The 71,916-nt window shown below is 42.2% G+C and overlaps 1 protein-coding gene across 3 annotated transcripts; it reads right to left on the bottom strand.

Annotated features, from left to right (window-relative positions):
* Window positions 1-24,606: 24,606 nt before the first annotated feature.
* Window positions 24,607-51,820, bottom strand: HAO2 (hydroxyacid oxidase 2). Of its 3 annotated transcripts, XM_045478834.1 has the most exons (9): window positions 51,693-51,782; window positions 45,422-45,452; window positions 42,859-42,997; window positions 40,981-41,156; window positions 38,781-39,064; window positions 36,685-36,894; window positions 31,905-32,063; window positions 31,460-31,529; window positions 24,607-25,806 (listed from the first exon to the last, which is right to left on the bottom strand). In XM_045478834.1, the coding sequence occupies exons 3-9, from the start codon at window positions 42,987-42,989 to the stop codon at window positions 25,751-25,753; spliced, it is 1,086 nt and encodes a 361-aa protein (XP_045334790.1). In that variant the 5' UTR covers window positions 42,990-42,997; window positions 45,422-45,452; window positions 51,693-51,782; the 3' UTR covers window positions 24,607-25,750. The 3 variants fall into 3 exon arrangements, with proteins under 3 accessions (XP_045334790.1, XP_045334789.1, XP_045334791.1); XM_045478833.1 differs by lacking the exon at window positions 45,422-45,452 and having other exon boundaries at window positions 51,693-51,820; XM_045478835.1 differs by lacking the exon at window positions 45,422-45,452 and having other exon boundaries at window positions 40,981-41,132; window positions 51,693-51,820.
* Between the last annotated feature and the right edge of the window lie 20,096 nt (window positions 51,821-71,916).

Here is a 71,916-nt window from a genome sequence, read left to right as displayed (position 1 = left end):
TGTCCAGATCTTAAGGGTTAGTTCAATGAAGTGTGACAATTATGTACACACCACTGTCACCATTACCCAAGACAACCTCCAGAACATTTCCTTCACCCTCGAAAAGTTCTTTCTTGCCCCTTTCTAGTCAATTCCCACCTTCCACCCTGCCTGCAATCTACCCCAGAAGCAATGATTTTCTGATTTTTAGTTACGATAGATGCTCTCCCATTTTCTCTCCTAAAGTCTTTATGGTTCTGGATATACACTTAAATATAGAATCCATGTGAAATTAAATTTTCTGTGTGGATTTCATTTACTGTTGTATTTCTCTATTGTTTGTCTCTTTTCTATTTCATCTGTTTCTTTTATTTATTTGTTCCTTTTGTTTGCCTTGGGTTCAATTTACTCTTGATTTTCAAGGTTCTTAAGGTCAGAGCTAGATTATTGACTTTATCCCTTTCTTGTGTAAAGAATAAATTTCTCTGTAAGTACTTACTGTGCCAGCCACATACAACAATTTTGATGAATTAGATTTCTGTCATCATTCAGGTAAAAATATTTTCTAATTTATGTATGATTTCCTCTTTAACACATGAGTTGTTCTGAAGTATGTTGTTTAATTTCTAAAATTGGGTATTTTCTAAATATCTTGTTTTTATTGACATCTAATTTAATACTATTGTGGTATGATTTTCACTCTTAGATATTTGTGGAAGCTTGTTTTGAAGTCCAGCATATGGACGTGGTGAAAACAGCACATGCACTTGAAGAGAATGTTTTCTTAAGTTGTTGGGAGAAATGTGGGGTGCCTGGGTGGCTCAGTCGGTTAAGCGTCCAACCTCAGCTCCAACTTCGGCTCAGGTCACGATCTCACAGTTCGTGGGTTCGAGCCCCACACTGGGCTCTGTGCTGACAGCTCAGAGCCTGGAGCCCACTTCCGATTCTATGTCTCCCTCTCTCTCTGCCCCTCCGCCACATGTGCTCTGTGTCTCTCTGTCTCAAAAATAAATAAAAAAACATTTAAAAAAAAGATATTGGGAGAAATGCCCTACAATGATTGGGTTTGACACCCTCCTCTGAGTCTCTCTTTTTCCTTGTGTTGTGGACATTCTCCTCTTCTTACTTGAGACCTGAATCCTCGTGCTGCAAACACATTTGCCTAGGGAAGGTTGACTGTAGTCACCGAGTTGTAGCAGCTTGGTCTCTGAAGCTGTCGGCACTAGCTAAACGCCCTAGGTGTTGCCGAGACCTGTGGAGCCCTACTTGAGGCCACCAAGGTGCATCATACCTCTTTGCCTAGCAGAGTGATGTTCTAAGCGAACCATGCACATCCCCATCTCCTTCAGGACCGGGGAATTCATTCCCCCAGCTGTTGGGAGGGTTGGAGGCTGGCAGAAGTCAGCTAGTGTCCTCTGGAAATTGCTTTCAGCCAAAGAGCCAATAGGATGAGACTTTAGAGTCTCTGAGTGGAACCAATATAAATTCTATAGAAAATAAGAAATAAATAAAGGGGAAGGCAGATGGGGCCCACAATATCACATTTCTTTTACTTCCAAACAGCTTTATTGAGATATAATTTACAAGCCATAAAATCCACCTGTTTTAAGTGTATAATTCAACTATTTTAATTAAAATTATGGGCTTGTGTAACCATCACCCCAGTCCTGTTTTGGAACCATTCTATCACCCCCAGAATACCTATTGTGTCCTTTAGCAACCATTCCTCATTCCTACTCTTCAGCTCTAGGAACCTCGAATTGACTTTCTGATTCTATAAATTTGCCTTTTCAGGACATCCTATGAATGGAGTCATGCAATATATGGTCTTTTGCATCTGGCTTATTTTACTTAGCATCATATACTTTTGAGATTCATCTCTGTCGTAGCACGTATCAGTATTTCATTCTTTTTAGGTGCTGAGTACTATTCCATTGTATGTGTGTACCACATTTTGTTTATTGATAAACCAGTTGATGGATAATTGGAGTTCTCCCACTTTTTGGGCTATTACACACCACTCCTGGATCACTTTAGGACAGTTACACTCCTTATGCCATCTATAGAGGTAAATTTGGGAAATGGAAGCATACAATAGTATTTGAAGTCACAGGATTAGATGAAATATAGAAAAGAGTATATTCATGGATAAAAGGAAAAGCCGCAGAACTGAATCCTGGGACAGATGCAACAACACTTAGAGGTTGAACAGAAGAGGAGGGGCCAGCTAAGGAGACTGAACAGGAGGGGTGTGAAGCAGGAAGAAAATTCGAAGAGTATGCCACTATGAAAGTCAAGTGTAGAAAGTATTTCAAGAGGGGAAGTGTGGTTGGTTATGCTGGATATTTCAAAGGCATCAAATGCAATGACAAAAAGAATTGACCTTTGGTTTTGGCAACATAGAGTTCATAATTAACTTGGTAAGAGCAATTTCTATTAAGTTGTGTTGAAAGTCCTCCTGGAGTGTGTTGTCCTGAAAATCCAAATGGAGTGCATTGAGTCCAAAAATAGTTAAGGGAATGACTACGAAACAATGGCACCACACACACACACACACACACACACACACACACACACCAAACAACAAACAGACAGACAGACAAACAGACAAACCCATGTGTTCAAGGAGTTGTGAAGACCTCACTAAAAACATGTTAAAGCCAGTGGGGTCAAGAGTTTGTTGTGGTGGTGGTTACACTGTTTTGAAAATGGGCTGTTCCCTTCATTGCTGAATCCTTAACACCTAGCACAGTGTATGGCACATAGTAGATGTTCAAAAATTGTTGAGTGTTTGAACTGAATGAAGTATCTATGCCTTATATATCTTTATGTTCCCATAAGAAATAGCACAATATCCAACACATAATAGGAACTTAATTAATGTTTCCTGAATGAGTGAATGAATGAATGAAAGCATACATGAACAATCAGGGACTCTGAAATGTCTCAATGCTTTTGAAAACCTTATGGACTAACAGGTGAAAGGAGATAGAAGAGAGCAGTGACCACAGAAATAAATGTACTAGAAAGCTTCCCATATTAATGTGCCTCCCTGGATTTACCTGTCTGTTTCTCCAGTGTCAGAGGTAACGATTTGCCTTGTATGCTCCCCTCTCTTGCAGATCCAAGAAGAGTTCTTGATTTTTCAGTCTGTTCAGTTTTTTCATCTGTTGTCAGGATGGAGTTGTGACCTCCAAACTCCTTAGACGTGGAACCTACCTGTATTATCTCATTTAATTTCCAAAATAAACTTTGTTTTTAGGACATGTTTGAGATCACGGCAAAAGGGAGCAGAAAGCACAAAGAATTCCCATGTACACGTGCATGCATACCTGGTCCGTTATCAACATCCTGCACCAGCGTGGCAACTTTGTTACAATCAGTGAAGCTGCATCTTGTGTTAACACTTAGCCCATAACTCACATTAGAGTTCACTCTTGGTGGTGTCCATTCCATGGCTTATGACAAATGCATAGTGACATGCTTCTACTATTCCAATATTGTATAGAACAGTTTCACTGAAAGTGAAACAGTTTCACTGAAAGTTCTCAGAACAGTTTCACTGAAAGTTCTCTGAAAGTTCAGTGAAACAGTTTCACTGAAAGTTCTCTATGCTGCACCTAAGCCATCCCTGCCTCTCCCCTAATGCTTGGCAACTGCTGACCTTTTTACTACTGTGTTTATAGTTTTGCCTTTCTCAGAATGCCATGTTGGAATAATATGGGCACGCTTTTGGATTGGCTTCTTTCACTTAGTAACATGCATTTAAGATTTCTCCATGTCTATTCATGGCTTGGTGAGCCATTTCTCTTTAGCTCTGAACAATATTCCGTTGTGTGGATGTACCTCATTTTATCCATTCACCTACTATAAAGAACATCTTGGTTGCTCCCAAATTTTGTTGATTATGAATAAAGCTCCTATAGATATTCACATGCGGTTGTGTGTGTGTGTGTGTGTGTGTGTGTGTGTAAGTTTTCTAGTTATTTGGGTACAAACCAAGGAGCACAACTGCTGGGTTTCATGGTATGAGTATGTTTGGTTTTATAAGAAACTGCCAAACTCCCTTCCAAATTGGTTGTGTCATTTTGCATTCCTACCACTAACGGTGAGCATTCCTGTTGCTCTGCATCCTCATCAACATTTGGGGTTGTCAGTGGTTGGGATTTTCTGCCAATGTAATTAGTATGAAGTAGTGTCCTGTTGTTCTAATTTGTAGCTCCCTAATGACATATGATGTGGAGCATCATTTCATATGCTTATTTGCTATCTCTATGTCTTCTTTGGTGAAGTGTCTGTTCAGGTCTTTTGCTCATTTTAAAATCAGGTTATTCATGTTCTTTTTTTTAAATTTTTTAAAATTTTTTAACATTTATTTATTATTGAGAGACAGAGAGGCACAGAGTGTGAGCAGGGGAGGGGACAGAAAGAGGGGGAGACACAGAATCTGAAGCAGGCTCCAGGCTCTGAGCTGTCAGCACAGAGCCTGACGTGGGGCTCGAACTCACAAACTATGAGATCATGACCTGAGCTGAAGTTGGTTTCCTAACCAGCTGAGCCACCCAGGCGCCCCCAGGTTATTCATGTTCTTATTGACTTTTAATGGTTCTTTGTGGGATGCCTGAGTGACTCAGTCGGTTAAACATCTGACTCTTGATTTCATCTCAGGTCATGATCTCATGGTACGTGAGTTTGAACTCCACACTGGGCTCTGTGCTGACAGCATGGAGCCTACTTATTCTCTCTCCCTCTTTCTCTGCCCCTTCCCTGCTCATACTCTCTCTCTCTCAAAAGTAAAATAAATAAACGTGATATGTATAGAAAAGAGTTCTTTATAAATTTTGGATAACATTCCTTATCAGATATGGATATTGTCTTCTTATTCTCTTGACAATTTCTTTCTCAGAGAAGAAGTTTTTAATTTTAATGAAGTCCACATTATCAATTATTTCTTTCATGGATTGTGCCTTTGGTGTTGTATCTAAAAAGCCATTGCCATACCCAAAGTCACCTGGGTTGTCTCCTGTGTTATGTTCCAAGAGTTTTTTAGTTTTGTATTTTACATTTAGGTCTATGATCCGTTTTGAGTTAACATTTCTGTGAAAGGTATAAAGTCAGTGTCTAGATTCTTTTTTTTTTTTTTCATGTGGATGTCAAGTTGTTCTGTCACTATTTGTTTAAGAGACAATCTTTGCTCTTTTGTCAAAGATCAGTTGACTATATTTATGTGGATTTATTTCTGGGCTCTTTATTCTGTTCCATGATAATCTATTTATTTATTCTTTCACCTATGTACACTGTCTTGATTACTGTAGACTTATAGTAAGTCTTGGAGTTGGATAGTGACAATACTACAACTTTTTTCTTCTCCTTTAGTGTTGTGTTGGCTATTCTGGGTCTTTTGACTATCCACATAAACTTTAGAATCAGTTTATCAATAGCCACAAAATAACTTACTGGGATTTTTATTGGAATTGTATTGAATCTATAAATCAAGTTGGAAAGAATTGACGTCTTAACATATTGGGTCTTCTTATGTATAACATGAAACATCTTTCCGTTTATTTAGTTTCTCTGATTTCTTTACTGAGAATTTTGTAGTTTTCCTTATATCTGGTACCCATTTTGTTAGATTTATACCTAAGTATTTACTTTTCTTGGGTGCTAATGTGAATGGTATCGTGTTTTTACTTCCAAATTCCACTTGCTCATTACTGATATAGAAGAAGGTGATTGACTTGTTGTTAACCTTATGTCCAGTAGTCCTGTCATAATTGCTTATTAGTTCTAAGGAGACTTTTGTGTGTGTGTCTTTTTTTTGATTTTCTACTTAGACAAATGTCATTTGGAAACCAAGACAGTTTTATTTATTCCCTCCTACTCTGTACACATTTTATTTCTTTTTCATGTCTTTTTACTTAGGACTTTCAGTATCATGTTGAAAAGGGATGGTGAAAGGGGGCATTCTTGCCTTGTTCCTGATCTTAGCGAGACAGCTTTGAATTGCTCACCATTAAGTATGATGGTAGCTGTAGGTTCTTTGCAGATGTTCTTTATCAAGTTGAGGAAGTTCCCCTCTATTTCTCATTTGCTGAGAGTTTTTATTATGAATGGGTATTAGACTTTGTCAGATGCTTTTTCTGCATATATTTACGTTATCATTGGATTTTTCTTCTTTAGCCTGTAAATGTGATGGATTACATTAAATGATTTATGCATATTGAACCAGCTTTGCACACTTGAGATAAATCCCATTTGGTTGTGGTGTATAATTATTTTTATACATTGTTGAATTTGATTTGAATTTGAATGTTGAATTTGATTTGCTAATATTTTATTATTTTTGAATTTGAATATGATTGTTGGTTTGCTAATATTTTATTGAGGATTTTTGCATCTATGTTTTGAGAGATATTGAGCTGTAGTTTCCTTTTCTTGTGATGTCTTTGTCTGGTTCTGGTATTAGAGTAATGCAGGTCTCAGAATGACTTAGGACATATTCCTTTCGTGTCTATCTTCTGGAAGAGATTGTAGAGAATTCATATAATTTCTTCCTTAAATGTTTGGTAGAATTCACCAGTGAACCCATCTGGACCTGGTGCTTTCTGTTTTGGGAGGTTATTAATTATTGATTCAATTTCTTCAATAGATATAGGCCTATTCAGATTGTCTATTTTGTCTTGTGTGACTTTGACAGATTGTGTTTTTTTAATTGAAGTATAGTTGACATACAGTGTTATATTAGTTTTAACTGTACAACATAGTGATTTGACAATTCTATACATGCAATGATCACCACACCACAGTAAGTGTAATTACCATCTGCTACCATACACAATTATTATAATATTATTGACTATATTCCTTATGCTGTACTTTTCATCCTGTGACTTATTTATTTTATAACTGGAAGTTTGTACCATTTAATCTCCTTCACCTATTTTGCCCCTCCCCCCACCCCTTTCCCTCTGGCAAGCACCAGTTTGTTCTCTGTATTTATAAGTCATTTCTGATTTTGTTTGTCTGCTTCGTTTGTTTTTTAGATTACACATATAAGTGAAATCATACAATATTTGTCTTTCTCAGTCTGACTTATTTCACTTAGCATAATAACCTCTAGGTTTCCATGTTGTGACTGGCAAGACTCATTCCTTTTTATGGCTGAGTAACATTCCATTGTGTATATATACCACATCTTCTTTATGCATTCACCTATCAGTGGACACTTAGGTTGCTTCCGTATCTAGACCATTGTAAGTGCTTCAGCAAACATAGGAGTACATATATTTTTTCAAATTAGTGTTTTTATTTTCTTTGGGGAAATACTCACTAGTGAAATTATTGTGTAACATACTTTAATTTTTAATTTTTTGAGGAAACTCCATACTGTTTTCCCTAGTGGATGCACCAAATTATATTCCCACAAATAGTGTACAACCGTCCCTTTTTCTCCACATCCTTGCCAACACTTACTATTTCTTGTATTTTTGTTACTAGCCATTCTGACTGGTGTGAGGTGATATTTCATTGTAGTTTTAATTTGCATTGCCCTGATGATTAGTGATGTTGAACATTTTTTTTCATTTGTCTGTTGACCATCTGTATATCTTCTTTGGAAAATTGTCTATTCAAGTCTCCTGTCCATTTTTAAAATCAGAACATTTGCTTTTTTGGTATTGGGCTATATGAGTTCTTTATACATTTTGGATATTAACCCAATATCAGATATATCATTTGCAAATATTTTCTCCCATTCTGTAGGTTGCTTTTTTGTTTTGTTGATGGCTTCCTTCACTGTGCAAAAGATTTTTTTAGCTTGATGTACTCCCATTTGTTTATTTTGCTTTTGTTTCCCTTGCCTGGGAGACATATTCAGAAAAAATATTGCTAAGGCTGATGTCCATGTTTACTATTTATGTTTTCTGTTAGGAGTTTTATGGGTTCAGGTCTTATATTTAAGTCTTCACTTTGTTTTGAGTTTATTTTTGTGTGTGGTGTGAGAAAATGGTCCAGTTCCGTTCTTGCATGTAGCTGTACAGTTTTCTTAGGACCATTTATTGAATAGACTGTCTCTGTCCCATTGTATATTCTTGCCTTCTTTGTCATAGATTAATTGGCCATAGAAGCATGAGTTTATTTCTGGGTTCTCAAGAGTTCCATTGGTCTGTGTCTATTTTTATGCCAGTACCATAATGTTTTGATTACTATAGCTTTGTAGTATGGTTTGAACTCTGGCCTGTGAAACACCCAGCTTTGTTTTTCTTTCTCAAGATTACTTTGGTTCTTTGGGGTCTTTTGTGGTTCCATACAAATTTTAGGATTTTTTTGTCTTAGTTCTGTGAAACATATTATTGGTATTTTGATAGGGATTGCATTGAATTTATAGATTGCTTTGGGTAGTATGGACATTTAGACAATATTAATTCTTCCAATCCATTAATATGGTAACTCTTGCCATTTACTTGTGCATCTTCAGTTTCTTTTACCATTATCTCATAGTTTTCAGAGTACAAGTCTTTCATTGCTTTGGTTAAATTTATTCTTAGGTATTTTATTCTTTTTGATGATATTGTAAATAAGATTGTTTCCTTAATTTCCCTTTCTGCTATTTTGTTATTAGTGTATAGAAATGCAAAAGATTTCTGTGTATTGATTTTGTATCCTGCAACTTTACTGAATTCATTTATTAGTCATAACAGGTTTTCTCAGTAGAGTCTTTAGGGTTTTTTAAATATTTATTTTGGAGAGATTGCAAGCAGGGGAGGGGCAAGAGAGGGGGACAGAAGATCTGAAGTGGGCTCTGTGCTGACAGGCTGACAACAGTGAGCCTGATGTGGGGCTTGAACTCACAAACCCCAAGATCATGACATGAGCCAAATTTTGACATTCAACCAGCTGAGCCATCCAGGTGCCCCAGGGCTTATATATATATCATATATATACATGATATATACATATATCATATATATACCATATATATATACGTATATATATATACACACCATATATATATATATATGTATATATATGGTATATATATGGTATATATATATTCTTCCTTAACGCTTTGGTTGACCTTTTTTCTTTTCTTGTCTGATTTCTGTGACTGGGACTTCCAGTACTACGTTGGATGAGAGTGGTTGAGAATGGGCATCCTTGTCTTATTCCTTATCTTAGAGAAAAAACTGAAAGCTTTTCAACATTGAGTGTGATGTTAGCTGTGGGTTGATCTATATGGCCTTTATTATGTTAAAGTATGTTCCTTCTATACCCACTTTGTTGTTTTTATCATAAATGGATGTTGAATAATTTCAAATGCTTTTTCTGCATCTATTGAGATATTCATATAATTTTATCTTTTATTTTATTAATGTGATGTATCAGATTGATTGATTTGTGTATATTGAGCCACACTTCCACCCCTATAATAAATCCCCTCTGATCATGGTGGATGATTCTTTTAATGTATTTTTTTAAATTTTTTTAATGTTTATTTATTTTTGAGGGAGAGACAGAGCATGAGTGGGGGAGAAGCAGAGAGAGAGGGAGACACAGAATCCGAAGCAGGTTCCAGGCTCTGAGCTGTCAGCACAGAGCCCGACACGGGGCACGAACCCATGAACCATGAGATCATGACCGGAGCTGAAGTCGGGTGGCTTAACCAACTGAGCCACCCAGGCGCCCCTTAATGTATTTTCGAATTCAGTTTGCTAACATTTTGTTGAAGATTGTTTTGCTCTAGGCTCATCAGGGATATTGGTCTGTAATTTTCGTTTTTGTAGTGTTTTTGGTTTTGGCATCGGGGTAATGCTGACCTCATAGCATGAATTTGGAAGCATTTCTTCATCATCCATTTTTGGGAAAAGTTTGAGAAGGTCAGGTATTAACTGGTCTTTAAATGTTTGGTAGAGTTTACGTCTGAAGCCATCTGGTTCTGGACTTTGGTTTGCTGAATTTTTTGTTTAACGATTCAATTTTGTTGTTAGTGATCAGGTTTTTTTAGATTTTCTATTATTTCATGATTCAGTTTTGGAAGATTGTATGTTTTTAGGAATTTGCATTTTTTCTAAGTAGTCCAATTTGTTGGCATATAATTTTTCATAGTACTTTCTTATAATTCTTTGTGTTATTGTGGTGTTGGTTGTGACTTCTCTTTCATTCCTGATTTTATTTATCTGGGTTCTCTCTTTTTTTCTCGATGAGTCAAGGTGAAGTTTTATCAGTTTTGCTTATAGTTTCAAAAAACTAGCTGCTAGTTTCATTGATCTTTTCTATCTCTGTCTTTTTTTTTAGTTTCTATTTTATTTATTTCTGTTATTATATGTATTATTTCCTTCTTTCTACTAACTTTGGACTTTGTTTGCTCTTCTTTTTCTATTTCCTGTAAGTTAGATTATTTGAGATTTTTCTTGTTTCATGAGTTAGTCCTGTGTCATTGTAAACTTCCCTCTTTAGGACCACTGTGCCCCAAAGATTTTGGAATGTTGTGTTTCTATTTTCATTTGTCTGAAGGTATTTTGAAGCTTGCTTTTTGATTTTTTTACTGACTCATTGGTTGTTTAGTAACATGTTTGGCCTCGTTGAAATTCTGTCAGTTTTTTCTTATAGTTGATATCTAGTTTTATACCATTGTGATTGGAAAAGATGCTTGACATGATTTCAGTCTTTTAAAATTTATTGAGATTTGTTTTGTGGCCTGTCATGTGATCTATTTATCCTGGGCAATGTTCTATATGCAGTTGAAAAGAATGAATATTCTGCTATTTTTGGATGGAGTTTTCTATATATATCTGTTAAGTCCATCTGGTCTAATGCAGTGTTCAAAGCCACTATTTCCTTATTGACTTTCTTTTTTTTTTTAATTTTTAAAAAAATATATATATTTTTTAATTTTTTTTTTTAACATTTATTTATTTTTGAGACAGAGAGAGACAGAGCATGAACGGGGGAGGGTCAGAGAGAGGGAGACACAGAATCTGAAACAGGCTCCAGGCTCTGAGCTGTTAGCACAGAGCCCGACGAGGGGCTCGAACTCACAGACCGCGAGATCATGACCTGAGCTGAAGTCGGCCGCTTAACCGACTGAGCCACCCAGGCACCCCAAAAATATTTATTTTTATTTTTGAGAGAGAGAGAGAAAGAGAAAGAGAGAGAGAGATAGAGTGTGAGTAAGGGAGGGTCAGAGAGAGAGGGAGACAGAATCCAAAGTATGCTCCAGGCTCTGAGCTGTCAGCACAGAGCCCAATGCGGGCTGTGAACTCATAAACCAGGAGATCATGACCTAGGCCGAGGTGGGGCAGTTAACAGACTGAGCCACCCAGGCGCCCCTCCTTATTGACTTTCTGATTGGAAAACTGTTTCCTTATTGATTTTTTGTCTGAATCATCTATCCATTGATGTAAATGGGGTGTTAGAGTCCCCTGTTATTATTATATTACTGTCAATTTCTCATTCTGTAGAATATCTGTTAATATACTTTATATATTTAGACGCTCCTATGTTGGATGCATAAATATTTCTGATTGTTATATCCTCTTGGTAGATTGATCACTTTATTGTTATGTGCTGCCCTCTTTCCTCTTGTTAGCATCTGTTTTAAACTCAATTTTGTTTGGGGCACCTGGGTGGCTCTATTGGTTAAGCATCTGACTCTTGATTTCAGCCCAGGTCATGATCTCATGGTCATGATCTCATGGTCGTGAGATCAGGGCCCACTCTGGGCCCCATGCTGGGCCCCACATTGGACCCTACCTTGGGCCCTGCAACGCACTCTGTGCTGGATGTGGAGCCTGCTTAAAATTCTCTCTCCCTCTTCCTCTGCCCCTCTTCTGCACGTGCTGTCACATGAACTCTCACTATCTGTCTCAAAAACAAGCAAACAAAAACAACACACACAAACACACCATTATTTTGTCTAAGTATTGCTACCCTAGGGTTTTGTTTTGTTTTGCTTCCATTTGCGTGGAATATCTTTTTCCATCTCTTCACTTTTAGTCTGTATGTGTCTTTATATCTGAAGTGAATCTCCTGTAGGCAGCATATAGATGGGTCTTGGTTTTTTATTCATTTGGTCACTCTATGTCTTTGCATTGGGACATTTACATTTAAAGTAATCATTGATAGGTATGTACTGCCTTTTTGTTCATTGTTTTATGATTGCTTTTGTAGTTCTGTTTATTTTTCTCTTGCTCTCTTCCTTTGTGGTTTGATAGCTTTCTTTAGTGTTATGCTGGCATTCCTTTCTCTTTATTTTTTGTATATCTATTATAAGTTTTTGGTTTGTGGTTACCATGAGGTTAACATATGACATCTATGAATATAGCAATTTATTTTACATTGATGTTTGTTTAAGTTCTCAAACGCATTCTAAAAGCACTACATTTTTACCCCCCACTCTGTTTTATATATATGATGCCATATTTTACGTATTATTATTTTGTGTGTTTCTTACCTAATTTTTATAGATATAATTGATTTTACTACATGTTTTAACCTTCATACTAGCTTTATCAGTGATTGATCTATTACCTTTTCTATATGTTTGCTTTTATTAGTTAAATTGTTTCCTTTCATAATTTTCTTAGTTCTAGTTATGGCCTTTTCTTTTCTGACGAAGGAGCTGGAGGCAGGCTGAGGCGCAAAGCACAAGCTAGTATTCACACCATGCCCTGCCCCCAGCTGGGACATATATGATATTCCTTGGACACTCCTGACAGCCCCAAAACAAGAAAGGACAAAAAAAAAAAAAAAAAAAAAAAAAAAAAAAAAAAAATCTCTACCAGTTTACAAGAAAAAGACAATCCCTTCAATAGCCTAAAGTCCAGGAACTCCCTACTGTTTTAATGTTAATGCTTTGCTAGAGGGAAAGACAACATTAGCTTGACAATAGCTAGGCCTCCAGTAAGTCTTTGGCACGTGAAAAGTCTCTTTGGAAACTCCCTCTTGGCTTTATCTCCCCAGACTCCCCAGCTCTTCCTGCCCATGGATCCTGTCCCTGTGCTTTAATAAAATCACTTTTTTTTTTTGCACCAAGGATGTCTTTAAGAATTCTTTTTTGGTTGTCAGCTCCAGACCTCATGAGCCGCCCCCCCCATCACCCTAAAACTTCATCATTTTCCACTTAAAGAAGTCCCTTTATTTTTCTATTTTTTTAAAAGTTTATGTGTTTATTTTGAGTGGAGGGGTAGTGGGAAAGGGGCAGAGAGAGAGGGAGAGGGAGAGTATCCCAGGCAGGCTCCACCCTGTCAGTGCAGAGCCTGATATGGGGCTCGAACTCACAAACTGTGAGATCACGACCTGAGCTGAAGAAATCAAGAGTCAGATGCTTAACCGACTGAGGCACTCAGGCACCCCAAGAAGTCCCTTTCATACTTCTTGTAAGGCTGCTTTAGTGGTGATAAGCTTCTTTAACTTTTGTCTTTGAAACTCTTTATTTCTCTTAATTCTGAATGATAACCTTGCCAGGTAGAGTATTCTTGGTTGTAGGCTTTTTTTCCTTGCAGCATTTCAAATATATAATGCCCCTGTCTTCTGGCTTGCAAAGCTGCTGCTCACAAATCAGCTGATAGTCACATGAGGTTTCTCTTGTACATAACTGTTTCCTTTTTCTTGCTGCTTTTAAGATTCTCTCTTTATTTCTAGATTTGACATTTTAATTATTATGTGTTTTGGTGTGGACCTCTTTGGGCTCATCTTGCTTCTGTGCTTCCTTGTCCTTCCTAGTTTGTTTCTTTCTCCAGGTTGGGGAAGTTTTCTGCTATTATTTCTTCAAATAAATTTTCTGCCTGTTTATCTCTGTCTTCTTCTCTGGAAACTTTATAATGCTTGATGCTGTCACAGAAATCCTTTAGCCTGTCCTCTTTTTTTTTTTATTTTTTTAATTTTGCTGTTCAGCTTGGTTGCTTTCTATTACCCTGTCTTCCAGATCACTGATCTATTCTTCTGCATCTTCTAATTTGTTGTCGATTCCCTCTAGTGTATTTTTAATTTCAATTATTGTATTCTTCAGCTCTGACTGCTGCTTTTTCATATTCTCTATCTTTTTGTTGATGTCCTCACAGACTTTATCAATTCTTCTCTTAAGTTCAGTGAACATCTTTATGACCATTACTTCGGACTCCTTTTCAGGCAGATTGCTTACCTCTGTTTCATTTATCTTTTTCTGTGGTTTTGTTCTGTTCTTTTGGAATGTATTACTTGGAACATATCTGTCTTCTCATTTTTGTCTGATTCTCTGTGTTTGTGTGTATGTCTTTGGTAGATCAGCTATGTCTTCTGATCTTGAAAGTCACAGTCGTATGTGGAAGGTGTCCTGTAGTGCCCTGTAGTGCCATAGTGCCATACTCCTCATCACCAGAACCAGCTGTCCTCTGTGTGGGCTGCATGTGCCCACCTGTTATGGCTGAGCTGTGACCCTTGTAGGTACACTGGTGGGTGGGCTGGCCCTCAGCCTAGCTGTCTGTAATGACTGCCCCTGGTATGCAGGTGTGGAGTTAGCCAATCCCCCTTTGGGGCAGGAGTTGCTTTGGAGGGGTGCCTGTCCTGGCCAGAGCTGACTACTGGGTGTGGTGGGGCAGTAGTCACTTCAGGGCTGGGGATGCTGGTCCCGACTAAACCTGACCTGGTGTGACAGAATGGGAGCTACTTTGGAGGGGCACCTGCAAGGGTTGTTGGTTTGGGTGAGATGAGTCCACAAAGGAGCACTGGGGTGGGGCAAGCAGCACTGGAAAGTACATGGGGAGTGTCAAAACTGCCTCCCACACGTATCTAGGTATCTAGGTATCTGGGCGAGGGAGGGCAAGGAAAATGGCACCTCCCAGCACTTTGGTTCCTAGAGAGATCTCCTGCGGGTCCTTGACCCTCTGGCACATACCCTAAAATGGGTCAGTATGTATAGCCCTTTGTGTACAAGCTAGCACCTTTCAAACCGCGGCTTCTGTGCTGGGTCTTGGGCTGAGTGATAAAGTGTACTGGCTTTTTAAGGGTGAAGACTCAGTTTCCTAAAGCCCAACTGCTCTCCAGGAGTTCAAGCCTTACTGATTTTCAAAGCCAGGCTCTATGGGGACTCGTCTTCCCAGTGCAGGCCCCCAGAGCTGGGGTGCCCACTGTGGGACTTGATACCCTTGTTCCTGCTGCTTGTGATGCCCCTCCCACCGTGGGTCACCGCACCAGGGCTTGTGCCTCTTTCACCCTTCTCAATGTGGCCTTCTCTTTATGACTTCAGTTATGGGAGATCTGTTCTGCCAGTCTTCAGATCGTTTTCAGAGTGAGTTGCCAATACGCGTAGTTGTTGCTTTGGTGTGTCCGTGGGAGGAAGTGAGTTCAGGATCCTCCTTTTAATATTGTAGATTTCTAGCAGATAACATTTTGTTGGGTCTCCTTTTTTGATTCACTCAGAATCTCTCTTTTTTAATTGGTTTGTTTAGACCACTTTTGCTTAAGGGGAGTGTTGATAATAGTTGGATTAATGTCTACCATATTACAAGAAATAACATGTGTTGGCAAGAATGTGGAGAAAACGGTGCAGCTGGTGAGACCGTAATGTTGGTGCAACCATTATGGAAAACAGTATGAGACCCCTCAAAAAATTAAAAGTAGAACAACCACATGATCCAGCAATTCCACTTCTGAGTATTTATCCAAAGAAAATGAAAACACTAACTTTAAAAAGATATGTGTGTCCCATGTTCACAGAGCCAATATATGGAAACAATCTTAAGAATCCACGGGTGGATGAATGGATGAAGACATCGTGATACACACACATACACACACACACACACACACACACACACACACGGTTCAGCCACAAAAAAGAAGGGAATCTGGGGTGCCTGGGTGGCTCAGTCAGTTAAGCATCTGACTTCAGCTCAGGTCATGATCTCACAGCTTGTGGGTTCAAGCCCCACATCAGGCTTTGTGCTGACAGCTCAGAACCTGGAGCCTGCTTCCGATTCTGTGTCTCCCTCTCTCTCTGCCCCTTCCCTACTCACACTCTGTCTCTCTCAAAAGATAAATAAACATTAAAAAAAAAAAAAGAAGGGAATCTTGCCATTTGTAATACCATGGATGGACCTCAAAGGCATTATCTAAATGAAATAAGTCAGACTGAGGGAGACAACTCCTTCAAATCCTCTAATACGTGGAATCTAAATAACAAAAACAAAACAGCCAAGCTCATAGATACAGAGAACAGATTAGTGAGTACCAGAGGTGGGGGGAAGGGTGGGAGAAATGGGTGAAGGGGGTCCACAGGTTAAAAAAAAAAAGAATTAAGGAAGCAAAACTATAGACAGAAGATCAATAGTACAATAGCAGGTGAAAGAAATGACGGGGTCCTAGGTGGGAGCCAGTATGGAGAATTCGTCTAAGGAGCTAAACCATGCAAGTGTGGCTGAAATGCCAGAGCATGGAGACAGTGGAGTTAGATGAGATCGCAGAAGTGAGCTGGGGCCAGAGCATGCACAAACTTGAGAGAATTTCGTCATAATGATTTTGGCTTTTCCCTAAGAGCAGAGTGAAGCCCCAAAGGGAATTTAAGTCATGCAGTGGCATGAAGAGAATTGCATTTTTAAAAGGTCACTCTGGATGCTATACAGGGAACAGATCAGATTAGATGCGATTTGATTGGAAAATCCAGAGAAAGAATTTTGAAAGTCTAAAAGATAGGCTGGTAACCTGCGTTAAAGTCACGGTATGGAGGTGGAGAGAAGATCATGGGCTCAGGAGAGATAAAAGGAAAGATCACATCGCCGTCTTTCCAGACCACATCCCAGGCACACAGATCATGGTCCTACCGCCACTGTCTGGGTCATGATACCTCTGAAAGCCCATTGAACCTTCTGGTTCAAACTCACACCCCATATTCAATGCCTTGCTCAACTGATTTCATAAGAGGCAGGAGAAGAACAGCTTGTGACATAATACTTTGCCCCCTGGAGCTGGCACACAGTGGGTGGTGTGAGGGTCCCTGATGGCCAGCAGGCCACATGTTTGAGGCAAAGGGCAGATACCTGCCAGATCTGCAGCACTCTCTCCCACTTGTCAGGACTATTACAGATGACCAGTCGGTCAGAACTTCCCGGGAACAGTTCCATGAAATGCCCCGTGTCCTTGAAAGAACGTATTAACCTTTTAAAATGCAGCACCCACAGCCCAACACAAAGTCCACTGTGATAGTCCTCCAAATAATGATAATAAAGACAGAGTGGCAGGGATTATCTCGTATTAGCGGGACACCAGACAGGAAAGAGGAGAAAGAGCATGAAAACAGACGTTTTGTGGATTATGCGTAGTATTTTAATTAATTGATTAATTAATTAATTGTTTTTCAATTTATACCCAAATTAGTTAGCATATAGTGCTACTATAATGAAGTCAGGAGTAGATTCCAGTGATTCATCCCCTGTGTATAACACCCAGTGCTCATCCCCACAAGTGTTCTCCCTAATGCCCCTTACCCATTTACCCCATCCCCCCTCCCACAACCCCTCCAGCAACCCTCTGTTCTCTGTATTTAAGAGTCTCTTCTGTTTTGTCCCCCTCCCTGTTTTTATATTATTTTTGCTTCCCTTCCTTTGTGTTCATCTGTTTTGTATCGTAATTTCCTCATGTGAGTGAACTCACATGATATTTGTCTTTCTCTGACTGGCTAATTTCACTTAGCATAATACCCTCTCGTTCCATCTGCATAGTTGCAAATGGCAAGATTTCATTCTTTTTGATTGCCGAGTATTCTTAATATTTTATATCATTCGTTACTGGTCTAAAATGGGTTGCAGAGTGTAACCTGCAAGCTAAGTCCAGCCCACCATCTGTCTTTTGAGTAACGTTTTATTGGAACACAGCCACGCCCATTTGTTCACGAGCTATGTCTATGGTTGCTTCCAGGCTATAGCAGCAGGGTTAAGTAGATACAAGACTGTATGGCCCACAAAGCCTAAAATACTTACCATCTGGTCCTCTGGAGAGAAGTGTGCTGACCTTGGTCTATCTCTAAACAGAATTTGTTGAAGAGAGTAGTAGTCTTTCGTGAGGCAACTTTTATGCCCAGTTCGTGATGTCCATGCATATGGTTACTACTCATATGGCAACCTTTGAATACAAAGTCCATTTAGTACTAATAACAGGTGGAGATGGGATTGTGGCTTCTTCTTGAAGTCCAAAAAGTAGGCCAAATGTTGCTCTCGGAGTACTTATTTTTGTGTGTTTGAATAGCCAAGGCTTTTACTTTAAAAAACAGATTTTTAAATTAAGCGCTCTTTGAAATAATAATGAGCCAGGGAGAAAATTGTTTTTTGAAACTCAGAAAAGGCTTCTTTACCCCGACACTTGATAAACAAAGCTCTCAAAATTTCAAGCTCTGTCCAATTGCCTTTAGTTCCCCGCAAATGTACAGTCCTCTAACAGAAAATCTGTTAAATAGTAAGGAGCCCATGGTGGTCTGTGTCATTTCAAGTGACTATGTAATATCTGTTTAACACAAAAAACTTAGTTGCAATCATCCTGTTGCCCTAGGCAAATTGTCATTCCATTCCTACTCAACAGTCCAGTATAAAAATAGCTATGTGTGTATGTGTGTGGGTGCGTGTCTACTTGTACACACATACTGTATTTATTGCCTCTGTTCTTTGTTCTTATTTTTGTCTTCCACTCTTTTCCTGCCTTTTGTGGTTTTAATTGAGCATCCATATTATTCCATTTCCTCAGCATCTCAATTATATTTCTTGTTTTAGTGGTTGCCCTAATGTTTGTAATATACATTAACTTACAACTAATCCAACTCTACTTTCAAATAACCCCATACCATTTCATGGGTAGTGTGAGTACTTCACGATAACAAAATATTTCCAATTCCTCCCTCCTGTCTTTTTTGTCATTTCTGTCATTCATTTCACTTGTACACAAGCATATATATTAAAACAATGGGACACATTGTTACTATTGTTATTTTGAGCAAGCTCTTATCTATTAGATGTATTAAGAATAAGAAAAATGAAAGTTTTTATTTTACATTCACTTATTCCTTCTCTAATGCTCTTTCTTCCTTTGTGTAGGTCTGAGTTTCTGACCTATATTATTTTCCTTCTCTCTGAAGAACTTTTTAAAAAAGTAATCTCTATACCCAACATGGGGCTCGAACTCATGGCCTTGAGATGAAGTCTACCAACTGAGCCAGGCAGGCACCCTTGAGGAACTTTTTTAAAAACATTTTTTAAAGTTCATTTATTTATTTTGAGAGAGAGAGAGCACAAGCGGGGAAGGGGCAGAGAAAGAAGGAGAGAGAGAATCTCAAGCAGGCTCCGTGCTATCAGCGCAGAGCCTGACATGGAGCTCGAACTCACGAACTGTGAGATTGTGACCTGAGCGGAAACCAAGATCCAAATGCTTAACTGACTGAGCTACCCAAGCGCTCCTTTTAAAACATTTTTTCCAGGGTGAGGCTCCTGGTAACAAATTCCTCAATTTTTGTTTGTCTGAGAAAGCCTTTATTTCTTTTTTACTTAGAAAAGATAATTTCACAGGGCACAGAATTCTATGTCAGTGCTTTATTTTTTCTCTCAACATTTTAAATATTTTACTCCACCCTCTTTTTGTTTGTATGGTTTTTTGTTTGTTTGTTTGTTTGTATGGTTTTTGAGGACAAGTTGGATGGAATTCTTATCTTTGTTCCTCTAGAGCTACTATTATGTGCCCCCACCCTGGCTTCTTTCAAGATTTTTCCTTTTAATTTTTGATTTTCAGAAACCGGAAGATAGTGTGCCTGCTTGTTGTTCTCTGAGCTTCTTGGATCTGTGGTTTGGTGTCTGACATTAATTGGGAAGAAATCCTTAGCATGGCTTCAAATATTTCTTTCTTCCTTTTTCTCTTTCTTCTTTTTTCTGGTAGTCCCATTACTCATACAGTACACCCTTTACAGCTGTCTCACAGTTTTTGGATATTCTGCTCTGGGTTCTTTTTTCAACATTTATTTCCCTTTGTTTTCTTGGTTTTGGAAGTTACTGTTGACATATCTTCAAGCACAGAGATTCTGTCCTCAGCCATGTCTAGTCTATTGAGCCCATCAAAGATACTCTCTACATTGGTTAGTGTCTCTGAGCTCTAGCATTTCTTTTTGGTTCTTTCTTAGAATTTTCATTTCTCTGCTTATATAACCCATCTGTTCTTGCATGTTGTCCACTTTGCCATTAGAGTCCCTAGCATATTAACCATAGTTATTTTAAATTCCTGGTCTGATAGTTCCCACATCCCTGCTATATCTGAGTCTGGTTCTGCCTCTTCAGATAGTATCTTTTGCCTTCAGTATGCCTTGAAATTTTTTTGTTCAAAATTTTTTTAATTTTTGAGAGACAGAGAGAGACAGAGCGTGAGCGTGGGGAGGGGTAGAGAGAGAGGGAGATACATAATCCAAAGCAGGCTATAGGCTCTGAGCTATCAGCACAGAGCCCGATGCAGGGCTCAAACTCACAAACTGTGAGATCATGACCTGAGCTGAAGTTGGACACTTAACCAACTGAGCCACCCTGGGGCCCCAGAAATTTTTTTTGATTAAAGCCAGATATGATGTAATGATGGATGTGATAGGTAAAAGGAGCTCTGGTAAATAGGCTTATAGTGATGTGGTGGTAAGGTATGTGTACGCGTGGAGGAGTGTTCTATAGTTCTGTGACTGGTCTCAATCTTTTGGTGGGCTTGTGCCCCTGGACTGTGACTTTTACTAGTGTTGTTCAGTCTCCTACCTTCCCCTTAATGTGGGGCAGGGTGGCTAGAGGAAGATAGAGTTGGGTATTTCGCACCTTCCAGGTTAGTTAAGTTCTGATAAACCCTGGTAGGTTAGGATGTGGGAAAATGGTTTCTCGTGAGGGTAGGCTTGTTGAGAACGTAATGTTCTGGCATATTGCAAAATGGTTGCTTTTTCCCTCCACCTGCTAGAAGCCCTAGGGGATTTTTCTCAGATGTTACTGTGAGAATCTGGTAGCATTCCTACAGGTAGAACAAAAGTATGAGGGAAGGGACCTTTTTTAACTCTTGGAATTGCCCACAGAGCCTCCAGCATTTCATCAATTACAGTTCAGGTTTTCCACCCCCAGTACTGGTTTTCATGGAGGTTTCTGCTCAAATAAGTTGTGCTTCTCTGTATTTGCCTGTGTCTCCACTTTGGGGACAGTGGTTTTCCCTATGACCTCACTCTTCTAAGTTATCTAGGGGAATTGTTGATTTTTCAGTCTGTTCAGCTTTTTACTTGGCTAAAATGGAGTGGTGACTTCCAAGCTCCTTACACCCTGGACTGAGAATCAGAAGTCCCCCATATCATTTATTTTCACAGTGAGAATCCAAGAAGATTAGTATTATTTAATAGGTAAAGACAAAGACATTTTGAGTCTTACCAAACGTCTTGAGGACAGTGGAGCCAGAGTCTGAGTCCAAGCAGCCTGGCCCTGGGATGACCCTGAAGCTGATTCTCTTTATCAGGACACAGTGCTTATCTCTTAGATACCCAGTATTCTGTTCAATTGTTCAAAGCTTTCCATTGGAGAAGGTTTATTTGCCTTCCTTACCCATCCGTTTTGATGTAGGACATTTTTGGGGGTCAAGGAGTCCCTTGTGAGACTGAATATGCATCTCTTCAGATGACTATAGACATTCCTCTGTCCACGCTTCTGAGGCAATAAGAACAGCCTTTTGGTACTGTCTTTCTACTATCTTTCTCATTGCCCTTGGAATCTTGGATCTAGCTCTCTGAATCCAGAAGGAAAAGCAACCTAAAAAATAGTACACACGTGTCTGTGCAGTTATCACCAAGATGGATATACAGGGAGAACTTGTACTAGATTCTCTTGAAAAGGAAGCTACCTCCATTTTCTGCAGACAAAATTGCCTGAGTGCCATATGCCATTGTGATTTGTTTCGCTCGTCTCCCAAACCAATCTGGAATGACACAGCCAAGCCCCCAGCAGGTGATTTCAGGGTTAAAGAGATGATCTGGTCATCAGCACCAAGTGCCACTGTATCTGATGCTGAGTCCTAATGGGTGACAGGGGCGTGAGGGCTGAGGAATAGGCCAGAGAGGAGCAAAATCTATCTGGGTGAGATCACATGCTACATGAAGTGGGTTATAACCATGTATAACATGGGTTATACACTTCTCTCATGAGTCTGCCTACAGCCTGCCCACCATAGAGTCCATGTTCTTGGGAACCCTTGATTAATAGAATCTTTCTCAGACTTTAATCTCTTCAGGTGGTTTAGCTCTTTGGTACTTTATTGAAAAAGTCTACATCTGTCCAGTAGGATTATATAATATGACTGAAGTAAAGATCTCTCTCATTTACTGGCAAAGGACTTCTATGGTCTTTTAAAATTTGTTTCCAGAGTCCTCAAATCTCTTGTGTCAAAACTCTCTTTATGCTACTTCTCCTGGAGGTCAGTGCACTGCCCAGAAAGACATTATTTTATGGGTTGGAAGATCCTGTAGTATCGTAGGTCATGAACACAAATATTTTAGGCTTTTTTTGCTCCTCTGTTCTCTCATGTCTCTGGCCTTGGCTCTGTGAACTAAAGTAAAAGAGTTTCCCGAGACCGCTGGTAGAAGTAAATGAGTTGGGCTACACCAGGATCACCCCTGACCTATATCCATGCTTGATATTGTGAAACTTCCATCTTTTTCAAGGCACACGGTGCTACTCTGATCCGTGCGTTGAGGGTAATCTTGGCTTCCTGTCCCATAGTGAAACTGTGACTGCCAGGCAGTTGCCCCCCGACGTGCCACTTCCTTAGAGTGTCCCTAAACTTTCAGCACAAGCACCCCATCCTTGCTGCCAAATTAGGACTGCTCTTTGGCCTCAAACTGACCATCAGCACACCAGTGCAGGCGCCAGTTCAAAATTTTAACTGAATAAAAAGTTAGGGTCTAACACAAGGATCATGGTCAATTACCCTTTTTCTTTCCATTAATGACATTTAAATCAGCCGCTCAAGCCTCTTTTCAAAGACCACAATTCTGTAACGTGCCTAGTACTCTTCTAAGTATTCTAACTACATTTGCTTTAGTTTCTTTTTTTTTTTTTAAAGTTTTTATTTATTTTTGAGAGAGAGAGATAGTGCATGTGGGAGAGGGACAGAGAGAGAGGGAGACAGAGGATCCAAAGCGGTTTCTGCGCTGGCAGCAGTGGTCCCGATGTGGGGCTCGAACCCACGAACCACGAGATCATGACCCTGAGCCAAAGTCAGAAGCTTAATTGACTGAGCCACTCAGGCACCCCACACCTGCTTTACTTTCCTTCTTTCATCTGGTTGGCCTGTCTTGCCCTGTTTGACAGACAGTATGATTTTTGTTGAGGGAATCTTTTCTAGGGATAGCTCTTCTGTCGAGAGTGCAAAATTTCATAGTTATTCATAGAGATATAGACAGTGTGCAGAACATCTGCTAGTAATTTCAATAACTGAAATAACTAGCAGATTATTTTGAATACCTAGCATATTATATTGATCTGCCTTTAAGATCTTTTATTCTGAGGAGAATCAAAGGGGTTGGTGATATGGGAGTCTGGGTGTTCATGTCCCTTGACTCTGGGTTCTGAATACAGTCCAGTGCAGGACTGTCTATTAACACGTAGTTTATTTCCTTTCTAAATATGTAGGTGGCACATGTCTCATATATCTGGGTTAAGCAACAGCTATAGCATTAGGAGTTATGATCAGGGAGGTTGCTATGGCACCAGTCTCTCTTTCAGTGTGTTCCCTGCCATCTACTGCTCCCTTGACTGGGCCCTTGGGTACGTGGGAGAATTTGGGCAAAAGTGGGACTGTACTATGGCATGAGTTCCTGCAGAAATGTGTCCAGCCCAGAAATGAAGGGAAACTTTCCATGTCTTCCGGATTAGGTAGTGACCCATTCAGTTGGTTCTGTCCTAACACACTGTCTTCCTTGGGGACTGCCATCGTTCTCCAGATGTGACAATGCAGTTTGATCCAGCTTCTCCTTTCTGAATGAATTACTTAAAAAAAATATGTCCTCAAAGCCTGCTATGGCCTTGGGCATGGTTGGGGCTCTGGGAATGTCGTGGTGAGCAAGATGGATCCAAGTCCCTGTGCTACTACAGATGAACAGTAAACACACAAACAAAGAATAAGTTAATGGCAGATTGCAGTGAGTGCTGAGAAGGGGAAGCCAGGGTGGCATGGGTCAAATGGAGCTTGCTCTAGATAGGATAGTCATGGAAGTCTCACCTCATGGGGGAGGGGTGATATTTAAGCTGAGATCTAAATGTCAAGAAAGATACAGCCATGGGAAGAGGATGGGGAAGGATATTTTATGCAGAGGGAAGAGTAAGTATGAAAGTCCAGAGGCAGGGAAGAGTTTTGCTTGTTTAAGGAGTAAGAGGGAGACAGTATGGCTGGGGCATGGTGAGCAAAGGGTAGAGTGCTGGAAGGGTCTGCAAGAACCAGACATGCAGTGCCCAGGGAAGAGCTGGGGATCAGTTTGCATTTCCACCAAATGAAATGGGAAGCCACAGAAAGGCTTTGAACAAGTGAGACAGAGGATTTGCTTGTACTTGAAAAACAATCTCTTTGGTTGTTGGATAGAGAACAGAATGTAAAGAAGGAGCAAGTGAGACCACAGAGAAATGAGTCTGGGGGCTATTTATTTACAACGTTGATTTCCATCCCTAACTTTCTTGAAGTCTACAATGTCAGATCTTAGTGAGGTGCCCGTGCTTTAGGAGGCTATTTTAGCTGACTACTGGTGTGGGGAGTTACCCTGCTAGGGTATCCATTCATTTTTTTCATCTCTCCTTTCATCCATTTATCTTTAGTCTGTCCACCCATCCATCTGTCTACACATATCCATCCATCCATCCATCCATCCATCCATCTATCTTACAGGTACTCATCAAGATTCTGCCAAATGCCAAACCCAGTATCAAGTGTACAGCTTCTTGCCTGGAGCCATGTACAATCTACTTGTGGAAAAAGACATGCAACTAACTAAATAAATAAACAAACATATCGTATTATAATAGGTGTTGTAATAGCAGAATGTGCGAAGTACAATAGGAAGAAATACCTAGAAAGTAGCCCATAGTAAGGATAGGTGACATTTGTGCAAGGTTTTGAAAGATGAATAGAAATTTGCCAAACAATAAAAGCTACCATTTCCTAAACTTCTACTGGGTGCTAAGCATTGCACTGTAAGGTTGACACACATTATCTCATTTCTTTCTCTCGACCTCGCTGGCTAGGTAGAGAGATTGAAAAAACTTTCCCATTGCAGAGCTGGTCAGTACCAGTCCTGACTGTTAAATCCAGGCCTGTGTGGCTCCAAAGCCTAGGTTTTTACCTGTATGATTTCCCTATTATCTACACACAGGAGAAGGATTTTTGTGGGAAAACAGTTTATACATATAGCTCTTCTGTACAGAGTGTCAATTTACATAGTTGGTTCATGGAGTTATATAGGATACTCAAAAAAAAAAAAGAAATCTGCTAGCCATTTCAGTCATTATTGACCCATGTTTTTAATGTTTTTTTTCTTTCAGAGGAGGAGTTCAGGCAAGAGCATATAACAAACAGTGAGGTAAAGGAGAGCATGTCACCTTTGAGGAAGAGGAGGGGTCTGGGGCCTGAAGTACAAGGGGTGGAGTGGTTGAAGGTGCAGGGGATGAGCCTCTGGGTAGGATAGGGGCAAGGCAAGAAGGCATTGCACACCATGCTGTGAGTTTGTCTTCTCTCTGCGGGCAACCTCAGCAGTCTGCTCATTGGCCTTCTTCCTTTACAGCCTGGAGAACTGGATCATGTCCTGATTGATCTCTGCAACTGACTGGCAACCTAAAAGAACAAAGCAGTTAAAAAGCTTATTTCTCTGTGGGGCACCTGGGTGGCTCAGTCGGGTGAGCATCCGACTCTTGGTTTCGACTCAGATTGTGATCCCAGGGTTGTGGGATCGAGCCCCGTGTGGGGCTCCACGCTGAGCATGGAATCTGCTTAAGATTCTTGCTCTCTCCCCTGCTCACGCTCTCTCTCCCTCTGTAAAATTAAAAAAAAATTTTAAAAAGAAGGTAGATGAAGATACCGGATGAGTAATGTTATTCTGATTGCCTTGAGAATTATTTTGTGAGCCTGTGCCCGTGTCCTCTTTCAACACAGCCATATCAAAATGGCACAGTAAAAATATGTAAACACCATTTTAGTATTTAAAAAATCAATTCATATGGGCCGTAGATACACTTGACCTTTATCTGAGTGCTGATAAGGCTCATGGATATAGGAAGTATCTTTCAGGGCAAAGTATGAGTCAGAAATAAGAGATGGGATGAATATTTCATACAGCAGTTGCATTCCAAGGGAAAGCTCTGCAAGATGAAACGTACTTCTTTAGTGGAGGAGCTTCATTAAAATGCAAAATTAGAACTGTAGATGAGATTAGACACAGGGAGTGAGTGAAGACAGTGACATCAGACAAGAAGCACGAGGAGCGGGGAGGAAGAGAGGGTAGCGTGTTGGTACAGACCGGGAGTCGTGGTCTTGAGTAGAAGGGAAATCTCTGGTGATGATGAGGCAGAAGGACTCGAAGGCCCGGATGTGTAATGATCAATTTAAGCTGTTTCCACATGGGCGATGTGTGTGCCCTCACCTCTCAAAACACAGCTTTAGCATAATGTATCACTCACCATAATATCACCCATGAAAGGCTTTTTTCCCCCTAAAAAAGGAAACATAGGAAAAAGTTGGGTTTCACGCCTGGGTTGATTGTAGTGGACAGAAGTGTCAAGCATGGGATACATAAATAACCCACAAATTGAACTCATACAGCAGAAGCAGGACCTCGGTGCCAGAGGCGGCTCTCTTGAGGATGGACAGTGGTCTTAAGAGCTTTGGGTTTCCCCAGAGCAGAGGATAGTGGGTCTCCACAGCAGGCAGACCTACTCAAGGAGCACAGAGATGCCAAAACAGAATCACCGGTACGTATTGTAATAAAAATCATATGCAAACGATGTAAAAATGTCTCAATAGTTGCCTCAGAGTTATGCTGCGATTGCATTTTGGGACAGTTGGACACACAAGCTTTGGTAATGCTTCTGTACTTATTCGACTCTCCTCAGATTGGGTTCTGGGTCTCATGCAGTACCAAGGGCACTGCCCTGCACTTGGCAGAGACTCCATGAAAGGTGGGGAGAGAATGCATATTTATAACTTTTTCCTGCTTTTTCATTACTGCAAATTAGGAGGCTATTTACACTAAAATGTTTCTGGCTACTTTAACCCGGAGTGGGTAATGACAAACAATAAACCTCAAGAAGGTTCATAGACTTTTTAATTCAGCCTCGTCCCCTTATGAAGGACGAGGCCTTAGTGAGGTCTGTGCAGCCTTGTGTTGGTGTGATTTATATGTGGACATTTTCCAAGACTGGTCCTGGTTCTAACCTTTCTGTAAGATAATTTCAGCAATTGGTCTCACGGTGAGAAAGACATGACCTAAAAAAATTTTTTTATAGTTATTTATTTTTGAGAGAGAGAGAGAGAGAGCAAGGGGGAGAGCGGCAGAGAGAGAGAGGGAGACACAGAATCTGAAAAAGGCTCCAGGCTCTGAGCTGTCAGCACAGAGCCCCAGGCGGGACTCAAACTCACGAAACGCGAGATCGTGACCTGAGCCAAAGTTGGACGCCTAGCTGACTGAGCCACCCAGGCACCCCAAAAAAGCATGACTCTTAAACTTATTTTGCTATCAGTAAATAGGGTTCTCCTTCCGAGACTGTATGTTACAGAGTCATAAGGGAAAATATCGCACATCTCCAGGGGAATTGGGAGAGAGAAATCATATTAACTGATCCCTCCTGAGTGCCGGTTTTGTGTCAGGTGTCTCAACGCACATCGTGTGCGGAAGGGCTAGGGGGTGACAGAATCTAAGGGGGTTCAACGCTGTGATTTTGCATTTTAGTGAGTTCTACCAAAATCCCTGCCCAAGATCCCTTCACCCCAGGGACTAGTCTGGGGGTCTTCTCTGGGGGAGGGACTCTTATGCAGAGAATGCCAATGGAAGCCCTTCTGCCTCAGTTTCTTATTCTTTCTCTTCTTCCTTCTTCCCTGTGCCACATTTGGTTGCGATTACTAATTTTTCTGTATCTACACTTAAAACCATACATTCTCATTGCGGAACAGTTAGAAGGAGGGGAGTATAAACTGTCTGCCATAAACGTGCTCACAGTTTGGTGTCTTTCTTTGCCCCCTTTATTTTTTTTTTTTATTTTTTTTTTCAACGTTTATTTATTTTTGGGACAGAGAGAGACAGAGCATGAACGGGGGAGGGGCAGAGAGAGAGGGAGACACAGAATCGGAAACAGGCTCCAGGCTCTGAGCCATCAGCCCAGAGCCTGACGCGGGGCTCGAACTCACGGACCGCAAGATCGTGACCTGGCTGAAGTCGGACGCTTAACCGACTGCGCCACCCAGGCGCCCCTTTCTTTGCCCCCTTTAAAAAAGGGTGCTCTCCACTCCATTTCAGAAGATTTTCCAGCCACCATTTTTAGCCCAGTGATTGTGAAGTGTAAACTTTGGGCAGAATAGAAGAGGTTTGTTATTGTGAATCCCCCCCCCCCCCCAACAGGCTTCTTTCTGTTAAAAGAAGATCAGGCATCATTGGCAAGGATGGAAAAAAAATTTGGGGGAGCAGTGGAAGTCATTTCAACCTCCCAGAATCTGTAGAAGCTCATGGATCTTCCCATCTTTCACCCCCTTCCGTCCCAGGGGCAAAACACACCAATATAATATCTATTCACACTCGTGCCTCATGGGCTCATGCCCATGAGGAGGGATCTTGGTGACCCCATGTCATTTACTGACTTATCTTCATAGGCTTTGAATAGTATGGTTTCAGTTCAAAGCTGAATTTTTTTTCTTGAATTAATCTGCTCAGCGGAAAGGAGGCTGGTGCTGGCGTTAATGCTGATCTAAGTTGTCTAATTTGTATCATTCAAGCCCAAAAGGTTGAGTCTGCAGCCCCAATGGGCACTACTAACACAACTTGTCTTGCTCGAGGGCAAGACACTTGTCTAAATATCAGACCAAAGCCAGACTTGAAAAGAACCTGGATGCCTTGCCTTGTGCCTGGCACACAACAGACGCTCCGTAACATTTATGGTAACAAGTTAATGAAAGAAAATGGTCTTGATTTCACATCAGAGCTCTTGATTGATTGTTTCCTTAGCAGACAAAGACAATCAAAGACACAGCCATTGGCCATTGGCACTGGGTAGGTGGTTCTCTTCTTTGAGACTGTTCCAGGCATTTTAGGACATTTAACACCTCTAGTCCCCCAGCACTAACTACCTGCAATACCCACCTTGCCATCTTGTGCCGACTAGAAAGAAAGAAACTAAAAACTCCAAACCAAATCTTTCTGAAGACAGCAGTCATCATCTTGGTTTAAAAACTACTATTTTATAGGTCACTGGGATCCCAGACTCTGCTAAAAACTTGTACATTTCTATGAGTGCTGCTTTACAATAACTTCGTTTTTGAGTGAAATCCACCCGCATGTAGCTTCGAGACGTTCACGTTTGTCCAGCTGTGGTCACACAGGATGACACTTCTCCCTCTCCCCCCTTCTCTCCTCCTGTTGTATCTATCTCCCCAGTTCCTCCATGCCTCCTCCTGGACATAATTTCTCAACTCCTCACAGTCCATGAATATTACTTAAAAGATGATTCACAGAAACACACCCAACAAGCCTGATGTGACCTGAACAGGCCAGAGTATAATGGGACTCTCTTTCCCATAACCTGAAATTGCATCTGCTTTTGTAGCAAAGGTATCACGTTCTGCATTTGTGCTCCATCTATGGAACATCTCTTCCCTTCTCTCTCTTTTGGGTGGCCACTGGGCCAGGGAAAGCTAAGCCAGAAGGTGCCTGTTCCGTAGCCCTCATGCCTTCCGCTCCAAATCAGGAAAAGAATTGTAAAAGTTTGGGCACAAAAACAGACACTTAGATCACGGAACAGACTAGAGAACTCAGAAATAGGCCCACAAACCTATGGCCAACTGATCTTTGACAAAGTAGGGAAGAATATCTGATGGAATAAAGACAGTCTCTTCAGCAAGTGGTCCTGGGAAAACCGGACAGCGACATGCGGAAAAATGAACTTGGACCACTTTCTTACACCATACACAAAAATAAACTCACAATGAATGAAAGACCAAAACGTAAGACAGGAAGCCATCAAAATCCTGGAGGAGAAAGAAAGCAAAAACCTCTTTGACCTTGGCCGCAGCAACTTCTTACTCAGCATGTCTCCAGAGGCAAGAAAAACAAAAGCAAAAATGAACTATTGGGACCTCATGAAAATAAAAAGCTTCTGCACAGCGAAGGAAACCATCAGCAAAACTAAAAGGCAACCAACGGAATGGGAGAAGATATTTGCAAATGGAATATCAGATAAAAGGTTGGTATCCAAAATCTATAAAGAATTTATCAACTCAACACCCAAAAAACAAATAATCCGGTGAAGAAATGGGCGAAAGACACAAATAGACGCTTCTTCAGAGAAGACATCCAGATGGCTAACAGACACATAAAAACAGAGTCAACATCACTCACCATCAGGGAAATACAAATCAAAACCATAATGAGATACCACCTCACACCTATCAGCATGGCTAACATGAACAACTCAGGCAACAACAGATGCTGGCGAGGATGCGGAGAAAGAGGATCTCTTTTGCACTGTTGGTGGGAATGCAAACTGGTGCAGCCACTCTGGAAAACAGTATGGAGGTTCCTCAAATAATTAAAAATAGAATTACCCTACGACCCAGAAATTGCACTACTACATGTTTACCTAAGGGATACAGGTGTGCTGTTTCAAAGGGACACATGCACCCCCATGTTTATAGCAGCACTATCAACAATAGCCAAAGTATGGAAAGAGCCCAAATGTCCACTGACGGATGAATGGATAAAGAAGATGTGGTATATATATATATATATATATATATATATATATACACACACACACAATGGAGCATTACTTGGCAATCAAAAAGAATGAGATCTTGCTGTTTGCAGCAACGTGGATGAAGCTAGAGGGTATTATGCTAAGTGAAATAAGTCAGTCAGAGAAAGACAAATATCATATGACTTCACTCATATGTGAAATTTAAGATACAAAACAGATGAACATAAGGAAGAGAAGCAAAAATAATGTAAAAACAGGGAGGGGGACAAAGCAGAAGAGACTCTTAAATACAGAGAACAAACTGAGGGTTGTTGGAGGGGATGTGGGTGGGAGGATGGGGTAAACGGGTAAGGGGCATTAGGGAGGACACTTGTGGGGGTGAGCACTGGGTGTTTTACACAGGGGATGAATCACTGGAATCTACTCCTGACATCATTATAGTAGCACTATATGCTAACTAATTTGGGTGTAAATTGAAAATATATAAATAAACAACAATAACAACAACAAAGATAATTGTAAAAACTTACCTGTGAGGGACATGGAAGTGTGGAACTCGTTTTTTATAATGTTCAAAAGTTCCTTAACACCATCTTCGCCCTGCTCCCAAGAATGAGGGCGGGGGGGGGGACACAAAAAGAAGCATGAAAGAATATTCTGACCATGGGCTGAGTATCAGGTCTGGGTGTGCTCACAGCTGGGGGTGGGGGGGGGGGTTGCAGAACAAGGATGCCTGCGGAATTGGAACTATGCTGGGAATACGGGGCAGCAAAGAGGAAAAGATGGGGTGAGAGGGCCTGAGAATGTGTACCCTGTGGCAGAGGAGGTGTGGGGATCCAGGCAAGGGGGGACTGGCCCTCAGAAATCTGTGGCACCTTGAGAAACGGCTAAGCTTGGAGGGCAAACCACAGGAAAGTGTGGAAACAAACAAGAAGCCCAGTATCTTCTGGCTGGGTCTCACTTTGCCACTCTCACCTTGTAGGCAAGACCCCACAGGATTGGTCTCCCCAGAAACACACACTTAGCCCCAAGGGCCAGAGCCTTGAGCACATCGTTGCCAGTTCGGATCCCACCATCCAGGTACACTTCCATTTTCCCTTTCACAGCAGCCACCACTTCTGCCAAGGCGTCAATCTGAAAAAGAGACACGCAGGGCTGGAGGGAGTTCCATTTTCACTCTTGGGGGTCATGGGACAGAGATGGCCCCTCACCGTGGCTTAGGAACAGGAAGTCCAAGTGTGGGTGAAGTCTACCAGTGTCTTCCCTTCCCATGCCCCAGCTGTGCTTCCCCTCCGCTCCCAGAGCAGTGCAGCTGTGTCCCCAAGCCCCGGCGACTTCCTACAGGCTATCCTTCTTGCCATTTTCTGCCCTGACAGAGCACAGCTCCTCTCTGACTCGTTCAGCTTTCTGTAGCTTGGAAGAAACTCTTGGTTCCTCTTCACATCCTAAAGGAGACATTTCCATTTATGGTGTTCAGTTTAATATTCTTTTTTTTTTTTTTAATGTTTATTTATTTTGAGAGAGAGAGTATGTGTGAGGCAGAGGAGGGGCAGAGAGAGAGAGGGACAGAGGATCCAAAGCAGGCTCTGTACCAACGGCAGCGAGCCCGTCGCAGAGCTCGAACCCGTGAACCGTGAGATCATGACCTGAGTCGAAGTCAGACGTTTAAACGACTGAGCCACCCAGGCGTCCCTTTCCTGTTCTTGTTTCTAAAGGACGTTTTGACTTTTGATTTTCTTCTACCTTCTCTGTTTCTAGGGCGGCACAGGCAGGAGTGTTCTCCATCACTGAGGCAGTGGGTGTCGTTGGCAAAGAGAATGTGACCAGCCTTGGCCCAAGTGTCCGGACCCCAGGCTGTCTTGTGTAACTGGGCTACACCTTGTTCCCTGCACACAACACATGAACAACTTGTTCCTGGCTCCCGTGTGGGTTATCGGAGACATGGGGGGTGGGGATGGAAAAGCAGCAGTACTGTAAAAGTATGGAAAGGCAAAACTAAAGCAGCTTATCACTTGGCCTGGCTTCTCCCCAGACTTTGTCTCCCACCTTGCCTCCTCAGTCCCCAGCCTCACCGACCCATGGTGCCCCAGACCGGGCTGCGCCCCTCAGCACCTCTACGTCTAAGAGGAAGGGTGATGGGAGAGTCTGGGAGGAGGGTCCTTGAGGACAGCGTTCTGGAACTGCCTCTGGGCTCCTGTTCTGTGCCTCTTGAAGGGGCAACTGGAGAGGAGGAGAAACTGGACGCTCCGGGGACTTCTGCTGCCAAAGGAATCAGTGGGAATTCTACCTCTATGAGATCCTTTGGCCTAGACTGAACAGAATATGAAATCTGGGAGGAAAGGACTTTGTACTCTAGTTTACAAGTGGAGAAGAACTGAATACATTTTATTTTTTAAAAAATTTATTTAATGTTTTTATTTATTTTTGAGACAGAGAGAGACAGAGCATGAGCAGGGGAGGGGCAGAGAGAGAGGGAGACACAGAATCCGAAGCAGGTTCCAGGCTCCGAGCTGTCAGCACAGAGCCCGACGTGGGGCTCGAACTCACGGACTATGAGATCATGACCTGAGCCAAAGTTGGACGCTTAACCGACTGAGCCACCCAGGTGCCCTAACTGAATACATTTTAGACTTACATGTGCTAACTGGCAAGAATGCATGTCCAAATGAGGGGTATTTTTATAGCCCCAGTGTGGTATTATTTGGAATATTCCTATGATGTTGTGAAAAAGAGATAAATGTGTCTGTGCAAACTCTTCCAATGAGCTGTATTGGACAATGGAGCTGAAGGAATTTGAGAACAAAGGAGTGAATTTGAGCCTCGGATACAGTATTGCTTTAGAGTTACTTTCAATAGGTCATGATGGGACATTCATTAGAGCCTTCTGGCTACAGCTAGCTTACCCTTTTCCCAGGTCTCAGGAAGAAATACAAGGAGTGTTAGATATGGAACCTTCTAGAAATGGGAACTTCAAAGAGTCATACCCCTCACAGTGAGGCACTGGCCTCAGGCACAAAACTTAAGTGTGCCCAAACACTCAGAAAAATAACATTTGAATGCAATAGTTAAAAAATCAAATGGCAAACTTTGACCTGTGAGCTGAAGGGCGGGTGTGTGTGTGTGTGTGTGTGTGTGTGCGTGTGTGCTTGTTTTTGTTTTTTTTTTTTAAATTTTTTTTTCCAACGTTTATTTATTTTTGGGACAGAGAGAGACAGAGCATGAACGGGGGAGGGGCAGAGAGAGAGGGAGACACAGAATCGGAAACAGGCTCCAGGCTCTGAGCCATCAGCCCAGAGCCTGACGCGGGGCTCGAACTCACGGACCGCGAGATCGTGACCTGGCTGAAGTCGGACGCTTAACCGACTGCGCCACCCAGGCGCCCCTGTGCTTGTTTTTATAAATAAAATTTACTGGATCTGGGGCCAGGCCAGTGGTGAGATGAGTGGAGGTAGGTTATGCAAATGCAAAGACAGATCCTATCTTTATTTAAAATGTCGATATTTTAGGGACACCTGCGTGGCTCAGTCAGTTGAGCGTCCGACTTCGGCTCAGGTCATGGTCTCATGGTGCATGGATTCGAGCCCCATGTTGGGCTCTGTGCTGACAGCTCGGAGATGGAGCCTGCTTCAGATTCTGTGTCTCCCTCTCTCTCTTGCCCCTCCCCTGCTCACTCTCTGTCTCTGTCTCTATCTCTCTCTCTCAAAAATAAACATTAAAAAAATGTTGATATTTTATTCACCATGGATTATTGGGCATTAATTTAAATTTTTTAAATAGTGCATTAAACTATTATTTATCTTACTAAGCTTTTCTGGCACCCTCTCAAATTTTGAGCCAGAAGTGGGTACTTCACTAGCTTCACACTAATCTCGGCACTGGCCCCCGATGACCTTGGTTTTGGTTGTTCAGTCAGATGTCTTGGGAGAAGGACATGTGGATCAGCGTGATGGGGAAGGAGAAATTCTCTCTCTGGCTCCTGCCTTTACCAACAGGCATTCTCTCTTGAGGAAGTGCAGTGAGAAGTGTAGCCTCTTTCACCACATATTACTCAGTCCTCCCCAAGGAAGCAAGAGTGGCTAAATGATTCATGAAAGAGAGCCTACTGCATCGTGTTTCATTAGAGTTATTTCAAGGGTGAACGTTCGACTCTATTTGCTGCTTGCTGGTGATGGGCTCTTTCTTGCTTTCTGTTCCTATCTCCAGACACGATTGTGACTGCCCAGGACCTGCTATAATCTTTTGCAGCCTGTTCTGCCAGTTCCTGGGTGTGTGGGAGGAAACCTGTGGGCATTCTCACAGGAATTGGGTGAGAGAGCTAGCATGCGCTCTGCAGATCTACTTCCTCCAAGGGTCATAGGTCAAGATTTGGGATGAGAAGTAGGAGGCCCGACTATTCCCTTCGATCAGCTCTTACGGAGAGGCACGGCACACGGTGCCCCTTGCTCTCCATGTGGGCTTGCCATTCTGTGTCTGTTCTCTCTCAGTGAGAACCTGGAGGGTTCTCCCTTGGAAAGGAAGAAGGGGCAAGTGATGGGCACCTGAAACCTCCAAGCTTCACAAGCCTTGAAACGTACGAATTGGCTAATGAACCTTCTACATCTCCCGGAATTCATCTTCAAGACTGAGAGAGTGCTAAAGATTTAAGGACAGTGTTTGATGCTATTGTTTAAAATAGTGAAAGCTTGGAAGTCGTCGGATGTTCGACGATAGGCTGTTGGTTGTATAAATTGCCCATTCCTACTCTATACCATTAAAAATGAGAGAAACATATATATTGAACTGGAGTGATGCTCTTAACACATCGGTAAGTGAAAAGAGAAAAATTACAAAACTGTATGTAGCTTTTTAAACCCAAGATGTCATCTTTACCTTAAGAAGTAGATGAAAACCATTACCAAAATATTGTCGCTAATGAGAGTGATGAAATTAGGGGTGATTTTTATCTTCTTCTTTTTGCATATGTATATTTTATAATTTAGCTGCAGTGAACATGTTTTATTTACATAATAAAAAGGCCTGAAAGAGAGAAAAAAACCCACTTCCCTTTCTTAAAATAAATCAAGTAGGAATAGAAGAATCTCTTGAAAAATATAAGTGATATATGACCATGAAAGTAAATCAACAATTCATTCCCATTTAAAGATTCTTTCTCTGCCTGCCTCCTTTTCCTCCGTAATGGGTGTACATGCAAAAGATAGGGGGGGAATTACAGACTGTCACAGATTTTTAGAAGAGGGTTCTTATGGCATTTTTTAGTTTTACTGTGAAAGATGGTTATTTATTAGTTTAAGTGAGGCAGTGTTCCTTCCCAGGATGTGTGACATGAGAAAATATGTCCTTATACTTCATGCACACAGGCGGTCTTTGACTGAACACTTCTTCCAGAAGGTAGGAAACCTCAGCGCCTTTGGAACGTCTCTCCTATTGACATTTAACCACTAATTAACTGTGTGATCTTAGATAAGTTACTCAACATCCCTAAGCTGCAGGATCCCCATCTGTAAAAGGGTGATAATGATCCTATTCTTGTAGGACCATTGTGAGATTTAGAGATGTCGTATGTGAAGTTTGGAAAAAGAACCTGGAACACAGTAGGCTGTTAATGATGAAAAGTCCTTGCAATTCACAGGTATATGCGAATACCTAGTAAGGGAGATGAGAGCGTAGGCCAAACTCCACAGGGTACCTTCCTGTGGGCACGCATGCACACACACACACACACACACACACACGCCTCTGAAGTTACCCTACTTACAGAAGCAAGAACGTCATCTAGCTGCCTCCCACCATGGTTGGAAACAATGATGCCATGGACATTGTGTTTCACGGCTAACTCTGCGTCCTCTTTTGTCAAGATCCCTTTAAGGATAATGGGCAATCGAGTTATGCTCTGAAGCCAGGAGAGGTCATTCCAGCAGATGGATGAGTCAATGGGGGACATCTGGAAATAAGGCATTGAAGTTCTCTGTGGGGAAGAAATGAGAGCTTTGCTTTTTTTAATTTTTTTTTTTGAGAGAGAGAGAGAGAGGGAGAGAGAGCGAGCGAGCATGGGGGAGGGGCAGAGAGAGAGGGAGACAAAGAATCCCAAGCAGGCCCAGGCTCCAAGCTGTCAGCACAGAGCCTGACACGGGGCTCAAACTCACGAACCATGAGATCATGACCCGAGCCGAAGTCGGACGCTCAACCGACTGAGCCACCCAAGCGCCCCAAGAAAAGAGAACTTAGACCTGAGCTCCTTTAACATTATTTGATCCATTCCAAAATGAGACAGTCAGATAGCCACCTTTCATTAGCCTTAAAAGAGGAGCCACAGAATCAACAACACTGCCAGCTCCTTTTCCTACCAAACTTTGTTCAAAAGAACTGCTATTTCAACTGCTTATTCATTAACCCTTAATTGTGTCCCTGATCAATAACTATGCCAGAATCTGCAGATACAAAGGCAAATAAGACATAATCCCTACTTTAAAAGAACTTAGAATATAGTAATGAGGTAGATAAGCAAAGGCACATCTAAGCCTGTGTAACATGTTATGTTTGAGATAGGCACAAGGTTATAAGCGCTAAGAAATACTTCAATAATCCTAAGTCAGATACTACCTCATATTTAACCTTGGCTTACCATGTGAATAAAATATCCATCAATCCCAATATGTCTCTGGGATCTGATATAAGGATTCCAGAAAATCCAAGGCTAATTTGTGGTGAATGAGTAGAACTGTTAACTCACTTGGCTCTGTATCACAGCCATTCACTAGCTGAAAAGGCCAGTATCATTATTGCTGCAGCCAAGGCATTCCAATGTTCCCATGATTTTCTGTCTCTGGGGCACTCCGTTGCATCTGACTAGGATTTTTAAAAAAATGCTTATTTATTTATTCTTGAGAAAGAGAGAGAGAATCCCAAGCAGGCTCCACACTGTCAGTACACAGCCAAATGTGGGGCTTGAACCCACGAACCATGAGGTCATGATCTGAGCTGAAACCAAAAATCGATGCTTAATTGACTGAGCCACCCAGGTCCCCCGGACTGTAGGGTTTTAATGGAGAAGTGGCCTTTGCAGTCACCTATTTCAGAGATTCCAAACAAGTGTGCTTTTGCAGCTCCAGGAATGAGTTCCAGGTGTAGAGAGATTCTGACCCTCAGTTCTTAAGGCAGCAGGGTGGGGCCTGGGCTGACTACACTCCATGGGCCAGTCACCCTGTCTACGAGCAGCCTCTTCAGGGGGTTAGTTAAATGTGTCATCCAAAATTATCATTTTCTTTTTTTTTAATTGTTAATGTTTATTTATTTTTGAGAGAGAGAGAGAGAGAGACGGAGTGTGAGAGGGAGAGGGACGGAGAGCGAGAGAGAGAGAGAGACACAGAATCCGAAGCAGGCCCCAGGCTCCAGGCTCTGAGCTGTCGGCACAGAGTCCTATGCGGGGCTCCAACTCATGGACCCCGAGATCATGACCTGAGCCAAAATCAGACACTCAACTAACTGAGCCACCCAGGCGTCCCCCAAATTATCATTTTCTAAGTGTCCCATAAAGTAGAAAATGTAGGAAGAACTTATTTAATTTACTCTCCTATGCCTTGAAGAAATCCTTTCTGATGCTTTCCTATTTCTTAGCACCCAGCCCTGGCCTGAACACTTCTTTCTGGTGACAAGTGGATAGCGCCAGCAGTGAGGACATTGTGTGTTACGTTCTGTTCGCCTGGAAGCCCTGGACAGCAGGAAACGTGGCATCTGCAGCGTCTGGCAAGAGCAGGCATTCCATGCACTTTCGTGGAAAGAGAGAAGGGAGGAAGGAGAAGAGGAAATCTGCCTCCTGTAACGCCTGCCCGTCGGATCTGGTATCTTTCCTACCTCCTTAGGCGAGCGAAGGTCTTTGAGCAGTAGGTTCAGCTTTAAGTCCACTTGGTTTCGGATGTCATGTCGCCTGTTGCCCAGTTTGGGCGCATCCACAGTGATGACCAGAGCTTTGAAACCCAGGGATTCCACCCTCTGGACCAGCTGTTTGCTGAGCTGCCGGTCTGGATGCACGTAGAGTTGGAACCACCGGAGGCCCCTGGGGGCAGTAGCAGCAATGTCCTCCAGGGCACAGGTGGCAAATGTACTGGTGATGTAGCAGACCCCGGCTGCTTGGGCCGCTGCAAAGCAAACAGTACAGCTCAGGTGGGAGGGCAGGATTCTGGAAGGGGCTGAGAAGCCCTCCGAGTCTGTGCTGCTCTGACCAGCTTGCCCTGACAGTGAAGGTAAAGCTTGACTTCATTCTGCTTCCCGCTAGGGCAGGAGGGAGAGGGGGCCTTAGATCAGGCTGGGAGGCCCAATCCTGTCTGGGTCCCCTGCAGTATAACCTGTCTTCCAAACCCTGTTGTCCATGGTCGGTATTTCCAGTTGGAGGCGTCACTTAGTCCCCAGAACCATGTTGGAACTGCTACAGCTTTCAGATGGGAGAACGGGCTGCTCATGAACTTGTTAAGGAAACAGAAGGGAACCAAGGGTGAGGAAATGTAATTCCAGTGGAGAAGGCTGAGCTTTGTCCTGGGAAAAGCATGCTATCTGAGTTAGAAAAATGTCGACTCCTCCCCTTCTTAGTTGTGTGGCCTTGGGTCTCATTTTCTTCGTCTGTAAAATGGGGGAGGGGGGCTACTACTACCTCTCCTACAGAGTTGTTGGGATATTAAACAAGATACTAGACATGGAAGCATTTTTAAAATTACTAAGTGACGTGCTGTACATATGTTAGTGATAACGAGGTTGGCGAGGGTGGTGGTGACAGTGATGTTGACACTGTGACATATTTCTCATTTCCTACTTTAATCATTGTTTTCAGTAGGATTCTCCAGCAGGTTAATGTCACTACCATTCAGCAGCCCATGGGCAGAGAATCTGGCCTAATCAAGATTTAATATTTTGGGGCACCTGGGTGGCTCAAGTCGGTTCAGCGGCCAACTCTTGATTTCAGCTCAGGTCACGATCCCACGGTTGGTAAGTTCGAGCCCCACATTGGACTTTGTGCTAACGACTCGAAGCCTGCTTGGGATTCTCTTTCCTTCTCTCTGTCCCTCTCTTCCCCTCAAAATAGATGAGTGAGTAAATAAATAAATAAATAACTTTATAAAAAAGGTTTAATATTTTCAATCCCTGATGTCAACAGTAGATACCCCATTCTTTTGCCCTACTCCAACAACAACACCACACGTTCAAGCATGAACTTTTGGGAAGTAGTCATTGTCCTGTGGGACATTCGTATTTCAGCCTGGCCAGACTGGGTTCCTAACCAGACAGATGTCATTTGCGACTCTAGAATCCTTGGATTCATTACTTCCTCTATCACAGAGTCAAAGGAAAAGATCCCAGAGAGGCCCTGGGCAACCTGCAAATAAATTATTTCCTAGATTTGGCCTATAGTAAAGATTATAAAGGGAGTCATAAGACTATTTTTAGCCTCTCACCTCCCTTATTCCTTCTCTTCTCTCTCTTTCTCTCTCTCTTTGGCAGAGAGGGATGAGAGAAGAGAATAAGGGGCTCCTAAGAAGAAGACACACCCAATAAAAGCCTTTTTGTCATATAAGATGATGAAATCAGTCAATGAGAAGGAAAGCACAACATTGGGGCAGGAACACCTGTCAGGGCCTTTGTTAGGACATCATGCCATGAATCCCTCCTCATCCGAAATCCAGAGACCATTCAGCTCCAGCCCTGACCCACGAGAGGTCAAAGAGAGCCCTGTCTTTGAAGTCACACTGAGAACCCCTTTCCCCACAGATTACGGTGGACTGCACCCCTCCTTTGAAGGATGGCTTGCTCGATTTCCACATCCATTTATCCTTAGCCCCCTCTCTAACCACCCATTATTATGGAAATGGATGTTTTCTCACTCTTAGGTGAAATGTTATACAAACATAGTGTTAAGCATCCTTTTCCCCCACACACTCCTAAATTGTGGCCAGATTGCTGTCCCTGAACTCGTTCTAAGAGAAATCCTGCTACTGCTCTGAAGGACACTTGTGTGCTTCGGGGCCCCCAGGGAAGGGAGCCTCAAGGTGTGGTTGGTTCATACCTCTGGCTGTGCTCATTTCTCCATCCGGCCAGACAAGGCAGTGGAAACCCGTGGGTGAGATGCAAATGGGGGCAGTGATTTCCTCCCCTTGGATTGTGGTCCGGGTGTCCACGTTTTCCACATTTTTCAGGTACCGGGGACGGAGGCGGATTCTGTGCTCAGCAACAAAGAGTTTTCTGTTGGTGGGGTTATATGCAGGTGCTGCCTGGTGCCAGGCCTCCAGATTCCCATGCAGGAATACACCAGACCGGGACCCAAGAAACCTCTGGGGGTGGGGGGTCAGTGGGCTCATTAGGCCACATAGACCAACTTTCCTTCAGAAAGCCTTTCCCAACACCCTGGCCCACCTTAACCTCACTTTCTCTAAACCCCCAGTGCACCTATGGTTCATATTGCCTCTGACCTTGCTCTGGCACAGGTCTGTGTCTTTGAGTTTTGTCTGTCTGAGCAGACTCTCAGCACTTGGATGCTTTGGTTGATTTACCATACCTAGCAAGAATTAGAAAGGAAAAGAATAAGCAGGAAGGAGTTCGAGGATCTTCCCTCATGGGTTACAAACAAGCCTCTATAAAGTAAGAAAAGGTCACCAAAGGAGGACAAATCCCAGAGCATGATCATGGCGGAGGTTTTGTTTTGTTTTGTTTGTTTTTGTTTTTTGCTAGAGGCTAATTCATTTGAAGATATGACTTGACTACTTCTTTAGAAGAAGGTGGGGAAATTCATAAATCATAAATATATAAAACACACTTTTAAGTCCAATAGATACTTAGCCTCAGGGTCCAAAAATGTTTGTTTTTCACAAAATATCATACACAAACGTAGAAAGGTTTGCTAGAAATACTGGTTGTACAAACTTGTGCTACTTCATGAAATGGAAGTAGTAATCCAAATTTCATCATTGTCTCACAGAAGCAAAATGAGATAAAGCAAGGAAGGGGCCTAAAGGTAGTACTAAACAAGTATGAAAATACAGAACATCGTGTTCACCTTGTATCCCATTTTTCAGTTTTCTCCTTACCTCTCTACTACAGGGGTCAGCAAACTTTTTCTGTAAAGGGCCAGATAGTAAGTATTTTGGGTTTTGTGGACCATGCATCTGTCACAGTTATTCAGCTCTGCTGTTGTGATGCAAAAGCAGCTGTAGCCAATACGTCGATGACAAATGTAATTTAAATGGTTGGTTCTTATAAAACTTTATAAACACCGAAATTTGAATTTCATATAATTTTTACATGTCACAAATTATCATTCTTCTTTCGATTTTTTTCAACCATTTAAAGATGGGAAACAAAAATTCTTAGCTTGTGGACCACCCAAAATTAGGTGGTGGGCCCAATGTGGCCTGTGGGCTCGTTGCTGCCCCGTGTTCTACCTGCTGCTGTTCCAGCCCAGTTCTTTTCCCTTGAAATCAACCACCTTCCACCCCTAAGACTCTTTGGGTCTCCATATGTCCCATGGACGTATTTCTCGATGTACAGTCTCTCCTTCCAGCCAGAAGTTTAGGAACTCAGGAGATTTAGACTTACCCAGCCAGCTTCTCCTCCGGGCCCAGGTAACTGGGGACCCTGGACTCTTGTCCTATCTTGTCAGGTGGCAGAGTTGCTGGGATATAGAGGAAGGGTGACTCATGCTAGTTCTGCAGAGCCACTAAGATAAGTTTTCTCTCCATCTATCCTCTTCCCAACCACCTGCCCACTCCCCACCAAAAAAAAAAAAAAAAAAAAAAAAAAAAAAAAAAAATTAGCCTCTGGCAAAGCCCAAAATGAATATATCTTGACTACTTTGTGTCCTCTGCAGGCAAAAAGCAGGGCTGCTATGCTCCAAGGACCTCTCAACTGGTGCACATGAACTTAATAGAAAGGATACAGAAGACCAGACCTTTTAAAGGCTGCGATGTTGTCATCCCGCGTGAAGCTGTCATCTGCTCCGCCTTCAATAAAATCCCAAGTTGACTTGGGCAGACGCTCCCGGGCAAAAGCCTGAAAGTCTGTCAAACATGCCAAAGGCATTTCTGGACCTTCAGAAGAAAATCCAAAACCAAACAAAGACCCAGTCAGAATATGTCAGAAATAGAGGACAGGGTGAATGTGGGGGGCTCTGTATGGCCTGGTGCTATTTGGATTCAACATTAACTCCCTTGGATTCCTTCTTTCAACGAGGGTAACTGCCAAAGATGCCGATCCCCCTGCTTCTATTCTCCCACCCCCATTCCCAGCTGCTAATTGTCTGGCTTTCTAAATATCCCTCACGTCTGTCCCCTCGTCTCTACATCCGCCACCTCAGGTCCAGTTGAGGCCTTGCCATTTCTTGTAAGATTACTACAAAAGCTTCTTATCTTTGTCTCCTAGCCTCCAGATTCACTGTCTATCTTGTCTCCCTCCAGCTTCTGGGATCTTTCTGAAACACGAGTCTGATCAAGTGCCCCTATGATGGCATTCACAGCTTTCTTGGACCAGCTCCTAACTGTCTCACCAACTTCATCTCTATGTGGCTTTTCCTTGTCATTTGAGTCACTATGAGCATTTCCTGAACTTGCCCAAGGGCTCTTTCCTACCTCTGTGCCTTTGGGGGAGGAGATCCATCAGGCTGGGGAAATTGGGGCTGAACTGATAACTATCACCTGGGAGTTCCCAGGCATCTCTGGGTGAACTAATTGCTTGGGGCTCTGCTTGACATCAGGGAGAAAGCTGACTGTTTTTGACTCCTTGGCTGGGTCACCGAACATGTTTGCTTTGAGACCAAGAAAACAACTATGTGACCTGCATTCAACCTGTGTGACCCCCAATCTGCAGTAGACCTGGAACCTGGTGCTTCTGATAAACCCCTCACTCCCCTAAAAGAGGAAAGAAGGTAGTGTTTGAGGGTAAATCCCTCTAGTAGGGGCAAGGACAGGGGTAACTCTAGCTGCAGAGATGCTAAAGGCCCTGGTTGCGGTCAGAGACAGCATGTGGAGCTCCTTCATAAGAGGATTCCAGTAGGAAAGGCTGAGAAATCTGTACTTCGTAGTCCTGGGCATCTCCTTGGCAGCTGGCAGTGGGGTAAAAATTAACCAAAAAAGTCTGTGAGTAGAAATGGAAAGACTTTTAAATCATTGACTGAGGGATAGGGATTGCTCCCAGGAGCTAGGGCTTCAAACATGAATGGAGTGGTTCCTCTAGTGGACAAGGGGCCAAGGAGGCCAGATGAAATATGGAGTGTTGGAGATCTTGGTGAGGGCAGGGATGGGGCAGAACTGGCTGGAAGGCATCCAGGGCCACACCAGAATCTAGTCAAGTCAAACAGAGAAGTAGCCCCAAACATCTACCCAAGGGGCTAAGCAGAAAGAAGTTATGGCAGGCAGAAAACAAAGCCCCTGGGATGTGCAGTGGGTTCTGGATGGGGAGGATAGCAGCAGGAATTTGGAGCACAGCCATAGAGCTTTTTATAAGCAACACACTTTGTCAGTGGGTGGGCAGGGAGTTGTTGAGGTGCTGAGATGAGTTTGACAAAGCACAGGAACCATATCTAATTTATCTCATCCCTGTCCGACCCTTCAAAGTCTCAGTGACTTTGGCCAAATGAATTAATCATTGTATTTATCCATCTGTATTGTGATCACTGATTTAAACCTCTCTGTGCACAAAAGAGTTAACATAACAGGCTCCAGAATGCTATCCCTCGAAAAGCCTGCTTGCAAAGTTAGACCTTGGTTGGAGTCTGGGAACTTGGATCTCAAGAAGGTTCCCAGTACTCCCTGATAAGAATGGCATGGCTCACTGTGTCTAAACTGTACAAACAACATGGTTTATGCTGAACATCTGCTTTCTCTCTGAGAGTCTAGAGTTTTGGCATGAGTTTGGCAGAGAATGTCAATATGACCAGCCCCCAACAAAAAGCCTCGGGCAATGAGTCTCTAAAATGAGCCTCCCTGGTGGTCAATGCTTCACGCATGTTGTCACAACTCACGGCTGGAGGAATTAAGTGCATCCTGTGTAATGCCACTGAGAGCAGACTTTTGCAAGCTTACACCTGTTTCCCTCTAGATTTTGCCCCATGAGCCTTTTCCCTTTGCTAATTTTGCTTCTCATTCCTTCTCTGTAATTAATCATAGCTTCAACTACATGTTATGTCCTACGAGTCTTCCTAGCGAATCACTGGATTGGGACCCCCTCCCCCCACCAACATGCTTTGAATCCCCAGGCATTAGGATAGTATGTGACAGTGAGTTGCTGTTCATGAATGTTCATTACTTGAATTTAACATTCCCCTGTCTGTCCTTTCTCTGCCTTGTTGGATGAGAATTCTCCACCAGGTTTCTACTCCTGATGTCTCAACAAATCCCCCATATTCTATAAATTACACACTCACAGAAATGCTCTTCTGCAGCTTTCTAACATAAAACCCCAACAACACTTGAGTCTAATCCAAGAGAAATGGCTTAAACTCACTCAGAATTACTTGCCTGGAATAGTGGGAATTAAAGCATCTGGAAGCTGCTTGGAAAGAAAGAAAGAAGGCAGCATCTTTATAGATACCAAACACTTTGTTATCACATTTCTGTTTGCTGTTTCTTTTTCTACTATTTTCTTTCTACTTCCCTGTGAAGTAGACAGAGAAGGTATTAGTGTCTTCATTTTGCATTTGAAGAGAATGAGGCCTAGGATATGGAATAAATTCTGAAAGATCAGGCAGTAAATTATAACAAGGGAAGGGTCAGAGTCATGCCTTCCGGTAGCGCCTAAAGATAGACATTCTCCTTTTTTGCTTTCATGGTGCCGGGCAAAATAGTTGGTTCACATAAATTACTTGTTTTATTGAATTTACAATAATTTTGTAGGGTGAAATTTTTTACAGCTTAGTAAAGTACTGAGCCCATTATTTTTATTAGAGGTCCAATATAAGCCCTGTTGTTGAACAGAAGGACAACTTCATTGTTCAAAGCTTTCCCCAAATTTGGAAGAAAGACTTAGCACTCCATGTTTTTATGTATCTCCGTTTGATCAATACCAGACTTAAAGCCACCAGGAATTCAAGCGAGGATCCAGGTTATCTAATGGTTTTCTTGTATTCCCATTTTATTTGATCTCTGCTGCATTATCTTTTCTTCTTTTCTCCTCTATCCCAACTGCCCAAGAGGAAGAGAAAGCAGAGGAAGCATAAAGAGGGCAAAAGTCTTTGGTGCACTGACCAAGAACCTTAGCTCCTTGTAGTTCATGTAATTTCTTCAGGCTTTTTGTCTCTTGGTAGAAAATCACGAAGTACAACTAGCATATGAGTGATAAGAAAGCGCAAATATAAAAGCAAGGACATTCAGTGGTACCCGTTGCTAATGACTCGAAGTTCAAACAGCTTTCCCTGACGGGGGAAGAAAGAATGACATAGACTATAACCAGTAGGCGTTTCAAGGCAGATAATTGCCATTTGATCTAACGCAGTTAGGCTAGATAAACAAGTTGTCTTTCTTTGAAGATTTTAAAGGATTCATAATACATGTTGATGTCACTTGAGGATTCTGGGATATCAGAGCTTCTATTTGTGTGAGAAACCCCTAGGTGTTCTTTAAGAGATCTCGGGGCGGAACTCACAGGGCAGGTCATTGAGATAGAAGGGAAGCCAAGTCTGCCTCTGAGGGCCCAGCTCCAGGTGCAAGTGCTTGATGCTGAAAGGTGGTGTCCTTCAAGACCCTCTGGCTTGGTCCTCAAGCCAAAACTTAAGCCAAGTTTTTCATTGGAATGGTAGAGATAGCATCAAGGCTACACTTTGGGGACCTTGCCTGAGAGATTACACCAGTCAAGGTTGGCTGAAAGTGCTTTAATCACTGTATATGAAGTGACAGCCTCAAGGAGAGTGGCTGCAAAGCCTACAGCCATCACCATAGCAACGGCAGCCCTGGGAGGGGAGCGCAGGGCTGGGGCCACAGTGACGACAATGCCAGTAACTGAGGCACATGAGTCCCCAGGGAGTCCTCCAAATGGGGCAGAAAGGTCAGGGTATAGGAGTTGGAATTCTAGAAATATCTGGTCAGATATCAGAGTGTCCCTAGCCCTAGAGTGGCCTGAGGAACCAAGACTTACATCTGCGTAGGAGTGAGGGGACACGGGGCCAGCCTAGTTGTTTCTGTCAGCCTGGGATCAGTTCTGGCCTTTCCCCTGAGCCCTCACACAGTATGAGTGAGGACGCAGGACCCCTTCCAGGCCACGGTGGCCCAAACATCCTACTCCCCATGGTGGAACATGACTACAGGCCAGGAGAAGTTTAATCACTGAAAAGGAAAACCAGCTAATAGGAGTGGTTGCGGGGTGGTGGGCTGAAGAAGAGAGATGATTATTGCAAAAAACAGAACAGAGCAAAACAAAATGGCCACCATGACCTGGAAGGGGTCTGAGCTATTGTGACCTAATTAGGTCATTAGTGACTCACTGGCCCACCTCCCCAGGCCACAAGGACCACAGATCCTGCCTGGTGAGGATTAGTAGACAATCAGAGCGGAGAGGGACTTCAGAGGGAGGAAGAAATGTGAGCAAGCTCATACCAGAGCAGAATTGAAAAACAGCCTAAGTCTCCTATCTCCGCGCTCAGTGCCCTCGCAGTCCCTTCCGGATAGTCTGGCAGTGGTACCTGGAATTCACTTCTTATTTGAGAGCTAGCTTCTCAGCCTAGACCTAAGCCTTCCAGAGACTGATCTACCCTGCATCGTTCCAGTTCCTCCTGTACTCCTTCTGCCCCGGCTTGGTTAGCCCACAGCGGCCCGAAAGAGCTGAAGTTCGAGGTGTAGCACAAATCGGACTAGTGGCCAGGTCAGGGAACTAGTGGCTGCAGCAGACTGAGACGCGGCCTGCTTTGGGGAGGTTACTGACACTTACTAGTGATATGATCGCCGGCAAGTTACTTCCTCTCCCTGGGCCTCAGTTCCTCATTTGAAAGCTGTAGGTTTTCATATGTTCCCATTTAATCTCTACCAGCTTTGAAGGCACCAGAAATTAAAGGTTGGGCTGAGGTCCTTGGGGTTTTCACATCCTGTGCTTCCCTGGCCCTTACATGCAAAGACCTGGTTTAGATGTGGCTGTTAACATTCTAGTTCACCATGTACTTCATAGCAGTGAAGTACAGGATGGAATGAGCCCATCATTAGGCTTGTTTCCTAACACCAAGTAGCTGGGTACTCACCGCCTTCCTTCCCTCTTGCCTCTCAGCCTTGATGCCTCTCTTTTTAGAAGCTGTTCTTCTAAATAGCTATCATAGCTATTTAGTAATATCTATCTTACTCCATATGTGTACCTCTTCCTCCTTCCTCAGTGTATCCAAACCATTGGCTGATTTTTTTCCCCCAGGGAATCATTCTCACTTCTTCCCTTTCCCTGATCTTTCCCATTTCCTTGACTTTTCTGTTTGCAAACCAAAAATAACTCCATCGTGGTCAATAAGATTAGTGCTACATAGGCCCTTGGATCACGAACAAAACAGTTTGGGGCACCTGGATGGCTTAGTCAGTTAAGCATCGAACTTTGGCTCAAGTCATGATCTCGCAGTTCATGAGTTCAAGCCCCACGTCAGGCTCTGTGCTGACAGCCCAGAGCCTACTTTGGATTCTGTGTCTCCCTCTCTCTCTGCCCCTCCCTCACTCAATCTCTGTCTCTTTCTTTTTCAAAAAATAAACATTTAAAAAAATTTTTAAAAAGTTTAAAATTTTTGAAGTCACATTAGACCAAATAAAGAGCCTTCAAACCTTTGAAAACACCCTCTTCTTTTTCTAAGTAAGCCTGCTTTCCTTATTGCCATCATTTATGAAAAATAAAAGAAACTATCTATTACATAATATTCTTAGTTTTCGGTTTTGGCCAATGACTAGCAATGCAACAGCATTGCTTTATACTCATTTGCATTGCAAATATGCCCATTTTCTGCTACTTTGCAAATCAAGTGGGTATTTCCAATGACCTGGGAATCCAACCACTATTTTAATAGCATTCTTTCTGTGAGAAAATATGTGTTGAGTCCCAAACAAATGACTTCCAAGTAGAGTTTTGGAGCACAGCCATGTTGTAAGTTGTGTGCTTTCTATGGGGTGTTGGAGACTGTTGAGAGCACATGGGGAGACATTGATCCAAGTGCGCATACGGTGTTTTGAAAGGTTGGGGATTTTCTAATTCTGTTAAGCAGTGGGATCATTTGATTACACAAAGACCCTTGGAGACAGCATGATGGCTCCTTGATAATGTCGATCAAATTGCAACTGTTTATCACGTGCTTCATGATGTCATGCACTATATAGATTGTTTTATGTGCGTTAGTATTTCACCCCTTACGATAATTCCCTAACACAAATATTGTTATTCCCATTTCATTGATGAGAGACCAGAAGCTCAGAGAGATTACTTAGTTAATACTTTGCCCAACATCACTCATGTGGTAATGTTCTGACTTCCATAGCCTGGAGCTTAAACATCATGAAGAGAAGCAAATGTGTACAGCCAAGTGTGGTTTATAGAGTGAGAGAGTTGGCATTTAAATGCCATGGGCATATGTAGCTTTGCTCCCTTCCCTCAACAAGATGCAATTCAAGTAAGAAAATTCCAAAAAAGAAAAGAAAAGAAAAGAAAATTTCATTATTTAGCTGGTCATAAACAATAACGAGTTAAGCAGTTAAGCAGTCTTTGACCTCTACTCTTTTCACCATGGACTTGAGGTGTTGGAGGCACATTTCTGTCTGATGGTGGTAGTCCCTGGGAGGAGGTAGCAGGAGAGAGACGAGAAAGGACAAGGCCGTTGGAAATGGGGAAAACCAGCTATGGAATGGCCCTGCCTCTTTTTGCCTTCCTCCTAGCACTCTCACTGGGGCAATGACTCTGGGCTGGAATTCTGAAGGCCATTGCTTTCAGTTGCTCATGATGTTCCGAAAGGCATTCGTAGCGGAAGGAGTCCATGGAGTCGAGAAGATAGACTCTCGTAAGCTTTGAAACTTGGCCCACGGGGGCTCCAGCCTCAGCTCTGCTACTTGCTCACCGTGGTTCCATGACAAAGTTATTTGTGAAAGAAGAATATTAAGGCCTATCCCATAGGGCCCAGATGAGGACTAAACACCACAGTCCGTGTCAAGTTCTTGTGCCGTCACAAGTGCCTTGTGTAGAGTAGTCATTAATAGATGGTAGATCCAAGTGCATTATGCTCCATGTTGACGGCATGTGCATTCTCCTCTGAGGCTCTGGAGGTGAAAGTTGCTTCGGTTCTGTGACAGCATCATTTAAACCCTGTGTCATGCTTACTTATCAGTTCATCCAACAAGGTTCACTGAGTACACACTGTCAGCCAGGAAGGCAGAGATGTTTACTACTCATCATCTGTTCTCTGACATTTCCTTCCCAGTTGCTAAAAGAGAGACAGGGCTATATGACTAATTCTGGCCAGTGGGTTGGGGCGGAAGTGACATGTGTCAAATCTTGGGCCAGGAGTTTAAGAACCGATGTGTGCCCCTTCATCTTTCTCTTCTTCTGCTACAACAATGTGGAGGCCCTGTTCCCCAGAAGACATAGCTATAAAATAAAGGCAGCTTGGGTCTCTGAAGCACCATTTGGACAGGAGTATCCCTGTAGATCAGTTGATTTTATATGAGCAAGACATAAATATTTATGTGCTAACCCACTAAGATTTCAGGGTTTATTCTCTATGACAGCACAACAAGCCTAACTAATATATCCAGGCATTGTGCTGAATAGAGATGGAAAAACTTACATGATGTCGATCTCTGCTCTCAAGAAGCTTACAGTTGAAGGAGACAGATTTCAATAGCTCATTCTCGGTTAGTTGCTATGGCGTAGAGGGTAACAGGAGTCCTTTTCTGGGGGAAGGGTAACTATCCGGGGATTTAGGAATATTCCCATTTTTTTCTCAATAATATTTCTCAACGTCTCACAGATGATGTTCTACTACCATTTAGTTTAGACAAGCTCCAATTCTTGGCTATCCATAAAATGAGGATATGACTATCTTAATAGAGATCTTGTATGACTAAAAGGATCTCATAAAATGCAGAATAGCCTAGCGATTAAGAGTCAAGTTTTGGGAGTTTTGCTTCCTGTTTGGATGTAGAAGATCACAAAAAGCTATTTCTCCTCTGATTCTATTTCTAGACTCTCTAATTTGTTCCACTGATCCATTGGTCCATCTTTCTACCAATACCATGCTGACTTAATCACTGTTCTTGGGCAGTTCCCTCCAGATTGATCTATAGATTCTGTCTGACCCAATCACACTCCCAGAAGGCTCTGCATTGGAGGGAATTGGTATCTAGTTCCATGCAAGCTTATTTTTCAAAGAAACTACCCTGGTCCAGTTGTTTGAGAAGTTAACTTCTTTGCCTTTTAGAAGTGATAGCCATGTCACTGGTTTCCTCTGCTGGTGGTCAGGAAGCAATGGTCAAGTTATGAAGTACATGCCCGAGGGCTGAGACTTTTCCCTCTTAAGGACACCCATAAATATTCCATTGAGTTAAGACTTAACTTTGCTAAACATATCCTTCTCTGTAGTGTCTTTGAAGCAAAGCCTTCCTTTGATAGTTCCCTGGAGTCCCTCTACCTACCTGTCTCTACACAGCCCCTTTTTGCTGGATCATTCACCTTGGAAACTCACAGTCAGCACCTATGATGCTCACATAGTCTCTGACCTCTCTCCTAGATCTCCTGCGACTTCGTCTCCTTCTCCTGTTGCAAGCACACAGAAGACACCCAGTAACAAACCTGAGATTAGCGTCTTCCAGTCCTTGGGAAGAGTGGTGTCCAGAGGAAGCTGGTGGGAGCCTGGCTTGCTGCTGGATGTGGTAGGGAGCAGTAGGTCACTACCTATAACTCCATGAGTTCAGAGGAGGTTCAAGGCTACAAGTTAATCTTCCAGCTTGGAAGTAAATGAGCAACTAGGCCAGACCAAGGTTAATTTTGAAATGAACTCTGGGGGCTTTGCAAGGTCACTTCCAATTTAAGTGAGTTCGTTACAAAATTAGACTGCAAAATAAAATAGTTGCCTATTTGCTCCCAAGCCATGTATGTTCCCAATTCATCAAAGATGGTTCAGAAAAGGGAGCAGGTGATTTCAGGTGGAGAATTACAAAAGCCTCTGTGTTGTAAAGGAAAGGCTTGGTTGGGGAAGTTTACTGAAGGTCAGTAATGAAGTCCAATTAATAATTGCCCAGGTCCTTCCCTTTGGGCCAGTCCCCATCTCCTTGTCACATCTCCTTAGTACCGTAACAACAATGAACATTTAAGTGCTTACAATGTTGCTTGACATGTTGCCTGCATTATTTCACTTGATCCTCACCACAGTCATACGGGCAGATGTTTTTTTCCCCATTTTTTTCAGAAGAGAAAATGAGGCTATTTAACTTGCCCTGTTATCCATAGTGAGCAGAGTTGGGATTTGACTCTAGCCTGCAGCCACCGTTCAGTGACACGTGGAAATTGCAGGCAATTCTGCGGACCAGGGCAGTGGGATTTGTCTGTCTTCTAGGGTCTTTTAGACCTCTTTTAGAGCAAAAAAAATAACTTCCCTGCTGATTTGCTATACCTTGCCCACCGGCTCTTCCACACTAGATTTGCTTGGAGAGGAATTGCTATCAGTTGTCTTACCAGCAGATGGCAGTGTTACCTCAGAAATGCTTTTCAAAGAGCCCATACCCTGGGATCTGGAAATTCCACAGCAATTTTTACTCCCCCACAGTCAACCTCTAGGCCATGCCCACAGTCAGCTCTTCCAACACCTGGCCTGCTCATTGTCCCCTGAGCCGGACTTTCCATTGCGGTTTTCCAATCTTGAATCACGTCCCTAACTTCCAGGAGACACTAGCATAGTGGTCAGAACCCAGACACCAGAGAATAATACCCAAGCTCAAATCGGTGATCCCTTCCTTCATTTCTCTGTGTTTCAGTTTCCTCGTAACATCTCCCACACTTTACTAAGAAGTAAGTGGGTTACTGCTTTTCAGGGTCTGTTAATAGATACAACATATAGGTCTCATAACTAGATTTGTAGTTTGAGTCTAGTTGAAAGTAGATTTTTCAAGTTTGAACCTACAACAGGGTTTGGGGGACATTTTGAATTTGATCACTGAGCTAAGGAGCCTCCTCTTTTCCAAAGTGACACACGGTCATGTCAGCTTTCAGTGCTTTAGCCTAAGAGCATCAATCTCAGTGGAGGGCTCGAGGGCCACATGTGAGATGATGCAGGATTCTACCAGCAGAGCACTGATGGGAGAGCCATTGGCATCTTGAAGAGGGTTTGCATCCTTGGGAAGGTTTATGTTGATCAAGGACCAACCATAACTTACATATGAGTTAGGTGGCAGGGGAGGGATGGTTGGAGCTGGGAAGTTTCTTCTATTGAGAAAGCAACAATATCCTCCCTAGGGTCCCCTCGTACTGTGACATCCTCCTGCTGAGACCACCAGAGGGCCTCATAGCTGACCTGTGATACGGTGTGCAAAGGGCCTGGCACTGTGCTTAGTACTAGTAAGTGCCCAACAAATGGTAGTTAGTATTATTGTCAATAATAGTAATAAAACATTTACAGAGTATTGGCTATATGCCTGACAGTGTTCTAAGGTATTAACTCGCGAGGTAGGGATCAACTTTATCCCCATTTTACGGATGAGAAAACTGAGGCACATAGAGGTAAAATAAGTTGTCCAAGATCACACAGCTAACAAGCAGCAGCACCAGGATCCAAAGCTAGGCAATCCGGGCTCAGAGTTCACACTGGTAACTATTTGGCTATTAATTAATCCAAAGACAGCAGCTGAGAAGAGACCGGAAGAGAAAGAGAGAGGTTCTGGCTGGGGTGACCAAGGAAGTGAGTGATCTGAATAAACAGGAGTTTCAACTGGCCCTTTATTTTTTATTTTATTTTATTTTTTACATTTTTTACTTATTTTGAGAGAAAGAGAGTGGGAGGAGGGGAGCAGAGAGAGAGAGAGAGAATCCCAAGCAGGCTTCGTGCTGTCCCCACTAGCGAGGAACTCTTAGAGACCGGCCGCGGTACCAGGAAAACGTTCATGCCTCACCGGCTAACGTTTGCCTCTACTTGCACGAAAACACATTGTTTACACTAAGCCTCTGCTATTCCTTCTTCCTGGAATATTCCCATTACTCCCATTTGTCCTTAAGACTGAATCGGTGGGGGCGCCTGGGTGGCTCAGTCAGTTAAGCCTCTGACTTCAGCTCAGGTCATGATCTCATGGTTCGTGAGTTCCAGCCCTGCATCGGGCTCGCTGCTGTCAGCGCAGAGCCTGGAGCCTGCTTTGGATCCTCTGTCTCTCTCTCTCTCCCTGCCCCTCTTCCGCTCTCATTCTCTCTCTCAAAAGTAAATGAACATTAAAAAACAAAGACTGAATTGATGTGCCTACCTACCCATGAAGCCTTCCCCAGTGCTTACAGGCAGAGCTGGCTGCGTGCGTGTGTGTGTGAAACTCATCACACTGCACTCCAGTTGGCCCACTATAGTGGTGGCATTTGCAGGATTTTGAGTCCCTTGAGGCCAGAAACCATGTTGTATTCATTCTTGAATCCCAATGCCCAGCACAGAGCCTAGCACACGGTAGGCACATGACGATTATGTGTTGTAGGATTGGGGAACAGATATTACAACCTGAATTCTCAAAGACGCAGGCAAAGAATGCAGTCAACATCATTCGTGCCCATTCCTACCCGCTTCGCCCTCCTCTTCCTCCTTTCTACCACGGGTCCCACTGGAGGAGTGTGGCCAGTTTAATGCAAAGGTCAGGATATCTTTGGCTCCTGGACTGCTGACTGATGTTCACATTCCTGAACTTGCAATAACCTCAGTAGATCCAGGGGCCAAATTCCAAGTGAGCGCACCAGGTTTTGTTGATGCAATCAGTTTCCTGGGAGGTCGCTTTATTAAGTCCTAAGGTTCTGATCGGCCCCCTGGCCCCTCGCTCACATACCACCGCACCACTGACTCCCACTGGAGCCCACCACGGTGACGCTGAAGGAGCCGCATTAGGCCTGCCACGCCACTGTGGGTAAGAGGAGTCTTTGGTGCCTCTGGAAAGTGGCTGCCTGAGACTGCCCTTCTCCTTCCACCCTGCCACACTGAATTTGCAAGTGCTTTTTCCCTGAACGTGTTCTGTGCGTGCTCACGGCTCCCTCTGTGAAATAGGGGAATTCAGGCTCCGTGAATGTGCCACCTGGCTGTTCTGCTGGGGGGGGGGGGGGCGGTGACAGCAAACATTTGTTGGGCTTTGAACCTCTTTGGTCCACAAGCTGGATCTGCTTCGTAGAAGCATGGGTTGGTTATCGTTTTAAACATTAAGCTGCAGTTGTACCCCAATGCCCCAGGCCCCCACCCCAACGATTTCCACTAAGGATTGACTGTGATTCTTGGTCCCTTAAAGCCTGAGGCATGAGAAAAGTGCCAGAGAAAGCAGGAGCAGAGGTAGACACAGCTATGGTCTCCCAGTTGCTGAAACAGTCTTAGGTTTCATTTTTAAACATTCTAATATAATTTGCACATAATAAGACAAACTCATTTGAAGCGCGCAGTTGGGTGCGTTTTGACAGAACTGGTGTAACCACTGACACAATCAAGATGTTGGATATTTTTGTCACCACAGAAGATGTCCTATTTCTTCCCAGTCAATGCCCTCCCAGCCACAGCAGTGAGCTGTGCTCTGATTTCTATCACTTTGGTTGGGAGTTTTGCCTGTTCTAGAACTTTAATTTATTGGAATCACTGAAACGATTATTTATGTATGTTTAGCTTCTTTCACTCAACAAAATGCTTTGAAGATTGCTTGTATGAGTAGTTTATTTTTGTGTTGTTGCTTAGTGTTGTTCTGTTATATTAGCATACCACACATATGTTGTCCATGGCCCTGTAGGTGGGCATTTGGTTTGTGACCAGTTTGGGGGTTTATTATGAATGGAAGTGCTATGAACATGCCTATACAATTCTTTTTTAAAAATTTTTAATGTTTATTTTTGAGACAGAGAGAGACAGAGAGAGAGAGAGAGGGAGGGAGGGGCAGAGAGAGAGGGAGACAAGAATCCAAAGCAGGCTCCAGGCTCTGAGCTGTCAGCACACAGCCCGACACGGGGCTCGAACTCAAGAGCTGTGAGATCATGACCTGAGCCAAAGTCAGACGCTCAACCGACTGAGCCACCCAGGCGCCCCCTCACATCCCCCATACAATTCTTTTTGTGAACATGTTTTTACTTCTCTTACATAGATGCCCAAAAGTAAAGTTGCTGAGTCACAGAGTAGGCATATTTTTAACCTTGTTACAGAAACTTCTTCCAAGTGGTTATACCATTTCACATTCCCAACCCCACAGTATGAAATTTTTAGTTCTTCGGCTTCATATAGGCTTTGTTCTGCTAGTGCACAGTTACCACTTGGAACTGTTCAAAGAACTGTAACATTGGTTCTTATAAACAGATTTCAGAGTGTTCTGTCCCCAAGAGATGCTTCATACTTGTTAGGAAAAGGATTTGCCACTCTCTTGGACCTTAGAAGCAGCATGCAAAATTAGGAAGGGTATCCAAGGGGCAATAAAGGAGGAAGGCAATACAGCTTAGTCCACCATGCAGGATCAAACCCAACAAGCAATTTGATGACAGGTGTTCAAGCCAGATCACCCTCAGATTCAAGAGTGGCTTTGCAACAAGTCACTATCCCATTCCTGGGTAATCAGAGAAATTTATTTGCAGTCCGTTAGCTAATTGTTCTCATACTGAGCACGGATCTTAACGAAATGCCCGAAATGACATTTACATTTCTAGTCTGTTATGAAACAGTGGATAATTTACTGTGCTCATATCCTGCCAGGAGGGTCGCTTTAATTTGCGGCTGATTTCTGACATCCCTAAAACAAGATGTTGGGTAAAGATCACAAGGTGATAGGTAAATGGAAGGTACAGACTTTGCAGTCAGGATAGGGACGCATCGAACGCCAGCTGCATGGCATTTAGCACGTCATGTCACTTCTGGCGTCAGGTCCCCCAAAACCAAAGTGGGAACGGTGATTCCTATTTCTACCCACCTTCCTGCTAGGACAGGTGTGAGGTTCAAATAAGATACAGCTGCATTCAAACCCTGACTTGGCCACGTCCTACCAAACCTTGACTGTGTTCCTTATTTAACTTCCCAAATTTGGGTTTTAATCTCTGTAAAGTGAAGATAACAAGTGACTACCTGGCAAGGTAGTTACAAGAATCAGGTGATGTATGGAAAGCACCTATTTAGCCGCCTACAGGCACCCTCAACCAAAAGGCAGCTTTCTCAAATGGCACAGCCACTCAGCCGACAACTCACTGTCCAACTAGGCACGATGTCCTGCTGAGAAGGCTCCCAAGGTGACAGCCACAGTGCCTGGGGTGTGATGTAACCCCAGTCACATGCCGCCACCCTCTTTCCAACTCAAATAGCAGATAAACTTGCTCTTGGCTCCCATCTCCGTGAGTGGGGAGTTCTCATGCCTCCCCTCTCAGCTTCCGTGGGTTCTCAGCACCTTTCCGTTTCCTTCTGGTTCTTCCTGAGTTCTTCGGTTCTTCGGTTCTTCGGTGGCTTCTGCTGAATTCTCAGTCTTCACTTGTGTCTCCCCTCCTGACACTGTCCCACTTTCATTCTTCACTGATCCCAGCAGGGATTTTACCGTCTCCTTTTGTCTTCCGTGAAAGTTATTTCCTCCTATCTTATTACATGCAAATAACCAGGTTGGTCTGCTGTTATTTATCTGAATACAAGGTTTTATTCCAGTGTGCACCTGTATTTTTGCTCTTGTATTTTCCTGCCCTTCTCGTAGAGAGTGGCTTCTGATGTTCTTACTTCTCTTAAATTCACAATCATTTTCTGTAGGTGCACGCATGTGACCCAATGATGTGTTCTAGTTTGTTTGCCTGTGGATACACACATATCGAAACACAGTTTTACAGGTCACAGGCTACCATGTTTTCATCGTTACGTTAAAGTCAGGACATCATATTGATTTTTATAATAATGTGCACAGGTAGGTATATTACCGGTGGAGTTAATTATGGGATGGGAAAAGGGGGCAAAAACCAAATCTATATTACAAAAAGGGGGCATTGGTTCTAACAGTGTTGAGAACCAATGCTGTGGGTGTTGTCTGGGTGAAATGGAGCGATATCTTTCCATGCCTATGGCTTCTGGTAACTGCTCTGGTTAGAGTAGGGGTGTCGGATGTGAGCCCCACAGCACAGGGTGAGGTCTGGTTGGGACCCTGCGTGAGCCCCAAGTATTTCTGCATACCGGCCACTTCCTGGTCTTCCACTAGATGCCAGCAGCACCCCAGGAGACTGGATGGCTGTGCCGTAAGGCTCTGGGAGTTTCCAAAACAGCACAAGGAAAGTTGCTCTGGCTGGCTGGCTGCTCATAGCATCTCGATTGCCCAGTTCCCTACCTGCTCCGGTTCCGGAACAACAGGGTCAAGCTTAGGCACACAGCAACACATCAAGTGGGATCCAGAGGGTAACCACCGACGGGATCCCAGCGTCTATGCCGATGGCCTTGCTGACCCACACGCTCCCTCACCCACCCACAGAGTACATCTGCTGGAGACTGACCATAAATATTTACCTTTCATTAAACATGTCGTCACTGCCATTCACTCAGAGTATCAAGAGCGCCACGCACAAGCCAGGGCTGGAGCTTGGCGAGGGGAAATGGTGATCCTGCAGTTCCTTCTAATGGCTAGAAAGCAGTCCTCTGCATCCTGACCCCAACCAGAAGTTGGGGTGAGGCTCTCTGTCTGTTCCGAGACCCATCTTGGCCTTGGGTTTTGCTGAATGAAATCAAAAAAGGACGAATACTTTCTAGAAGTAAGAATACCTCCCTCTGGGTTCCTAAGGATGTGATGATAATATGACCCAGAGACCCAGAAGGACACGGACAAATGATATGGAGGAGTGCTGTCTGAGAGAACTTTAGTGATGCTCCTATAGGAGCCACCAGCCACAGGTGGCGAGTGGGCACCTGAAGGGTAGCTCGTGTGACTGAGAACTGAATTTTACGTTTTACTCAATATTAACTAATTAAAATTTAAATAGCCATCTGTGACTGGTGGCTACTCTATTGAGCATGTAGATGTGAGATAAAGGCAAAAATCACAGGACTCCACAGTGTCAAATGCTATACTGGATGTGTAGACGCCTATGTGTATGTATTTTATATAATACATACGTAACTCACATATGTGTGATTTGCATGTAATTTAAATATATGTAAGTGAGAACCCGACCCTCAGAGAGGTGGTTGAAGTTGGACCTGGAACTAGAAGCCACAATGTCATTGGGAATGGATAGGCTGACAACGAGGGGAAGAGAATCTGCCGTAAAGAATATGATGAGCCAACTGGTTGGGGCCAGGTGTTTCCTAAGACACAGAGATTGAAAGGAGTCCCTCCTCACCAGAAAGAGAGAAGTCAGGATGTAAGTGCCAGAGAAGGAACAAAAGGAGGTGACCAAAGAAAGACAACTGAGGTTATCAAGGCCCCTCCTCTCCGTAAGGATGGTGGATTTCAGGGATAAGTGGAGGGGCAAACATACAGCAAAAAGAGCTGGGGGCAGGCAGTCCAGGAAAGGAAAAAGAAGGAAGCCCTCCTTCTGGTGGGAAGGTGGGTGCCGTGGGGGCAGCTGGGACAGACATCAGTGGAAGCTGCTGCATGCGTGTTCACTCCTTCAGCACCTGAGTGAGACTCAAGGCATGCAGAACTGGGCAGCAAGAGGAATTTTCAAAGACCATTGAAATCTACTGGTTTAATACATCTCCCATGTAAGTTCCTTTTAATTACAGTTATTTTAATAATTCTTATTAGGAGAGTAAGCAAGGCAGTCGGACCATACCGATTCCAAGTAATATACAGGGTACTCTGGGAGGGAATCCATCAGTGAGGTCAGAGAAGAAGCACTTCAAGCACTTCATTCAAAAGTCACATGGATTGTGCCATTGGATCTCCAGAACAACATTCTGTAGTGGGTGTTATGGGTTTCACAGCTGAGGAAACTGAGGCTCGGAAAAGATAAGAAGCTTACTCAAGAGCATGCAACTAGGAAGAAGCAGACCTCAGTTTTATACCAAGATCTTAGTATTTTGTGTCTAGTGTTCACATTCAGTGGAATTAAACACATTCTAAACATTTGCACATTCTTGCTTATAATAAACAAATAGTCACATGATTGGAGAAGAATATGAAATTAAGATCTTATAGACATTGGGTTTTTTTCTTTTGTTTGTTTATCGAGGTGTAATTGACATACAATGTTTATAAACGTTTTTTATAACCCCTTGAGTAACTTTTAGATATCAAATAGTTTTCCCCCCTAGGTTTTGTTTTATATTGAAATTACTTTTATTGAAATAAACTTGGTATATAACCTAAGTTTCAGGTGTTCAAAAATATGATTTGATATATGTATACACTACCAAGTGATCACCGTAAATGTAGTTACCATCTGTCACTATATAATTGAGCCCCTTTACCAGTTTCACTCCCCCTCAATCCCCTTCCCCTCTGGTAACCACCAATCTATTCTCTGTGAGTTTATCTTTGTTTTGTTTTGTTTGTTCATTTGTTTTGTTTTTTAGATTCCACATATAAGTGAAATCATACAGTATTTGTCTTTCTGACTTATTTTGCTTAGCATAAAACTCTCAAGGTCCATCTATAGTGTTGCAAATGGCAAGATTTCTTTCTTTTTTATGGCTGAGTAGTATTCCATTGTATATATATCATAACTTCTTTATCCATTCATCCATTGAGGGACACTTAGGTTGTTTCCATATCTTGGCTATTGTAAATAATGCAGCAATGAATATGGGGGTGCATATATTTTTTTAATTAATGTTTTCATATTCTTCAGATAAATACCCAGAGGTGAGATAATTAGATCATATGGTATTCCTATTCCTAATTTTTTGAGGAATCTCTGTACTGTTTTCCATGGTGGCTGTACCAATTTACATTCCCACCAAAGGTATCTAAGGGTTCCCTTTTGTCCACATCCCCTCCAACACTTATTTCTTTTTCTTTTTGATGATAGTCCTTTTAACAAATTGAGGCAATATCTCATTGTAGTTTCAATTCACATTTCCCTGATAATTAGTGATGTTGAACATCTTTTCATGTGCCTGTGGGCCATCTGTATGTCTTCTTTGGAAACATGTCTCTTCAGATCCTCTGCCCATTTTAAAATCGGGTTGTTTTTATTATTGAGCTATATGAGTTATTTATATATTTTGGATATTATCCCCTAATGGGATATATAATTTGCAAATATCTTCTTTCAGTAGGCTGCCTTTTGTTTTGTTGATATTTTCCTTCACTGTGCAGAAGCTTTTAAATTTTATATAGTCTAATTTAAAAATTTTTTGCTTTTGTTTCCTTTGTCTTTGGGGTCAGATCCAAAAAAAAAAAAAAAAAAACATTGCTCAGACTAATGACAAGTAGCTTACTACTTATGTTTTCTTCTACAATTTTTATAGTTTGAGGTCTTACCTTCAACTCTTTAATCCATTTTTAGTTAATTTTTGTGTATGGTGTATAGGTAGTGGTTTGGTTTAATTCTTTTGCATGTTGCTGTCCAGTTTTCTCAACATCATTTACTGAAGAGATTGTTCTTTCCCCATTGCAAGTACTTGGCTCGGTAAATTAATTTACAGTATTTGTGTGAGTTTGTTTCTGGGATCACTATTCTGTTCCCATGATCTATGTGTCTGTTTCTATGCCAGTGCCAGTGCTTTGATTACTATAGCTTCATAGTATGTTGGAAATTTGGGAGCATAATACTTCTAGCTTTGTTCTTTCTTAAGATTGATTTGGCTATTTGGGGTCTTCTGTTGTTCCATAGAAATTTTAGAGTTATTTCTTCTAATTTTTTGAAAAATGCCATTGGGATATTGATTGGAGTTGCATTGAATCTGTAGATTGCTTTGGGTAGGACAGACATTTTAACAATGTTAATTCTTTTAATCCATGAACATGGGAGCTCTTTCTACTTATTTATGTCTTCTTCAATTTCATCAATGCTTTATAGTTTTCAATGGACAGGTCTTTTACCTCTTTGGTTAAATTTGTTCCAAGGTATTTTATTCTTTTTGATGGAATTGTAAATGGGATTATTTTCTTAATTTCTCTTTCTGATAGTTCATTATTAGTGTATAGAAATGCAACAAATTTCTGTATATTGATTTTGTATCCTGCAACTTTACTGAATTCATTGATTAGTTCTAATCATTTTTTGGTGGAGTCTTTAAGATTTTCTATGTATAGTATCATGTCATCTGCAAATAGTGACAATTTTACTTCTTCTTTTCTGATTTAGATGACTTTTATTATTTTTCTTGCCTAATTGCTATGGATAGGACTTCAATACTAAATAAATATTTATGTTTAAATATTTAAATATGTTTAAATATAAATGTTAAATAAAAAATGGTGAGAGTGGGCATTCTTGTCCTGTTCCTGATCTTAGAGGAAAAGCTTTCAGCTTTTCACCATTGAGTATGATGTTAGTTGTGGGTTTGTCATATATGGCCTTTATTATATTAAGGAACATTTCCCTTTATATGCACTTTGTTGAGAGTTTTTATCATGAATGGATGTTGAGTTTTGTCAAATGCATTTTCTGCATCTATTGAGATGACCATTTGATTTTTATCCTTCATTTTGTTAATGTGGTGTATCATGTTGATCAGTTTGTGGGCGTTGAACCATCCTTACCTTTCTGGAATAAATGTCACTTGATAATGGCATATCTTTTTAATGTTGTGGGGGGTATTTTGTTGTTGTTGAGGATTTTTCAGTCTATATTCATCAGGGATATTGGCCTGTAATTTGTGTGTGTGTGTGTGTGTGTGTTTGCTCTCCTTGTCTGATTTTGATATCAGGGTAATGCTGGCCTTGTAAACTGAGTTTTGGAAGCATTCCCTCCTCTTTAAATTTTTGGAAGAGCTTGAGAAGGATAGATATTAAATCTTCTTTGAATGTTTGTTAGAATTCACCGGTGAAGCCATCTGGTCCTTGACTTTGGTTTTTTGGGATGTTTTTGATTACTGATTCAATCTCCTTACTAGTAATGAGTCTATTCAGATTTTCTATTTCTTTCTGATTCAGTCTTGGCGATTGTATGTTTTTAGGAATGTATCCATTTCTTCTAGTTGTCCAATTTGTTGGTATATAATTGTTTGTAGTAGCCTTTGTATTTCTTTGGTATTGTAACTTCTCCTCTTTCATTTCTGATTTTCTGTATTTGAATCCTCTCTCTTTTATGCTTAGTGAGTGGAGCTAAAAGTTGGTCAATTTTGCTTTCCAGAGAAAAGCTTTATCTTTTCAGAGAACCAGCTCTTAGTTTTGCTGACTTTCTTTTAGTCTCTATTTCATTTATCTCTACTCTGATCTTTATTATTTTCTTTCACCTATTAATTTTGGGCTTCGTTTTTTCTCCTCTTTTTAGTTCCTTTAGGTGTAGAGTTAGATTGTTTATTTGAGATTTTTCCTGTTTCTTGAGGTAGACTCATATTGCTATAAACTTCCCTCTTAAAACTGCTTTTGCTGTATCTGATAAACTTTGTACTGCTAAATTTCCATTTTCATTTGTCTCTGAGTGTTTTAAAAATATCTCCTTTGAGGGGTGCCTGGGTGGCTTAGTCAGTTGAGAGTGATCAGATGATCATGATCATGATCAGATCATGATCTTGTGGTTCATGGGTTTGAGCACCTCATGAGTCTCTGTGCTAATAGCTCAAAGCTTGGAGCCTGCTTCAGATTCTGTGTCTCCCTCTCTCTGCCCCTTACTGCTCGCACTCTGTCTCTTGTCTCTCACTCAAAAATAAAATAAATATTTTAAAAAATTCTCCTTTGATTTTTTTTTTGTTGACCTAATGGTTGTTCAATAGCATATCATTTAATCTTCACATATTTGTCATTTTTTCCAGTTTTTCTTTCTGTAATTGATGCTTGTTATGATTTTAATCTTCTTTAATTTATTGAGTTGTGTTTTATGACCTGACATGATCTATCCTGGAGAATGTTCTATGTGAGCTTGAAAAGAATGTGTAGTCTGCTGCTTTGGGATTAGATTTTCTGTATATATCTATCAGATCCATCTGGTATAATGTGTCAGATGGCTGATGTTTCATTATTGATTTTCTCTCTGTATGATCCATCTATTGATGAAAGGAGGGTATTAAGGTCCCCTACTATTACTGTATTGCTCTCAGTTTCTTCCTTTAGGCCTGTTAATATTCACTTTATATATTTAGGTGCTTTTACGTTGGGTACATAAATATTTACAAGTGTTATATACACTTTTTGGATTGACAGTTTTATCATTATATAATGTCCTTAATTTATTCTTACAGTCTTTATTTTGAAGTTTATTTTGTTTGATATAATTGTAGCTTTCTTTTCACTTCCATTTGCATGGAGTATCTTTTTTCATCCCTTTACTTTCAGTCTGTGTGTGTCCTTGGGTCTGAAGTGAGTCTCTTGCAGGCAACATATAGATCAGTCTTGTTTTTTTGTTTTGTTTGTTTTTTAAAAAGTTTTTTTAATGTTTATTTATTTTGAGAGAGAGAGAGACAGACCGTGAGGAGGGGAGGGGCAGAGAGAGAGGGAGACATAGAATCTGAAGCAGGCTCCAGTCTCCGAGCCATCAGCATAGAACCTGACACAGGGCTCGAACCCACCAGCAAGATCATGACCTGAGCTGAAGTTGGATGCCCAACCGACCAACCGAGCCACGCAGGTGCCCCTGTTTGTTTGTTTTTATCCATTTAGCCACTTTTATGTCTTTTGGTTGGAGAATTTAGTTCATTTACATTTTAAAGTAATTTTTGATAGGTATATACTTATTGTCATTTGTTTGTTTTCTGGTTGTTATTGTAGTTCCTCTCTGTTCCCTTCTTTTGCTCTCTTCCCTTGTGGTTTGGTGATTTCCTTTAGTGTTATGTTTATATTTCATTCTCATTGTCTTTTGTGTATCTACTATGGGTTTTTGTTTTGTGGTTACCATGAGGTTCACATATAACATTATATAATATTATATATGTATCTATTTTAAGTTGATAGCACCTTAAGTTTGAATGCATTCCAAATTTTTTTTTACTCTCCTCACCACTTGTTTTATTTTTGATGTCATATTTTACATTGTTTTATTTTGTTTATCTTTTAAATATAGTTAATTTTATCACTTTTGTTTTTAATCTTCTTAGTCACTTTGTAGTGGTTAATCCACTACCTTTATTATATATTCACCTTTACCAGTGAGATTTTTACTTTCATATGTTTTCTTGTTATTAGTTAGTACCTTTTATTTTAAGCTTAAACAAGTCCTTTTAACATTTCTAAAGCTGGTTTGGTAGTAGTGATGAATAACTTTAGTTTTTCTTGTTTGGAAAACTCTTATACAATAGTTTTTTTTTTTTTTAAGCTTATTTATTTATTTTGAGAGAGAGTGGGGGGAGGGGCAGAGAGAGAAGGAAAGAATCCTAAGCAGGCTCTGTCAGCCCAGAGCCCAACATGGGGCTCGATCCCACAAACTGTGAGATCATTCTGAATGACCTTACCAGGTAGAATATTCTTAGTTGGAAGTTTTTTCCTTTCAGTCCTTTGAATATATCAGGCCAATACCTTCTGGCCTGCAACGTTTCTGCTGAAAAATGAACTGGTAGTCTTGTGTGTGTGTGTGTGGGGGGGGGGGGCTTTTACTATCCTCTCTTTAACTTTTGACATTTTAATTATAATGTGTCTTGGTGTAGATCTTTTGGGTTCATCTTATTTGGAACTTTCTGTGCTTCCTAGAGTAAAATGTCTGTTTTCTTGCCCAAGTTAGGGAAGTTCTTAGCCATTATTTCTTCAAATAAGTTTCTTACCCCTTTTCTTTCTTCTCCTTTGGGACCCTTATAATGCAGATGTTATACTGCTTGACATTGTCCCACAGGTCCGTTAAGTGTCTTCACTTTTTAAAATTCTTTTTTATTTTTGCTGTCCTGTTTTGGCTGATTTCTACTGCCCTGTTTTCCAGGTCGCTTATCCATTCTTCTACTTCATCCAACAACAATCTGCTGTAGAACAGTTTTCAGTTCTGTGATTTCTGTTTGGTACTTGTTTAATGTTTTCTATTTCTTTGTTGATGTTCTATGTTCATTCTTTCTTTCCCTGAGTTCGGTGAGCATTGTTATGACCATTACTTTGATCTCTATCAGGTAGATTACTTATTTCTGTTTCTTATTTTCTGTCTTTTTCTGAGATTTTGTCTTGTTTTAATTTGGAACATATTTTTCTGTTTACTCATTTTGCTTGACTCTATGTTTCCACATATCAGGCAAAACAATTGTCTCTTCTAGTCTTGAAGGAGTGGCCTTGTGTAGGAAATGAAACTTACCATTCAACCATTTCCTAGCTTTTGTTTGTTTCTTGAACTTTTGTGATTATCTAAGTCACCTTATTTGTCCTTGAGAGGTCGCAGGTGTTGAAGATGTGCCAAGATCTGTCAGTGTTCCAAAGGGAAAGATCACAGACAGTGCCTAGTTTCAGGTTAATCATAAACCAGATCCTCAGGCAGAAGCTTTTAAAGTATGTATGCCCTGTGGGCTGGCAATTAAACACTGTGCTGACCTCCAGACCAGGATATCTGAAGGTGTCCCCTGGGTGACAGTTGCAAAAATCATGGCTTTACACATATGTCTAAGCTCCTTTTGGGAAGTATCGGTGAGCTGTTGTGAGGCCAGGGGAGAGTGCTAATATGGTGTCTTTCTAGTTACATTCCCTGGGAGCACCTCTGTAGTCTGAAGGCAAACCTGAAACTGCCTCTCAGGCTGAGCACTAAGACAAGGAATAGGCCTTTTTCACATGAAGAATGAGGGTGTATTTCAGTCTGCTGTTTGTGCAGTGCTTAGGGCACGGTAGCCTGCCAAAAATTGTCTCTCTGATTGTTTCAGACCCCTGGGGCCCAGGAATGCAATCCCCCTGGCCACCAGACTTATGGTGGGCTGCGTGTGCTTGCTGGCTGTGGCAGTATGGGGGAGGGGATCTCAGCTGGTCCCTGTGGTGGGACCAGCAGTGGCTGTGATGCATGGGGGGCTGGGCACTACCACTGGAGCTGGCAGGCTGGGTGGATGTGAGGAGTATGAAAATGGTACCTACCAGCGCCAGCATCAAAAAGGCAGAGGTGAATGCAAAATTGGCACCCATCAGTGCCTAAGTCCTTGGAGAAAGTCCCAGTAGGTTACTGTCTGTCTTGCAGATGCTTTCAGATGAGCAAATGACTGTCCTTTGCATATGGTGCAGTTGCCTTTCAAACTCTTTCTTTTGCACTGGGCTTCTGGGGTGAATGAGTCTGTTCATGAGCCCTTTAAGAGCAGATTTCCTGTTTCCTATACTCCTGAAAGTAAGCTCCACTGGCTTTCAAGGCCAGACACTTTGGGGGCTTATCTCTCCCGTGTGGCTCCCAAGGGTTGGGGTGCCTCACGTGGGACACAAAACACTCACTCCTCAGAGATGAACTCTGTGTTATGAGATCCCTCCCAACTGAGGGTGGCCATTCCTGGGGTGGAGTTTCTTGCAAAACCGTGTCTCCACCTCTTCTACCTGTCTCACTGTAGCCCTTTTATCCTTTGTTGTGGAGACACTGTTCAGCTGTATTTCAGGTCCTTTTCTGAGGGAACTGTCGCATACGTACCTCTAGATTTGTTGTGTTCTTGGGATGAGGTAAGTTCAGGATCCTTCTACATTGCCATCTTGAACCCTCCCCTCCCCCTAGGTTTTAAATAGTAGTAGTAGGGAATAGTTTGAGCGGTCAGCCTCTGAGTCATGGGCCCAGCACCTTCCATGCTCCATTCTACAGCGTGGCTATTTATCAAATGATAATGATGATGTTCATTAAATTACAATATCACAACCATTGACAGTCCCATATTCCAATGAGAAAGATACAGCTATGCCCCTACCTAACCAAAGCAGAACTATTATCAGTGCAACTGGCTTTTTTTTAAATGTTTGTTTATTTTTGAGAGAGAGAGAGACAGAGACAGACTGAAAGCAGGGGAGGGGCTGAGAGAGAGGGAGACACAGAATCTGAAGTAGGTTCTGGGCTCTGAGCTGTCAGCACAGAGCCCCATGTGGGGCTTGAATTCACGGGCTGTGAGATCATGACCTGAGCCAAAGTCAGAGGCTTAACTGACTTAGCCACCCAGGCGCCCCAGTGCCATTGGCTTTTGTTTTAAAGAGGGGGTTGCTTATAGCCTCATTGCTCAAGCTGAAGCAAAGGAAAATGGAGTATCTTAAGGTGAGCTGTTCATTCAACAGGTGCGTCCTGGGTGACTTTGTGTGGCCTGTAGTGTTGTAGGTGTCATCTACATTCTTGTCATTCTAGTACTCAGAGCCTCCTGGGAATTTCACACTCACTCACTTGACATTTAGGATTCTTCGTGTCTAGCCCGGACTTGCCGGTGAGGGCCACCACATCTGTCCCTAGAAGCATGATCCTGGCTGGTTTGGCTTTGCTACTTGGCTACATGGCCACCCCTCATTGCTTCCTAGGCATCCTTCTTGCAGCTGTGCACTCAAACACCCCAGAAAGTGGGGGACCACTCCTTCATCAAGGGTACACATGTACAAAGCTCTCTTATATGTAGAAATCTTCTATGATACCTAGTGGCCTTGGCTGTGGAAAAGTCTCTGAGAAACCAAATTTAGGAAAAGTCCACGAAGCCTGTTGAAGCAATGTGAATTGCAATAAACTCTCTGTGAAGCTAATGGAAAATAAAAACATTTTTTGGTAATTACTAGTTTGGTACATTGATCTTTTAACAAATTAATGATTTTACAAAACTGGTTTTCTTGGCTCATTTGTTTTCAGCCAATTGGGTTTGTGATTTTTTTTTTTTCTTGCTGGTTTTGCTTCCCTGTTCCTAGGAAGCAATGAGGCAGTGTAGAAGAATTCTGAACTAGAGGAGAAGCAATTTAGAATTATGATGATGTGTGCAGAGTCAACTAAACCAAGGACAGTGAGATTCAAGTTCACAAGGGGGCGTGTTTCACCTGCCCTCCCCCTCATCCCTTTGACTTCTCCTTTCTCTGTTCCATATCTGTCCTTTTTATGGACCCCTTAGTATGCACAGTGAGTTCATCTCTGATTCCCCGTAATACTCATACCACTTTCTTGAGCAGAATAGTGTCTGTTGATTAAACAGACAGAACTTTCTTCAAGGACCCATTTTTATCTTTAGTCTGAATCCAGGCTGAAAGTTTTATTCTGGTGTAAATGACAAAGGGGCTTGGGTAAAATGACTGAACCACATCAGCCTTCTTTCCAGAAAGCATTAATGTGAAGAGAAAAGAGATTTGAGAATGTAGACATATGGCTTCTCTCTCTGACTCTGTCTGGTTCCACATTCTGGAAGATACCCCCAAAGTTCCCTGCCTTTTTGGGGGTTTGTTTATCATGTAAAATGAGACTGAGTGGGGCGCCTGGGTGGCTCAGTTGGTTAAGCGTCCAACTACAGCTCAGGTCATGATCTCATGGTTCGTGAGTTCAAGCCCCACATCAGGCTCTGTGCTGACAGCTCAGAGGCTGGAGCCTGCTTCAGATTCTGTGTCTCCCTCTCTCTCTGCCCCAATTCCACTCACACACTCTCTCTCAAAAATAAACGTTAAAAAAATTTTTTTTAATGAGACCAAGCTTGCAATGAACCAGGACCTCATATAACAAGTAAACAGGGAATCAGAACTAGAATGCTTGGTATTTGGACCAGCTAGGGGTAGGGAGTGAAAGCGCTAATACCGTTCTTCTTTTTCTTAATTATGGAAATCACACAGTCAGATAAAAATCCTTGTTTCTGCTTCTTCCCAATGAAGATTTATGAGGTTATCCTAGGGGTTGTTTGCTGGAGCGCTGCAGAGAGAAATACTAATTTTATAAACTGATACAATGTCCACAACTCCACATGAAAATGAATTTAGGGACCACCAAACCTGTACAGGCCCCAGAGCTGTACAGAGCCCTGATAAATGAATAGAACCACATTATAAGGTTCTCCGGAGAGTGGGGACAAAAGGAACCGATTGTTTTTCTGAAATACACTAGCAAGAATGCAAGCCTTAATTAACGAAGCTCAAGGTTAATTTTTCTTGCTGGCTTTTTCTCTAAAAGACAAATAATAAGAAATGAGTGAGGTTGAAAGCAAATGAGAACCATATTTGTAAAGCAAAGCATAGTCAAACTTTTGGCTGGGATGGTTGCAAAGAGCTAAAGTTCTTTAATCATCTTACTCAAGATGTAGCCAAAAAATGCAATTTGAATCCCTTTCTTTCTCTCTCTCTCTCTCTCTTTCCCTCTCTCTCCCCCCCCCCACTCACACACACACACACATACACACACACACACACACATTTCCACACCATACCCTCCTCCTTTTTCATTGCAGATGAATCAAGATGGTGGAGACAGGATATGATGAGAACCATCCCTGCTCTTCACCTACTTTATAAAAGCCTTTGGCAATTGATAATCTTTGCTGCCATGGTTTGGGGAATCCATCTCTCAATTCTTATTCTTTCAACATTCATTGTGCATTATGAATTGGATGCAAGGAGCTAATAAGCAGCCAGAATAGGTAATGTACTGTGAATATGCAGAGATGGCAAGTTATTTAAGATCCAGATTCTTCTCACGGATGGTTTTTCTAGAAGAAGATGAACCAGTTTGGGCCTAAAAGAACGCTAATACTCATCACCCATCTTCTACTCCTGAAACCAATATTGCGCTGTATGTTGGCTAACTAAAAACAAAAAGAACATTACTACATTTGAAGGTGGGGTTGGGACGGAAAGTGACAACTTTACTAGAGTTAAAATAGTGTCTTGTTAGCTAACAAATTGATGACACACAGAAGGTTTCCCTGTGCCAGACAGAGTTAGCCAGGTCTACTTTACACGGAAGCAGAACCGATGGTTGAATATAGTGGTGGGATTTCAGGATGGTTCAGTAGATACTCCATCTTACCCCACTCTACGGTACCTCAGGGTTTGTTCTAGGTTTGACATATTACTACTGTCTTTGTTAACATAGAGACAGAAGACGTGTCATTCTGGCTTTATGGATGTGGGGTAAGATATGGGCCCTGCTAATAAAACCTAACTTAGACTGGTATCAGATAAATCTGATGTACAGGAACATTTTTGCTCAGCTCATGGTGTTTCCGTTTGTTAAAGGGAGCTCATTTAGTGTAACTCCTGGGTTCTTTCAGTTCATTACTCATACTTCCCCCAGGGGGGATGGAGTCTCTTAACTGCCTGATATATCTGGCATGCTCAGCTCAGTGCCACCCATGTTCCTCTTGGACTGAGTTGTTCACACAGAGGAAGCATTTTATTCTGCTCTTCTAGGGGAGGGATTATTTTCCTCACTGGGTCCAGTGTTGGCAGATCCATTTGATCTGCCACATCCTGCAGACCTGGACCCTATTAGAAACAAAGGGTATTTTTATCTCCATTTTCCAGTTAATCTGTACAGAGCATGGACAGAAAAGAGGGTGCTCTATATTGGGCTCCCTCAGATACCCCAGCATGGCTTAAATGTCCAGAAACATGAATGAGAACTTAAACATTTAGTTCTGATCCTGGTTCTGTCTTTCCTTACATGTTTGAAATTGGGCAGATCTATAACCTTACAATGCTTCAGTCTTATTGAATGTGAAACCAGCTCATAAAATCATGACCTCGTCATTATATGTGTAATTGGATGCCACTCCAAGGCTTATGTTTATGTAATAAAAGACTTTTTTCCAGCCAGAGAAGCTTCCAGGGCTCTGTACAGGCAGATCCTGAGGAATGTCTCCGTTAGTTACATAACAGATGGCTGATCAGGTTATCATTTTCTGAGAGGATATAATTGGACCTCTTTTGAGCCTTCATAAAACTGCCTATCTCCTTGG

Source organism: Leopardus geoffroyi, chromosome C1 (genome assembly GCF_018350155.1).
Source record: "Leopardus geoffroyi isolate Oge1 chromosome C1, O.geoffroyi_Oge1_pat1.0, whole genome shotgun sequence".
Lineage (NCBI taxonomy): Eukaryota > Metazoa > Chordata > Mammalia > Carnivora > Felidae > Leopardus > Leopardus geoffroyi.
The sequence above is the reverse complement of the archived record's forward strand: the minus strand, read 5'-3'. Positions and strand labels throughout refer to the sequence as shown.

Bases quoted from the DNA above. Each gene is read 5' to 3' on its own strand.
- HAO2 (XM_045478833.1), bottom strand. From the start codon at position 42,989: ATGCCTTTGGCATGTTTGACAGACTTTCAGGCTTTTGCCCGGGAGCGT. The intron at 31,530-31,904 runs GTGAGAGTGGCA...TCTTGGGAGCAG, and splicing joins TGTGGGGTCTTGCCTACAAG to GGCGAAGATGGTGTTAAGGA. The intron at 25,807-31,459 runs GTAAGTTTTTAC...TTGTTCTTTTAG, and splicing joins CACTTCCATGTCCCTCACAG to GTTGCCAGTCAGTTGCAGAG.